The sequence below is a fragment of the Papio anubis genome, chromosome 20 (assembly GCF_008728515.1).
Source record: "Papio anubis isolate 15944 chromosome 20, Panubis1.0, whole genome shotgun sequence".
In the NCBI taxonomy this organism is placed as follows: Eukaryota; Metazoa; Chordata; class Mammalia; order Primates; family Cercopithecidae; genus Papio; species Papio anubis.
Window position 1 is genome coordinate 4304891 of NC_044995.1, and position 55091 is coordinate 4359981.

Genomic DNA, 55091 nt, shown 5'->3' on the forward strand with positions numbered 1-55091 from the left:
GGATCTGCGGCTCACTGCAAGCTCATGCCTCCCGGGTTCACGCCATTCTCCTGCCTCAGCCTCCCGAGTAGCTGGGACTACAGGCCCGCCACAGCACCGGCTAGTTTTGTATTTTAGTAGAGCGGGGTTTCACCGTGTTAGCCAGGATGGTCTCGATCTCCTGACCTCGTGATCCGCCCGTCTCGGCCTCCCAAAGTGCTGGGATTACAGGCTTGAGCCACCGCGCCCGGCCCCGGCACAAATTATTAATATCCATCACCACATATCTTACATATACTAAAAAGATTGGCTGGGCATGGTGGCTCATGCCAGTAACACCAGCACTTTGGGAGGCCAAGGTAGGAGGATCATTTGAGGCCAGGAGTTCGAGACCAGCCTAACATAATAAGACCGCATTTCTCCCCCTCCAAAAAAAGACAATATTATGAACTTTATGCAAATTATTTGAAATTTTAGATAAAATGGAAAAATTCCTTGAAAACCACAACTTACCAAAAATAAAATAGAGCATCTGAATAATTGTATTTTTATAAAAGAAATAGAATTTGTAATTTAAAGTCTTTCCACAAAGAAAACTCTAGGTCCAGATGGCTGGTGACTTCTTCCAAACATATAAAAAATAAATAACATCAATCCTACACTAGCACTTCCAAAGAACAGAAAAAGAGAGAACACTTCTCCACACATTATATATCAGCATAGCCTTGTTAACAAAACCCAACAGGGATCTTACAGAAAAGAAAAGAAAAGAAAATCTGGCAATATATAGAAAGGACAGGCCGGACACCATGGCTCACGCCCGTAATCCCAGCACTTTGGGAGGCTGATGCGGGTAGATCACCTGAGGTTGGGAGTTCGGTACCAGCCCGGCCAACATGGTGAAACCCCATCTCTACTAAAAATACAAAAATTAGCCGGGTATGGTGGCGGGCGCCTATAATCCCAGCTACTCGGGAGGCTGAGGCAGGAGAATCACTTGAACCCGGGGGGCGGAGCTTGCAGTGAGCAGAGATTGCCCCACTGCACTCCAGCCTGGGCGACAGAGCGAGACTCCATCTCAAAAAAAAAAAAAGAAAGAAATAGGGGACGGACAAGGAGTCTCTCGGTTAAATTCCCCCTTCCTCGGCCCATTTCACCGAAGCCTGAAGCCGAAGAGAACACGAGCCACAGCATGGCGGGCGCAGCCATCCCCGCCTTCCACCACCAGACAGACACTCTGGGGCCACCGCCCGCTGCGCCAGCGCGCATGCGTGGCACGCGACGGCCGCCGGTGTCCACCTGCGTCTTAGGAGGAGCCCGGACGGGGAGGGGCGGGGCTCAGACGCTGCGCACGCGCACTCGCGATCCCTCGCCTCCTTTTGCTCTTTCTGGCGGGAAAAGCTCACGCACTCCTCCCCCAACTCAACTGCCGTTCGTCGTTCGTGGCCGTCGGTTGTGTCCCGAGACTAGGACGTGGCTCCAGGTGCGCCCTGCCCCGTGGCGAGGTTCCCCAGAGTGGCCCTTCCCAGCCCCTACCGAAATCCTAGTGAAGCCCCCCATATTGTGGGAGAGATTCCCCTGCGTCAGGACCCCCCAAATCCTATTAAAATCCTGACCAAGCGGGGCGTGGTGGCTCATGCCTATAATCCCAGCACTTTGGGAGGCTGAGGCGGGTGGATCTCCTGAGGTCGGGAGTTCGAGACCAGCCTGACCAACATGGAGAAACCCCATCTCTACTAAAAATACAAAAAATTAGCTGGGTGTGGTGGCAGTCGCCTGTAATCCCAGCTACTAGGGAGGCCGAGGCAGGAGAATCGCTTGAACCTGGGAGGCAGAGGTTGCGGTGAGCCGAGATCGTGCCATTGCACTCCAGCCTGAGCAACAAGAGTGAAACTCCATCTCAAAAAAAAAAAATCCTGACCACTTGGGAGGCCGAGGTGGGCAGATCACGAGGTCAGAAGATAGAGACCATCCCGGGGAAGTGAAACCATGTCTCTATAAAAAATACAAAAAATTAGTCAGGTGTAGTGGTGTGCAACTATAATCCCAGCTACTTGGGAGGCTGAGGCAGGAGAATTGCTTGTACGTGGGAGGCAGAGGTTGCAGTGAGCTGAGATCGTGCCATTGCACTCCAGCCTGGGTGACAAGAGTGAGACTCTGTCTCAAAAAAAGAATCCTGACATCCCCTCAGAAATTCTGAAAGGAGTCCACCAGAAAATCTTATAGGTGACCCCCGAAATCCTGTCAGAATCGTCTAGAAGTTCTGTCAGACTTGTCCCTCAGAGCCTGCCAGAGACTTTCCCCAAGATCCTGTTACTCTCCCCAAATCAGCAGAGATGCCTGGACTTCTGTCAGAGATCCCCAGAAATCCTGGCAGGTCCCTCCCAAACCCAGTCAGACCTCAGATTCCCTCAGAGAGCCCAGAAGTCCATCAAAGACACCCCAGAACTGGAGACCCCAAAATGCAGTCAGAGAGCCCTGCAGAAATCAAGACCCCCCAAACCCAGCCAGAGACCCCCAGAAATCCAGAGACCCCCCAAAAATCAAGACCTCCAAAATCAAGCCAGAGACCTCCAGAAATCCAGTCAGACCCCTGCAGAAATCAAGACCCCCAAAATCCAGCCAGAGACCCCAGAAATCCAGTCAGAGACCCCTGCAGAAATCAAGACCCCCAAAATCCAGAGACCCCCGAAGAAATCGAGACCCCCAAAATCCAGAGACCCCAGAAATCAAAGCCCCCAGAATCCAGTGAGCCCCCAGAAATCCAGTCAGACCCCCGCAGAAATCAAGACCCCCGAAATCCAGCCAGAGACTCCTGAAATCCAGAGACCCCCACAGAAATCGAAATCCCCAAAATCCAGCCAGACACTCCCCAGAAATTCAGCCAGAGACCCCCCCCCCCAAAACTTATCAGAGCCCTTGAAAGCCCTCCAAGGCACACACCACCCAGAGCTCCTGCCAGGGCCCCATCCTGCTTCAGTGTCCCCGTCCCAGTCCCATCAGACCCCCGAGATCAACCAACACCCTCGGGGTCCCTCAGGACTTCGTCCCAAACCCAGCCCGTGCGCCAGGACCCGGCCAAGGCCATCGCCCCCCTTTGCACCCTGCAGGGTGTTCCAGACCCTGGAAGGGCCTCTCTTCAAAGACCTGTGTTTCCAGAACGTTCCAGAAGTGCACGGTGGCAGCGGGCCCACGTGGCTTAGGGAGAGCAGGTGCTGGGGAGCTGGGTGAGGACAGGCGAGCCCAGGCTCAACTGGTGGCCCCAAGGGGCGCCCATGCCTGCTGTGATGATAGCAGCACTCAGGTCTCTCTCTAGCTCCCAGAGTGCGGCCACTAAGGCACTGGGTTGGCCTGGGTGGAATGGAGGCAGGATGGGGCCCCCTAAACTCCTGTCACTGCTTCAGTGACTGCCCAGAGCAGCCGCAAGTGGGGCTGGCAGGGATGAGGAGGAGGTGGCCTGGGCTTGGGGGACCGTGTACATTCTGAGTTGGAACCCAGGGGAGCAGCAGATTTGGGGCTGTGATGAGGAGAGACCTACGGGTTGCCCGATGGAGAGAAAAGGGACAGGAAGAGGCAGGAGCTTCAGAGACTACTCCATGCCACTCTAGCCTGAGGGACTGGAACTTAGTCCTGGGGCACTAGGGAGCCATGGGAGGGTTGGGAGCAGGGGGCGAAGCAAGATCAAACTCCCGTGAGAAGCCAGCCGGCCAAATCCAGGCTGATGTGGCAAGAACGGCAGCTGTCCAGGGCCGTGTGGGAGTCAGACACAGCCCCTCGCTTCCCGGAAAAGGCCACGCGAAGCCGAGGCAGGATGCAGGAGGGCGTCCCAGGCAGAGTCCAGCTCAGAGTGGCTGGAGCATCATGTGCGATTTGGGGTGCTGAGGTGGGCGGTCAGCCATGCAGGGCCTTGGCGTCAGGGCCAGGGTCTAGCCCGTCCCCAGGGTTCGGGGAGCCATGCAGGGGTACTGAGCAGGGGAGGGGCAGGTTGGCTCTGGGGCCCTGTGGGGACAGACTGGAGGGCAAGCCTGGGGATAGGAGGCTGGGACAAAGGCCAGGGAAGAGAACCAGGCAGCCTGGGCCAGCGATGAGCCGTGTGAAGGAAGGGAGGCATTGACACTCCCCGACCCACGCACTAGCCGCTTTGATGTCAGCCGCCTCATTCCCCAGCCCACACCTCCAATCCATAAAACAGGTCGGAGCCGAGCTGCTCAGGTCCCAGCGGGGGTGGCAAACAGGTTGTGAGGATCCAGAGGTCCTGGAGCACAGGTGGGGCCAGGCAGGCCCCGACCCTTGGTGGCTGCTCCGAGGACACCATTCCCCTGCTTCTCCTTCCAGGAGTGCGCAGGGCAGCTGGTCCTTTTCCGTCCCTCCCCGTGAAGGAGGGAGGCTGGTAGCTTTGCCAGCAGCTGCGCAGCAGCAGGGGTGGCCCATGGACCTGCCCGAGGGCCCGGTGGGTGGTCCCACTGCGGAAAGTAAGTGACTGGGACCCTGTTTGCCCCGGGGAGGGTGAGGAGGGAGACATGGGTGAATGGGCACCAGGCCGTGACTCGGGGACTTGGGAGAGGTGACTGAGGGTAGCTGAGCCTTTGCATGAGTGCAGGGTGGAAGGGAGGGAAGGGACTCTGGTGGATTAAGTGCCTACTGTATGCCCGCCCACCTGTCTGTACCCCTTATCTCCTGTGGGGAGGCTGGACTGTGTGAGAGCACAAGCAGCCGCACCCCTTACTCCTCTCAGATCGCTGCCCAGATGGTACTTCTTACTTATGTAAAGCAGTTGCCCTGTGACACTCTCTCCCCTGCCCTGCTTCACTTCTCCTCGTAGTGCTCACATCTGTCATGTTTTGTCTCTGCCTCCCCCACTAGAGCATGAGCTCCACAAGGCAGCGTCTGTTTTATTCACTCTGGTATTCCCAGTCCCTAGAGCAGCACTGTCCTGTGGAAGTACAATATGAGCCACATACGTAATTTAATAGTTTTTAAAAGAAAAAAGGAACAGGTGAAATGAATGGTAATAATAGATTTTCCTTATATACCCAGAGTAATACGCCCTATGTATTATATATATAAAATATATCCAGTCTATAGCCAATATAAAAATGTATTCAGATATTCTCTTTTTTTCATACTAAGTCCTCAAGATCTAGCGTGTACTTTACACTAACAGAGCATTTCAATCCACACTCGCCTCAGCTGAGGTGCTCCAGAAGGAGAGACTGCCTTATTGGTTGGGACCCCAGAGCAACTCCTGACTCATCGTAGGCGCTCAGTTACTGTTGAACGAACGGATGGATACAGGCTGAATGGGTGTGAAAGGCGGCTTCAGGGGGTGGGGAGGAGGCACTGGCATTGCCTCTCTGAAACTCATCTGCCAAGTGAGAGAGCCCAGTCTGATGGGGATGGCAGGGCCCCTTTCTTAGAGGCTCCCAGGCATCCACAGCACAGCCTGCGTCTTTTTCTACAAAGCCCCAGGCCTCAGGAGGCTTTCCAGATAGGAGGGTCAGAGGCAGACACCAGGGTGTGGGAACCAGAGGACAGGCCATCTAAACTTCACCTGCACCAGCAGAGGGCGTGCAGCCACCGGGATCTGGGTGGCAAGGGCTGAGCCAGCTTCCAGAGTCTCCGGAAGGAAAGGTAGGAACACACCCAGAAGGAGAGGTGGAGACAGAGGAAGGCAGAGGGAAAAAGAAAGAGCAGAGAAAGGAAATAGAAGGCTTAGGGAATGGAGAGTGGCTGAGATATGGGAAGGGAAGCACAGAGACTGAGATACAGGAAAGAAAATGGGGACAAGGGACATGGAGGCACAGAGACAGGACATGGGGAAGAGAGACTGGGAGAAAGATAGAAAGAGCCAAAGAGAAATGTAAAGAAGAGGCAAGGACAGAGACATAGAGGAGAGAGAGAGACACAGAGGAAGGAGATCTTTCTCAGGAACAGGAATGACATCTCCCTGGGGGAATCCTGGGATGCGACTTCAGACACATGCTGATCCTCAGAGCCAGCACGACCTGACGCCAGTCCTGAGTTCTATTCCCAGCTTCGCTCGCTCTGGCAAGCCCCCCTGGGTGAACGATCTCATTGGGCCTCACGATCCTTGTTCATGTAACATGAGAACAACAGTGAGGGGGCTGGGTACGGTGGCTCCCGCCTGTAATCCCAGCACTTTGGGAGGCCAAGGTGGGCGGATCACTTGAGGTCAGGAGTTCAAGACCAGCCTTGCCAACAGGGTGAAACCCCATCTCTACTAAAAATACAAAAATTAGCTGGGCCTGGTGGCAGGCACTTGCAATCCCAGCTACTCGGGAGGCTGAGGCAGGAGAATTGGTTGAACCCCAGAGGCAGAAGTTTCAGTGAGCGGAGATTTCGCTACTGCACTCCAGCCTGGGTACCACAGCAAGACTCCGTCTCAAAAAAAAAGACAGCGAGAGGAGGAAAACAGACTGGGGCTAAAGCCCTGGTCTTCCCTAACTGTGAGTTCACACGCCCCTTCCCAAGGGCCAAACCTAGGAGCGCGGGTTCAAGCCAGAGGGAATGTAAATGTCACGCACTGCAAAGAACCCAGGAAGAGCTAGAGGGATGAGAAAGTTGACTCATATGTTAAACGGGGTGACTTTTGCTGAGTTCTTAGTTTCTCTATGCTTTAGTCCCCTCATTTGTAAAGTAGGGATTATAATAGCATCAATTATTAATATGCTACTAGACAGTTCATGTAAAGTGCCCAGAAAAGGCCAGGCACCTACTAAATGCTCAATAAGTGTTCAATTCTATTCTTGAGTCCCCACCACGTGCCAGGCCCTCTGCCAAAGCCCTTCTAGATTTTATCTCATTTTCTCTCTAGGAAAGAGGTAACACCAACCCCATTTTCCAGAGGAAGAAACCGAGGCCCAAGAGAAGTTGAGTCCATTGCCCCAAGTGCCGCCACTTGTCTGAGGCCAAGCCTTAGTTACCCCCTGGATCTACCCAGTCCTGCAGCCTGTGCTCAGTGAGCTGCTGCACCCAGCTGTTCAAGGTCAGGGCAGGGAGCCTAGAAGGTCACTTCCAGCCCTGGGAGGGAGGCTGGGCCAGTCCCAGTGGCTTCTGCAGTTGAGGATCTCTTCCTATGTCATGGAGCATTTGTTGAGCACCTACTATGTGCAGGTGTTGTGGCTACAACAGTAGACAAATAAACCCCAAGACGTGTGTGTGTGTGTGTGTGTGTGTGTACACATGTGTGCTTCACATACACAGAGCTAACTCAGCCCTGGTGAGGAGGATCACTCTACCCACCCACCCCCCATTTTACCAGTAGGGAAACTGAGGTTCTGAGAGAACAGACTTGCCCACAGATGTGCAGCTGGACTCTGCACCCAGGTCTATGTGACACACGCATATGGTTTGATCCAGCTCATAGCCATTCCCTCACTGCCCACCCTGCCTGGTTTACCCCATCCCTTCATGTCTCAGCCCCCGGCCATGGGCTCCAATGATGCCAGCCTCGCCTTAGGGATGCAGGGAGGAGAGAGACCGGGTCCCCAGGGTGGGCTGGGAGACCGGAGATGCAGCAGGCGGGATCGATCTGGGCTGCCCACGCATTATTGGATTGTTCCTGGCTCCTGGGCCCCCCTTCACTCTCAGCTCCTCCCAGAATCCTCTCTTCTTTGCCCTCCCCCGCCCTGTCCTTTTCTGAGTCCAGCCTGGGAGGCTGGAGAGGAGAGGAGGAAAGGGTGATCTCAGAGTGTCCTTCTCTGGGCTCCTAAGCCAATTGGACACAAAAAGACAGCCGGGGGGACTTCCTGGTCTGAAAGATGGGGGGAAGTAACTCAGAGATCCTCACATTGTTGCCCCTTCCTGAAGCTTCCTGCTGTTCCCCGCTGGCCCTAACTCTAGGTGCTCTGAGTGAATTCCCTCCCCTCTGCAGAGCCCAGGAGGCTGAGGACCAGGGGTCACCCCTCTTCCTTCCTCATTCTTCTCACTGGTGAGCTGAACCCTTTTGTCTCCCCAGTGTACCTCTGGGAGCAGCCTGAGGAGGCAAGGCTGGGGATGCCGGTCAGCTTGGAGGAGCAAATACTCAACTCCACATTCGAAGCTTGTGACCCTCAGAGGACAGGTGGTGGGGCAGGAGGGGTGCTGGGGACCAGCGCGGGTGGGAGAGGGGTGGAGGCTGGGAACTGGGGAGCCTCAGGGAGAAGACTGGGCTAGGGTCCCTCTTGGGGGTATTGCAGGAACAAAGTAGGTGATTTTGGGAAGCTTCAGGAAGAAGAAAGTGGATAACAGAGTGAAGGCCTTTTAGAATGAGGAAAACCTGGGGGACATTGATGGAAGAGGGTAGAGTTTTGGGGTCGTGGGATGGGGGAGGGAGGCAGCCACCATGGTGGAGTGGGGCATGGCTGGTGCTGTCCCCATGTCCATCCCCTTTGGTTCACCTTGTGATAGGGGGATGACTGGGCCCCATTTCCAGGTGAAAAAGTAGACTCAGAGGAGGGGAAAGGGCTTGCCCAGTGTGTCTCCACTGGGCTATGGAGCAGGAGTGCCACCAGCCTAGCCAGTGACATCCTGCTCCCAAGCTGCTGCCAGTCCATACCTACCACTCCCCACTTGCCCCAGACCCCCTCACTGCATGCTCTGTCCCAGGCACTGTGGCTGTGACCCAGGTGCTGGCCTACCTGGAGGCGGTGACAGGCCAGGGCCCCCAGGATGCACGCCTCCAAACATTGGCCAACAGCCTGGACCCCAATGGGGAGGGCCCTAACGCCACTGTGGACTTGGACACTTTCCTAGTTGTCATGCGTGACTGGATTGCTGCCTGTCAGCTACATGGGTGAGTCCCCACACCTTCATCCTCCTCTGGGAAGTCCTTCCTAAGATCTAACCTCATACCTGCTTACTGGAGCCAGCATCCTTTAGGCCCAAGGACCTACTGTGTTTGGAACAAGGCTGTGGAGAGAAAAATGAAGAGATGGGATTCAGAGGGGGTAGATAGGGAGTCTGAGGACAAAATAATTTGGATGAGGAGGCAGAGGGGGTCTGGGAGACAAATAAAATGGGGCTAGAGAAGGGAGGAGCTTGGGGCTGACAGAGGTCCCTCGCCATCCCTTCACCCAACCCACTCCTTGCCCCTCCTGCTTTTCCATCTGGCCGCAGGCACTTGCCATCTGGCCTCACCCTCCTACCCTGTGGTGCCAGCTCTCACCTGACCCGGTCCCCTCCTCCCACCTGCAATCTCCCTGCCTGTGGCTGGTGAGGACTGAGGGGCGGCTACAGTGGGGCTCTAAGCCTCATCCCTTTGATACAGGGGATTAGAGCTGGAAGAGGAGACCGCCTTCCAGGGAGCCCTGACCTCCCAGCAACTGCCATCTGGTGAGATTGCTATATATAGAATGAAGCAGGCAGGCCCTGGGTCAGACAGTGTGGGAACTTACCACCCAGGGCAGAGCAAGGGATAGGGTGGGAACCAGGGACCTTTACTGTAGCCTAGAGCTGTGAGTGTGACTTTCTAGGTCCTCCGTCCCTTCCTTCCCTGAGCTTTGGGGTTTTTTTCTTCAGAGGATGGTTTCCAACTCTTCCTCCTCACACCAGCCCTATCAGAGAGGCCTACAAGGCCCCACCTACCTCTGCTCCATCATCATTAACATCACCTCCTCCTCACTCTAGTCCAGGCATTCGCAGGCCCACTGGTCTTGCTGCCCTTCCTCGAATGTGCCCCACTTCTGCCCAGCTCAGGCCCTTGCTCAGACTGTTCCCCTCCACTCCTCACTCCCCAACCCCCTAGCCTTTTTTTTTTTTTTTTTTTAAGATAGAGTTTCGCTCTTGTTGCCCAGGCTGGAGTGCAATGACGCGATCTCAGCTCACCGCCACCTCCGCCTCCTGGGTTCAAGCGATTCTCCTGCCTCAGCCTTCCGAGTAGCTGGGATTACAGGCATACGCCACCACGCCCAGCTAATTTTGTATTTTTCGTAGAGACGAGGTTTCTCCATGTTGGTCAGGCTGGTCTTGAACTCCCAACCTCAGGTGATCCACCTGCCTCAGCCTCCCAAAGTGCTGGGATTACAGGCGTGAGCCACCGCTCCAGGCCGTTATCCTTCACACCTCTGGCAAAGGGGAAGCCCTGGTATGCCCCTGGCTAGAGTTCCCTGCTTCCCATGCTCACTCCTAGACTTGTAGGCCTTTCCATTGGAACATCTACCTGCAAAGGAAATCTGATTATCTAGTTAGCCACCGGCGCCTGGGTTTAGTTGGCTGGTTTGCTCACCATTATATCCCCAGGACCTCACACATAGGAGGTGCTTCATAAAAAAGTGGTGGTCATGGACCGGGCGCGGTGGCTCACTCCTGTAATCCCAGCACTTTGGGAGGCCGAGGCGGGCGGATCACGAGGTCAGGAGATTGAGACCATCCTGGCTAACACGGTGAAACCCCGTCTCTACTAAAAATACAAAAAATTAGCCAGGTGAGGTGGCGGGGCCTGTAGTCCCAGCTTCTCGGGAGGCTTCTCGGGAGACTGGCATGAACCCAGGAGGCGGAGCTTACAGTGAGCCGAGATCACGCCACCGCACTCCAGCCTGGGCGACAGAGCAAGACTCCGTCTCAAAAAAAAAAAAAAAAAAAAAAGTGGTCATGATTACAGCCGTGAGCCTGTAATCCCAGCATTTTGGAAGTCCAAGGTGGGAAGAACATTTGAGCCCAGTAGTTTGAGACCAGCCTGGGCAACATAGTGAGACACCATCTCTACTAAAAATAAAAAATTAGCTGAGTGTGGTGGCATATACCTGTGGTCCCAGCCGGGACACTGAGACAGGAGGATCGCTTGAGCCTGAGAGGTTAAAGCTGCAGTGAGCCGTGATTACACCACTGCACTCCAGCCTGGGCAATAGAGCAGGATCCTGTCTTTAAAAATAAAAGGTGGTCATGTTCCATTTCTCTAACCATACAAAAAAAGGTGGGGAGGGAAGGAAGTTCTCTTCAACCTCCTTCATCAGGCTTGGGGGCCCAGGGAGGGCTGCGAGCAGAGGAGGGACTAGAGGCCAGGAGGCCAGAGAAGAGGCTGTGGTGAGGGTCCAAGAGGAGAAAGCAAGGGCCGGGGTGTGGAGACAGAGAGGAGGGGTGGAGCAGAGAGTCAGGGGCAGGAGGAAGAAGTCTGCGCTCTGCTGGACTGGGGGTGACAGGGAGAGAGGGAGCCAGGTCCGCCCAGTGGCTGGGTGGTTGGTGGGGGATCTGGGAAGGGGAAGGTGAAGTGCTGCGCAGTGTTGGGTGTAAAGAATGTGGGGGGTTGGGGTTATCTGGGAGATCCAGCCTGAGCTCAAGGTAGAAGACAAGCAAGAGGGCTTTACAGTAGGTATAACTGCAGCCCCTAAAGCCCATGAGATCCTCCAGAGCACAGACAAGGGTGGAGCCAGACAGAGACCAACCTCATGGCCCTGGGGCACCTCACATTTAAGGGTAACAGGGAGGCCAACACCCTCTTGTCTGTCTCCCTCCAGGATGCCCAGAAGCTGAGGAGCCAGCCAACTTGGAGAGCTTCGGAGACGAAGACCCCAGACCCGAGCTGTACCTATCCTCACAGCCCTCCCTGACCCTCCTGCCCACGCCCTGTCCCCTCCAGCCTGCCGAGGCCTGGGTAGGGCTTGGGATCCTTCAGGGAAATGAGTGAGGGACGGAGCTTTGCCGAAAGTTCAGGGAGAGCAGAGGAGTCTCTCTCCTGTTTCTCTCTCCCTAAAAGAGCCACATCTCCCCACCACCAGCACCTACCTCAACCTGGGGAAATGAGGCAGGGGCTGTGGACAGTGACCTGAACCCCTTCCTTGCCCCTAGGCAAGCCACAGCTGACCTGCTGAGCAGCCTGGAGGACCTGGAGCTCAGCAACCAACGTCTGGCTGGGGAGAATGCCAAACTCCAGCGGAGCGTGGAGACAGCTGAGGAGGGGTCGGCACGCCTTGGGGAGGAGATCTTGGCTCTGCGCAAGCAGCTTCGCAGGTGGGCTTGACCCCACATCCACCCTCCCCAGCGCCCCTGCCTCCATCCTGCCTGCAGAACTGGCCTCTATCTCCCATGCTCGCTGTCTGCATCCTGCTCTGTCTTTGACTCTGTACCTGTCCTTTCTTTTCCCTTTTCTGTTTTTTATCTTTTGTGTCTCTCTGGTTCTTATCTCTCAGCCTGTTTTGGTCTTTTTATCTTTCCTTGGAGGAGGGTTCAGACTTCTCTCTCTCTCTCTCTTTTTTTTTTCTTTTTTTTTTTTTTTTGAGACAGAGTCTCACTCTTTCACCCAGGCTAGAGAGCAGTGGGCGTGATCACAGCTCACTGTAACCTCTGCCTCTGGGCTCAAGCGATCCTCCCACCTCAGCCTCCCAAGTAGCCACAGGCCCACCACACTGCCTGGCTAATTTTGTTTTATTTTTTATAGAAATGAGGTCTCACTGTGTTGCCCATGCTGGTCTCAAACTCCTGGGCTCCAGCCATCCTCTCGCCTTATCATCCCAAAGTGCTGGGAGTACAGGCCTGAGCCACTGCACCCAGGCTAGATTTCTCTGTTTATTCTTTTCCTCTCTCTGATTCTTCATGTCATTTGCCCTTTCGTCCCTCTGTGCTTTGTCATTCTTCATGTTTATCATGGTCTCCCTGTTCTGGTCCCCCACTCTCTCTAGGTCTCTTTCCCACCTCCTCCTCTTTTAGGTCAAAACTGGGTCTCTGTGCCCCCACCAGGTCTCTTTCTCCTCTTTTCTCTCTGGGTCTCTGTCCCTGCCCACCACCTGGGATCTCTCTGTTGTTAGTGTCTCTCAGAATGGATCTGTCTCTGTGCTTCTCTGCCTTCCTCTCTCTCATATGGCTCATCCACCCCCACCCCCATTCAGTACCCAGCAGGCTCTGCAGTTTGCCAAGGCCGTGGATGAGGAGCTGGAGGACCTAAAGACTCTGGCCAGGAGCCTGGAGGAACAGAATCGCAGCCTTCTGGCCCAAGCCCGGCAGGCGGTGGGTCTGACCCAGGGGAAAGAAGGTGCCCTCTCTCATTGTTTCCTGGAGTCAGAGCGGCAGTGTGACTATGGAGTAGGAAGGGGCAGAGGCCACCTGGCTTTCTCCCTCTCTCCAGGCCCTGCTCACCCTAGACTTTTTCAATCTTACCTGCCATCCTTCTCATGACAAAGGAGACAGCAGGAGCCATTAGGGCTTCCCAGACCCATTCCCCCAACCCTGTCCTTCAATAACCGAGGTCCTGGTTGTGTTCTCAGGGGTGGGAGAAGGGCAACATGGGGGCAAGGAGGCTGGAAATGAAGCCTTTGTCCTCTCTCTGGGGTTGGTCAGGAAAAGGAGCAGCAGCATCTGGTGGCTGAGATGGAGACTCTGCAGGAGGAGGTGAGTGGAGGCCCAGCACCCACCCCCACCCCTTCCCTAGTCCTTAGGGTCTTCTTGACACCTCTCCCTTCTGCCCCCAACACCCCAGCAGCCTGCCACCAAACAACCTTCAGCCGGCTTGGGGAGACCTCAGAATGTCAGTAGTGTGGGAATGTCCCTGAGGTTACACCACACTGTGAGAACTACCATGCTTGACGAGAGTGTGGGGCATGGGGTCAGCCTACACGGGTTCAGGCTGAGGCCACCTACATAAGCGTGGACCAGTCCCTCCCTTCTCTGTGCCTTGGTTGCCTTGCCTATAAAGATGAACAAAACAATGGCATCTGTCTCATTGGGTTGTGTGAGACTTCAACTAGAGGATACTTGTAAAGTCTTGGGCATGAGGTAGGACCCATAGGATGTGCTCACTAACAGTTAGCTCGCTGGGCGCGGTGGCTCAAGCCTGTAATCCCAGCACTTTGGGAGGCCGAGACGGGCAGATCACAAGGTCAGGAGATCGAGACCATCCTGGCTAACACGGTGAAACCCCGTCTCTACTGAAAAATACAAAAAACTAGCTGGGCGAGGTGGCGGGCGCCTGTAGTCCCAGCTACTCGGGAGGCTGAGGCAGGAGAATGGCGTGAACCCGGGAGGCAGAGCTTGCAGTGAGCTGAGATCCGGCCACAGCACTCCAGCCTGGGCGACAGAGCGAGACTCCGTCTCAAAAAAAAAAAAAAAAAAACAGTTAGCTCGCATTGTTTCTATATTTGTATTTTTTTTACAGTGAATAAAACAGCCAGGCACAGTGACTGATGCCTGGAATCCCAGCACTTTGGAAGGACTAGGTGGGTGGACCCCTTTAGCCTAGGAGTTCAAGACCATCCCAGGCAACATGGCAAAACCTCGTCTCTACAAAAAATAGAAAAATAAGCCAGGCATGGTAGTGTGCACCTGTAGTCCAGCCACTCAGGAGGCTGAGGTGGGAAGACTGCACGAGCCCGGGAGACAGGTTGTGGTGAAGGTAAGGCCATCACTGCATTTCCAGCCTGGGTGACAGGGCGAGCCTCTCAAAAAAAAAAATTGAAGTCAACCTTGGGTTGTGAATCTCATCTTGCCATTTTACGTAGAGCAGCCTTTAAGCATGTGACTTCTTCTCAAGCCTTTACTTTTTTTTTTTTTTTGAGGCAATCTCGCTCTGTCGCCCAGGCACAGATGTAATGGATCTCAGCTCACTGCAAGCTCCGCCTCAGGTTTCGCCATTCTCACCTCAGCCTCCCGAGTAGCTGGGACTACAGGTGCCCGCTCCCTCACCCGGCTAGTTTTTGTGTTTTAGTAGAGACGGGGTTTCACCGTGTTAGCCAGGATGGTCTCGATCTCCTGACCTCGTGATCCGCCCGTCTCAGCCTCCCAAAGTGCTAGGATTACAGGCTTGAGCCACCGCGCCCGGCCTCAAGCCTTTACCTTTACTTTCTTTTCTTTTTTGAGACAGAGTTTCATTCTTGTTGCCCAGGCTGAAGCACAATGGCGTGATCTCAGCTCATCTCAAGGTTCAAGTGATCTCAGCTCACCTCCCGGTTCAAGTGATTCTCCTGCCTCAGCCTCCCGAGTAGCTGGGATTACAGACATGTGCCACCACGCCTGGCTAATTTTGTTTTTTTATTGTTGTTGTTGTTGTTTCAGTCGAGACGGGGTTTTTCCATGTTGGTCAGGCTGGTCTCGAACTCTCGACCTCAGGTGATCTGCCCACCTCAGCCTCCCAAAATGCTGGGATTACAGACGTGAGCCACTGCACCCGGCCTACTTTTATTTTCTAAGAACTGGAAGAAGGGTATCTGTTCAGTAGGCTTGTTCTGGGGATTGACAGCATTTCACTGAGGGACTAGCAAACAATATGAAGAGACCCAGTTCAGCTTCACATTTAATTCAAGCCCCGTTCCATCTGAGACAGAAAAACATCATCTTAGTTCATTCGGGGCCCACCTAAGTCTTTTTAGATTGAAACAAACTCATCAATTGACAATGAAACCTGTCACCACCCCCCACCTCAAGGTGGTATCTAAGTTGCAGGAGACTGACGAAGGAGCCAAGTGCGCTAGGAAGCTGCTGGTCCTCACTCAATGTTTCTTCTCTCTGCTGTTCATGAGATTGATGGTTTTTGTACAAACGTTTGTCACCACTGTGTGCTGGCATCCAGTGCAAGGCCCACATTACCTTTGGATCTCTGGGCATACCATCCTCTTCATCTTCTGGTGGTGATCCCTCATCCGGGCTGGGACTCTCACTCCACCACTTCCACACCCTTCCAGAGCCACGGAGGTGGTTTAGCTGCTTTCCTGTGAAAGGGAAGAGGCTGGGGTCGCTGTCCACAGCCTCTGCCTCATTTCCCCAGGTCGGAGTGGGTGCTTATGGTGGGGAGATGTGGCTTCTCTGGGGCAAGAGAAACAGAAGAGAGACTCCTCTGGTGTCCCTGAGCTGTTAGCAAAGTTGCTGTCCCTCGCTCATTTTCCTGAAGGATCCCAAACCCCACCCAGGCCTTGACAAACCGGAGAGCACAGGGCTGGGGTGGGCAGAGGTCTGGAGACAACCCACCAGTGAGGCCTCTGCTTTCACAAGAAAGTAGCATCTCTATTATTCTCACACCGTGATGACTCTGAGAGTGCTCTGGGAAGTGCACGCAAGGCCTGTCAGATCCCAAGACGTCCAGGGCTCTGTGGTTCTCCATCCATTCCCTCCACCCCTCATCGCTAGCCCTGGGTTAGGGGAAAACTCTGGGCTTGTTTTCAGCTTATTCTCTTCTCTGACTGTCCTGCATGCCACCCCCAGCTCTAAGGATCTCTGCCTAGTCCAGGTAGATCATGTATTCCCAAAAAAAAATTTGTCCTACATGTACGGTATGTTTTTTACACTGAAATCCAAACACTTTTTGCTATTTTCTGGCTCTTCCATGAAAACTCACCCCCTTGAGGCAATGGGAACCTCACAGCAGGATGACTCTACCGTGTGAGACATGGAGTGCAGGCAGGATGTGACAGTTTATTTCAGAACATCCCTTTTTAAGAATGAAAAACTTGCCAGCCACGGTGGCTCACACCTGTAATCCCAGCACTTTGGGAGGCCGAGGTGGGTGGATCACCTGAGATCAGGAGTTCGAGACCAGCCTGGCCAACATGGTGAAACCCCGTCTCTACTAAAATACAAAAATCAGCCGGGTGTGGTGGTGCACACCTGTAATCCCAGCTACTCGGGAGGCTGAGGCAGGAGAACCGCTTGAACCCGGGAGGCAGAGGTTGCAGTGAGCCAAGATTGCACCAGTGCACTCCAGCCTGGGTGACAGAGCAAGACTCCATCTCAAAAAAAAAAAAAATTTCTGGCTCAGCATGGTGGCTCACACCTGTAATCCCAACACTTTGGGAGGCCAAAGCAAGACTGCTTAGGCCAGAAGTTTGAGACCAACCTAGGCAACATAGTGAGAGCCCGTCTCTACAAAATAAAAAAACAAAAAAAGTAAATAGAAGAATGAAAGGCCAGGCACAGTGGCTCACGCTTGTAATCCCAGCACTTTGGGAGGCCGAGATGGGTGGATCATTTGAGGTCAGGAGTTCAAAACCAGCCTGACCAACATGCTGAAACCCCGCCTCTACTAAAAATATAAAAATTAGCCAGGCATAGGGGCAGGCATCTGTAGTCCCAGCTACTTGAGAGGCTGAGGCAGGGAAATCGCTTGAACCCGGGAGGCAGAGGTTGCAGTGACCTGAGATTGTGCCTCACTGTACTGTAGCCTGGGTGACAGAGCGAGATCCTGTCTCAAAAAAAAGAATGAAAAACTTTCCCTGAAGCCCCCTGGCAGAACTTCCTGCATTACAGTTCACTGCCATTCAACCATTATAACCAGACTACATGGGTAATATGGCCACTGACAGGTCCAGAACGTTTTTGGCTCCAGGGAACAAAGAAATGATGGCTTCAATCTGCAGGACACTCATTTCCTTAACCAGAGGTTTAGAAGAAGGTGTTCTCTGGGAAGAAGGTGGTCTCTGAGTGGTTTGGTGGCTCCCTGGCTGCCTGTGGCCTCATGATTGCAGATGACTGCAGCAGCTCCAATCTCATGTTCTCATTCAAAGTAGGAAAACGTGGTGCAAAGGGGAGCCAGGAAATGCCCCTCTCATGGCTCTTTTCATCAGAAGCCTCTCACCCCACCCCCAGCAGCTCTTACATCTCACTGGCCAGAACTGGATCACATAACACCCCCAGCTGCAAGGGAGCCCAGGAGGATATCTGACCTTTTTCAGCCTCTAGAGTGGCAGGTGAACAAGTGAGAAGGGGTGAGAATGACTGCTGGGTTAGCTCACCAGCTGAGCTTCCTGCATCTGCCAAGATTTCCACCTTGACTCACTCCCATGGCTGGGGCTGGGACCCATCTACCCTCAGACAGAGAGAGTAGATCCCTCGACAAAAGCAGAAGGAGTAAGCAGGGTAAATAGCAACCAGCAGTCTCATCTCTGCCTCCTCCCCACCAGGAAGGCTTGCTGCCAGGTCGAGTGCCTTGAGCAGCGTCTGGGACACCCTCGGCCCTCTGGAGCTATTCTTGGTTCCCTCCCCTCTACCTTCCCCCTCCACACAGCTGCCTACAGAGCATCTATAGATTGAGTTCTCAAGTTACAGTAGAATAATGCTGGAGTAACAAGATACTCAGACACTGAAGATCCAGGCAGCCTTCCTATGGAGAACCTACAGAGCTGGCTCAGGTTACTGCAGAAGGAGGCAGGAGCAGCTGAGTAACCAGGTTCCCTGCCGAGTGGCCCAGGATCTGGCCTGCAAATCCCTACCAGGTGGACAGATGTTGACACAGCACTCCTTTCCTGTCCTTCCTCTGCCCTTCACCTGGCAGCCCAGGCCCGCGGAGACTGAGAGGCAGAGCAGCTGATGGAGGACTTGGAGCTGGCTGGAGAGAGGGAGAGGCTGGCCTTGGTATATCCCCTGGTGTGCCAAGAGGAGGAGTGTGGTGAAAGGGAACTCTGGACTGCCTCCATGCCCCAAAGTGCATTTCCCCAGTGACCCCCTCGCCTTGAAACCCTGTGCAACTTGATAGGTTTTTGGTGCCCCTAAACTTTGGACTGGAATCTGGGCCATTTTTTGCACAGGTCCCATTTTATGGCTGGCATGGGTTGCCTTCTCCGGCCTATTGTTTTCCCAGCTAACTCCTCAGCCTTGAAGACTCAGCAGCACCTCCTCAGGAAGCCTGTTAGTGCTCCCGTGGTACCCAGGCCCTAGGCTTCATCGGAGCCCACCTCGTGCATTGTTACCTGCTTCTGCATCCATCTCCACCTCTAGAACCTAATTCCCTTTGTGTCCCATTCTCACCCAGGGCTGTGTCTGGCTCAGATGAGAGTCTGAGGATTATAAACACAGGATTTGGAATCACACAGATTTAGGTTTGAGTCCACTTACCATGTGACCTTGCCAAGTCTCAGCCTCTCTACTCCTCTTTAAAATTGGAAATGATTATACTATTAATAGTTAGGGCAACCAGACATGGCATTCCTCCTGAATGGCACAATTTGATATATATAGCACCACCCAATCTTGTTAGAAAATTTAACAAGAGTCTGGACAAGGCCCTGGACCTACCTACCAGTTTATAAGAAATAATGAGGCCGGGCGCGGTGGCTCAAGCCTGTAATCCCAGCACTTTGGGAGGCCGAGACGGGCGGATCACGAGGTCAGGAGATCAAGACCATCCTGGCTAACATGGTGAAACCCCGTCTCTGTTAAGAAATACAAAAAACTAGCCGGGCGAGGTGGCGGGCGTCTGTAGTCCCAGCTACTCGGGAGGCTGAGGCCGGAGAATGGCGTGAACCCGGGAGGCGGAGCTTGCAGTGAGCTGAGATCCGGCCACTGCACTCCAGCCCGGACGACAGAGCAAGACTCCGTCTCAAAAAAAAAAAAAAAAAAAAAAAAAAGAAATAATGATAGAGGAAAGTGGTGAACATAACCACAGGGAACAAGAGCTCAATCAGCCTAATCTGAACGCACCAATCCTACGGGACAAGGGACCTGCTTTCTTCCACAGAATGAGGCCCTAAAGAGTACCAGGGTCGGTGTGGAGGGGGGAGAAATTACTGTCAGATTAGGAGAAGTAAGAGATTTCAACCAAAAGCAATGGTGGACCTTGTTTGGATCCTCAGTCAAAGTAAATGTAAAGAAATCTCTGTAAGACAACCAAAATGAACAAGGAGCACAGGCCAGGTCCAGTGGCTCAGCCCTGTCATCCCAGCACTTTGGGAGACCAAGAAGGGCAAATTACCTGAGGTCAGAAGTTCAGGACCAGGCTGGCCAGCGTGGTGAAACCCCGTCTCTACTAAAAATACAAAAGTTAGCCAGGTGTGATGGCGTGCACCTGTAATCCCAGCTACTCAGGAGACTGAGGCAGGAGAATCACTTGAAACTGGGAGGCGGAGGTTGCAGTGATCATGCCATTGCACTCCAGCCTGGGCAACAAGAGTGAAACTCTGTCTCAAAAAAAAAAGAAAAAGGGGGCACAAACTTCCTAGTATGAGATGATACTGAGTTATTGTTAATTTTGTTAAGTATGATCGTGGTATTGTGGTTTTGCTAAAGGAAATAAGTCCTCAAGTAGGGGAATAAATGCTGGAGTAAGTACAGGTGAACTAATATGCCTGCAATTTGCTTTAAAGTAATCTACTTAAGACATCTAGAGGAGAGCCAGGTGCGGTGACTCACACCTGTAATCCCAGCACTTTGGGAGGCGGAGGCGGGTGGATCGCCTGAGGTCAGGAGTTCAAGACCAGCCTGGCCAACATAGTGAAACCCCGTCTCTACTAAAACTACAAAACTAGCTGGGCGTGGTGGCACATGCCTGTAATCCCAGCTACTCAGGAGGAAGAGGCAGGAGAATCACTTGAAGCCGGGAGGCAGAAGTTGCAATGAGCCGAGATCGCACCATTGCACGCCAGCCTGGTCAACAAGAGCAAAACTCCGGCTCAAAAAAAAAAAAAAACTCAGTTAACAAACATCTTAGTAAACAAAGCTGAGAAAATGCATATAATTATTGAAGCTGGGTGATAGATAATGTGGATAACAGGCTGCTTATGTTCTTTTGATTTTAAAATTGGGGATAAGAAATGAATCAACACATGCAAAATGCTCAGTAAGTGTTAGCGATTATTAACCTATCTAATCCTCACAGCAATCCCATAAAGTAGTTCCTAGTTTAACTCCGTTTTTGTTGTTGTTGATGTTGTTGTTGTTTTCTCCTGAGACAGAGTCTCGCTCTGTTGCCCAGGCTGGAGTACAGTGGTGCGATCTTGGCTCACTGCAACCTCTGCCTCCCCGGTTCAAGCAGTTCTCCTGCTTCAGCCTCCTGAGTAGCTGGGATTACAGTCTTGCGCTACCATGCCTGGCTAATTTTTGTGTTTTTGTATTTTTAGTAGAGACGGGGTTTCACCATGTTGGCCAGACTTGTCTGGAACTCCTGACCTCGTGATCCACCCGCCTCAGCCTCCCAAAGTGCTGGGATTACAGGCGTGAGCCACCGTGCCTGGCCTAGCTCCATTTTTATAGATGGGGGAGCCACACTCAGAGAAATTAAAGCTGAGGTCCCACCAGAATGGTGGGAGGAATTAAATGGGTTAAAACATGAAGTGCTTAGCATGAGGCCTGATGCATATCAGTCAAGTGTTTAGCAAATGTCTGCTGTTAATTTTAACATCACCATTTGCTGAAGTGAATGTGACCCACCATTCCTTCTTCTAGAATGGGAAACTGCTGGCCGAGCGGGATGGAGTGAAGAAGAGAAGTCAGGAACTGGCCATGGAGAAGGACACTTTGAAGGTGCCACTCCTTCCTAGTGCCTGACAACTTTCCACCACCCTGGGGCCATTTTTCCCATTTCCAGTTTTAGTGACTGCAGCCTGATGAGAGCAGGGTCTTCCATCAAACTGTCAGACTCCCAGGACCACCCAGGCATCCCTAAAATCCCTGAAGTCCCGGAACATCTCAGGAGGTTGAATCGGCGGGGTGCGGGAGAGCAGGGCAGGCCAGACGGAGGGCAGGACCGAGGGGAGTCCTGGGAGGTTGGATGGATGGACCGGCTCCTTTCTTGGCAGCGGCAGCTCTTTGAGTGTGAACACCTCATTTGCCAACGAGACACCATCCTCTCTGAGGTGAGGGGCCTGGGGAGGGAAAGAGATTTGCCTTCCGTGTGCGCCAGCCACTTCCTGCCCCTGGTCTAGAAAGGGAAGTCCTCCTCGGGTCTGGTCCTTGGATGTGCAGGCGGAGAGATTGGAGGGATTCCCCAGGTCCCAATGTGACCCCTCAGGGATCTAGAAGCCCTTCTGCCTGGTGCTCTCCCTTGGGCCCCAGCTCTTCTCTCAAGCTCACCCTTGTCCCTTAACCCCCCAGCCAGTCCCCCCACCACCACCCCCCACTATGTCTTTGGGGAACTGGTCCCAGTCTCATTTGGCTTTCGGCTTTCCCAGCGCACTCGCCATGTGGAGAGCCTGGCCCAGACCTTGCAAGAATACAGAGTGACGACGCAGGTAACTCAGCGGCCCTGGCCACTTCTCTTTTGCCATCTCTGGGACTTGCTGCCTCTCCTCCTCATCGCTCTTTCTCTGTCGGTGGCCGCATCTTGCTTCTTCTATCCATAATGTATGACTGTATGACTTACTGTGTGTCTCACCCTCTGTTTCTCTATCTGCCTTTTCACTTTTTTTCTGTTCCTTCCTTCCATTCACTTTCATTCTCTGTGGGTGTCTTCTCACACACCCCTCCTTATCTTTTTTTTTTTTTTTTGAGACAGAGTCTCGCTCTGTCACCAGGCTGGAATGCAGTGACGCAATCTCGGCTCACTGCAACCTCTGCCTCCCAGGTTCAAGCAATTCTCCTGCCTCAGCCTCCCAGATAGCTGGGACTACAGGCGCACGCCATCATGCCCAGCTGATTTTTGTATTTTTAGTAGAGACGGGGTTTCACCATGTTGGCCAGGATGGTCTCGATCTCTTGACCTCATGATCCGCCCACCTCGGCCTCCCAAAGTGCTGGGATTACAGGCGTGAGCCACCGCGCCCAGCCTCCCCTCCTCATCTTTATGTGTCTCTGCCAGGCTCGTGTGGGTTCCTGTCTCTGCCTCTAGGTCTAGGCTGTCTGTCTCCCTAGGCAAGTCTTCTCTGTTTGGCTCTGGTCTTTACCAGTCTCTTAGCCCTAGTGTTTCCCTTGCCTGTGTGTGAGTCTGTTTCCATTTATGTCTTTCATTTTTTCATGCATCACTGCCTCTGCCTTCCTTCTCTTAATTTTCTTGGCTGTGCTTTTTGTTTTGTTTTGTTTTGTTTTGTTTTGTTTTTCTTTTTTGAGACGGAGTCTGGTTGTGTCGCCCAGGCTGGAGTGCAGTGGCACAATCTTGGCTCACTGCAAGCTCCTCCTCCTGGGTTCAAGCGATTCTTCTGCCTCAGCCTCCCAAGTAGCTGGAACTACAAGTGCACGCCACCATGCCCGGCTAATTTTTTGTATTTTTAGTAGAGACGGGGTTTCACCCTGTCAGCCAGGCTGGTCTCGATCTCCTGACCTCGTGATCTGCCCTCCTGAAGTGCTGGGATTACCGGCGTGAGCCACGGCTCCCGGCCTCTTGGCCTGTGCTTTGGCTTCTGGATTCCTGTTGCTCTCTGTCTCTCTTTGGCTTCCTAACATTCTGTCATGGCTTTCTGCCCTTTGTCCCTAGGCAGTGTGTGTCTGGGGAGGCCAAAGTAGTCAGGAAAGTGGAAAGAACCCTGGAAGAGGAACCCAGGGATGGGAAAAATGGAGAGCCAGATGTGCCCCCCACTTCCTCCTTTGCAGGAACTGAGGCTGGAGATTTCACGCCTGGAGGAGCAGCTGAGTCAGACCTATGAGGGGCCCGATGAGTGAGTGGAACTTCATAGGGTAGGAGGAGGCAGGAGGGGAGCCTAAGAGCAGAGACACCCTGGTCTCCAGCCCCAAGGTGGGCAGGGAAGGGAGGCCAGCATGAGCCGACTGAGTGGCCACCAGGCACAAAGGCCGCCTTCCTCCCTCCTCCCTGTGTGGCCAGGCTACCTGAAGGGGCCCAGCTGAGAAGAGTGGGCTGGACCCGGCTGCTGTCCCCATCGCTGGGCTTGGAGATCGAGGCCATTCGACAGGTGGGCCTAACACCCCCGGAATAAGCTGCAGGCCACTAAGGCAGGATCTCCAAACATCTCCCCACTCTGATCCTCACACCAGCCTAGCCCTAACCCACATTGCTGCCAGAGGCTCCCATCGCAACCTTAGCTTTTCTCTAACTCTATCTCAGATCCTAACCCCAAACCCACTGCCAGCCCCAGGCCTATGCCAGACCCCAGTCCGATCCAGCTGTGACTCACCCCTATCTCATCTCCCTCCATGACCATCTCACTCCTTAACTTCATCTCGAACCCAGACCTCGGTCCTGGCAGCAAACCCTCCCCTGTTCCTGCTTCTGCCCACTCCCCACACCAGCCCCACACCAGCTCTTTTCTACCTCTCATCCTATTTTCAGCCACACACCTAAACCCGTTTCTGTCTCTGACCTTGTCTTCTACCTTAACATGGCTCTCCCTGACCTTGGAAACACCTTCTGTCCCAGAAACAGGAAGTGGCAATTGCTGGTCTCTCCAACCCTCTGTGTGGGGTGTGGCAGTGGGAGGAAGTCATCTATGATACCAGTGAGGATGCTGAGTTTCCATCTGAAGCCCCAGCTGGGGGACAGGTGAGCACAGGAAAAGCTCTGAAGTCCAGGAGCTGGAAAGGGGCCCGGAGCGCCAGGTGCCGCCCTGGCCAGCCCATTCACTCACACCTTTGCTTGTTCCCCATTTGATGAGAAAATGTTAATTGAGAGCACACTGTGTGCTGGACACCCAGCCACAAGCCAGACCAGACACCACCCCTGCCCCAGGGACTGACCTGCCAGTGTTGGAGACAAAGGTGAACAAAGCAAACACACAAATTGCACTGTGGCTTTTAGTGTCGTTTTGTTGTTTTAGAAAACACGCTCAGGAATTGCGTGATTTAAAATTGTACTACTGTAGGAAGGGAATAAGCAAGTTGTTGATGCTAACATTTTAAGGATATATTAAGCATTTATGTTTCAAATATAAGTACCTTTAAGAAAAGCCAGCAAGCTCACTATGACATCTTTAACTCAGCAATAACCATTGGGTTTTTTTGTTTGTTTGTTTTTTGTTTTTAGAGACAGGATCTTGTCTTATTCTGTTGCCCAGAGTGGAGTGAACTTGACTCACTACAGCCTCAACCTCCTGGACATAGGCAATCCTCCCACCTCAGCCTCCCGAACCACTGGGACTACAGGCACCTGCCACCACACCCGGCTAATTTTTTTGTGTTTTTCAGTAGAGACAGGGTTTCACCATGTTGGTCAGGCTGATGTTGAACTCCTGGTCTCAGGTGATCTGCCTGCCTTGGCCTCCCAAAATGCTGGGTTACAGGCATAAGCCACTGCACCTGGCTTTTTTTTTTTTTTTTTTGAGACAGAATCTCACTCTCTTCTCTGTTGCCCACGCTGGGGTGCAGTGGCATTATCACAGTTCACTGCAGCCTCAATCTCCCTGGACTCAGGTGATCCTCCCACCTCAGCTTCCCAAGTAGCTGGAACCACAGGCGTGTGCCACCATGCGTAGCTGATTTTTCTATTTTTTGTAGAAATGAGGTCTCCCTACGTTGCCCAGGCTGGCTGAACTCCTGGGCTCAAGTGATCCTCCTACCTCAGCCTTATGATTTTATGCCAAGGACTTGCACAGGCTGTGCCAGTGCCTCGAAGAGTGCTGGGATTACAGGCATGAGTCACTGCTCTGGGCTCTCTCTCTCTCTTTTTTTTTCTTTTAAAGAAAATGTTGTAAACAGCTCTGTAAACGATGCTGTATTGTCTTGAGGACTGTACCACTTCAAAGCTCTTTGCCATCCTTCAGGAGAGACTCATTTGTCTGATCACTTTTTCCCTGGTTTGAGAAAAGCTTCTGTGTTTCTCGTGGACAGCAGAGCTTGTTTGGGTTCTCACTGAACCCTTCCGGTGTCTCTGTAAGGCAGGCATCCTCATCTTGTTACTCATGGGAAACTGAGGCTCAGGGAGAAATCACATGTCCATGGTCACACAGCTTGTTGGGGACAGAGCCTCATCCCTCAGACGTGTCAGTCAGATTGGGCTTCTGCTTTGAGCTCTCAGATGCCCCTGAGAGACAGGTTTGTCAAGGGGAAGACTGAGCCAGGCCTCAGGGTGCAACCTGCGATGGGCCCAGGCATACAGAGCTGAGTCCCTTAGGGCCAGGCCTCTCAGTGCTCAAGGCCTGATAGGAGAGACCCTGCAAATGGGTTGGCCCAGTGCAGAATGATCATTGTGCTAGAGGTGGGGGATGGGCCTGTGGCAGCCCAGAGAAGGGGTATCTGTCAGGTCAGAGACTGGGGGAGATATTGAAGAGAAACTGATACTCAAGTGGAAGGAAGGAAGAAAGGAAAGAGAGGGGAGGGGAGGGGAGGAAGGAAGAGGGAGGGGGGGGGGGGGGAGGGGAGGAGGGGAGGGGGGGGGGGGGGGGGGGAGGGGAGGAGGGGAGGGGAGGAGGGGGAGGGGAAGGGCAGGGGGAGGGAGATTAAGTGGTTGGAGGAAAGAGAGGCCTTCTAGGCACTGGCACAGCCTGTGCAAGGCCTTGGCATAAAATCATGATATGCTTGAGGAGTAGAGGGTAGCTGTGGGTGACTAGTGAGAGATGAGGCCAGGGCCAGATCATGAAAGGAAATCTCTGACAAGCTAACAGATTGTACTTTTCTTCGTAAAGCCACAGGAAGAGTGAGGTCAGCTCTGGGCATGTAAAGATCCCTCTGGGACCATGTGAGGGACCTACTGGAGGCAGGGAGGAGGCTGGAGCAATGGTGATGAAGCCTGAGCCAGGCCAGGGCCCTAGGGATGGAGGAAAAGGGACAGACAGACATAATTGGGGTGGAGGGACAGAGCGGGGATCAGATGGGATGTGGGTGATAGGGAGGGAGGAGAGGAGGAAAGACTTGGAACTTGTGACCTCATGGGGTGAAATCTTGAGGGATGTCTGGGGGCTGCCTGGAAGCAGTTGGGTGCACCAGCCTGGAGCTCAAGGATTGCATTTAAAAAACAATGTCAAGTTGGTTGTTGAGGTCAAGGGCAATGCTGGTATGTCTCTGGAGAAACCAAGAGGTACTTGGGTCCTGAGGGGGAGCAGATGGACCCAGCCCAAGTCTAGGAACCTGGGATGAGAAGGCGGTTGGACAGGTAAATGCTGATCTCCTCTGGGACCCAGATAAGTGTACAAGATCTGTGGAACATTCAGGAAGTTTAGGCGACCGGGACTCCTGGGTCCTGTCAGGGAAGGGGGCTTGGTGGCATCGAGAACAACCCTTTGGTTTTTGGCTTCTGCCCTCAGGGGGATAGTAGGGCCATCCTCATGTAGGGGAGCACAAGAGGATGGTAGGTTGTAGAAGGTGGTGAATTCATGTGCAGGTTGCAGCCTGGAAGACCTTTTGCATATGGCGTCTGGGACCAGCGGGGAGACAGTGGGCACTGTTAGGGTTGGAGCTTTGAGTGAGAAGAATCAGAGAAGAACTAACCTTTTTGTTTCCACAGAGAAACTTCCAGGGACAGCCAGCGCACCATGGAGAAGGAAGGAAGGAGCCATCCATGTGGTAAGGAGCTGAGCCATCCATCTGCCTCAGCGTGACACCCGATTCACAGATGTTTAGAGTAGGAGGACTGGGTGAGCCTTGAGGGGGTCGGCATGCCACTCATTCACTCATTCTTCACATCTTCCCAGAGCAGACCCTGGACCTGCAGGCCAGGAGATGAGACCTGGCCCTGCCCTCAGGTCTAGGAGGAGATCTGGTTCCTGACGCTGCCTCGGGGCAAGGCTCTTAGCGAGGCCGAGGCAGGCCACCATGCCTGAATGGAGCCCTGTGGGAGTGGCGTTAGTATAGGAAACTCTTAGACAAGAAGACACAATTGTCAGGCAGAAGGGACAGCTCAGTCACATGGTCTTTCTCTCACTGAACACACCTTTCCCGAGGCTCCAGGGAACCTCTTTGGAGAGCTCCCAGTCAGCTGGGAGATCTTGGGGGTAAGGGGGGCCTCTGGAATCAGCGTGGATTCAGATTCCAGCTCAGGTACTTTGCAGTCAGGCTGGTGTGAGCATTTGGTCGTATGCTGTGAAGTCCCAGCCCTGTGATTGGGATGTGATTGTTAAGAGGCTGTGTCCAGGCCTCTGAGGATGGAGAAAGCACTAGATGACTGGGCCCACCCTCCTCCAGGGCCCTGGCCTTGGGGCCTCTGGTTTCCTGTGTTGCTTCCCTCTCCCCCTCCCCTCTTTCAGGCTCCCAGCTGCGGCTACTAATGAGGCTGCCTGCCAAGGCCTCTAATTGGACTTGTCTGGGAAGAGCTGAGATTGGGCGGGATGGGAGCTCTGGAGCTATGACCTCCCTTTGCGTCACCAGAGAAAGGAGGGGAGAAGGGGCTGAGCAGTAGTGGAAGTCGGGAAGGCAAGTGCCATGCGAGTTTCCGAGTTTCCAGGTTGGAAAGCTGGGAGTGAGGAAGCTGGTGAATACAATGGCCCCTAAAGGTAGCCAGCGGTGAGGACTTGGACCTTGAGAGGGGTTGGGTCCCAAGTAGAAGTTTCAGGGGATCAGACAGTGTATGTCTGACTGGGGCCTAAAAGTCTAGATCCCTTATTGCGTGGGAGCACAGCTGTATTCCTGAGGGTATCTCTGAGGGTTTTGGGTCTGAAGCTGGTGGTAGTGGCAACTGCAGGGCTGAATCTCTGCTCCCCAATGAAGGCAGTGGCTGGTGGTGTGGATGGCTGGGTCTCTAAGGGGCATTCAGGCTGGGCAGCTTGAGGCCTGAGTCCCCAAAGCAGCATTTCAGGGACTCAGAGGGCTATGACCCTAGGAGGGGCCTCCCTAGGAGCCTTCCCCCGAGGCAGGGTTGGGAGCCAGATGTCCTCCTAGACCAAGACTCTGAGACTCGCTGAGGGCAGGGCCAGGTCTCATCTCCCAGCCCATAGGCCCAGGGTCTGCTCCTTGGAAGATGTGAGTGAATGAGTGAATGAGTGGCATGCTGACTCCTCAGTCCTCCTGGAAGAGGGGCTTGCACACCTGAGAGGACTGGGCATGGGGAAGAGCTCCAGCAGTTGGGTTCTGTGGGCTGGGAGGTCTGAGTTGGAGTCCCAGTCCTCAGACAGTACCCAGTGACAGCCATTGAAAAATGGCTCAACCCACTAGACAGGAAGGGCGTTTCGACACGTGCTCTGGGGCCTTACAGAGGCCTGAATCTCTGGTACTTTGGAGGGTGAGAGAGCTGGAAGCCTCAGTTCCCAGCTGGGGGATCCGCTGGGGAAGTAGTGGCTGAGAAAACCACTCTGAGATGAAGAGGCCCCCTTATTATTTTAGTGGTCACAGACCCTTTGGATCATTTTTTGAAAATTCATGTGAAAAACACATGCAGGACACCCCCCAGGCCCGTCCATGCTGCCTGGCCTCCCCTAGGCCTGTCCATGCTCCCGGGCCTGTGCTAAGACCCTGCTCCAAGGCTTCCCTCCCAGCCCATAGTAGGCAAAGGGAACCAGGGAGGAGAGGACGATGCCAGCAGTGACTTTGTTGGCCCTCAGGTTGACCAGAAGAGAGGAAGAGGAGGATGCAGAGAGCCAGGTCACGGTAGGCAGTCCCCAGCACCCCTCCCCAGTCCCCATCCACTCCAAGCCCGCAGAGGCTGAGTCGTTCATTTCAACTCTTCCCAAGCCCCAACCTCACACCCCACCTCCTCAGGAGCAGAGAGAAAAATCATTTGGCCAAGAGATAACAAGGCCCTTGCTGTAGCTAATGAGAGCGATGGCGAGGTGGGGGGAGGCCTGGAGGCTGGTGGGCGGCCAGGCTGCTCCCAGGGGAGCCCCCCAGCCACACACACAGGGCTGCAGCCACCACACCGCAGGCCTCGTAGACGTGGCTGCACCCCCGGATTGCATAAATGCACACGCACATGCGCCCACACTCGGGAGAGGTTGGGCTGGCCCTCCCCAGCCAGCCTCAGAACTCCCTGGGGGCACAGTGCCCACAGCCCCCCTGCCTGCAGCCACACAGGCCAGCTCCTCTGCTCCTCAGAGCCCAGTGCCCAGTGGAGGTGAGGATTTCTGTTCTCAGGCAAGGACAGGGAAAGCAACTCGGTAAGGAGAGGTGAGGAGCCCTCGGTTCTGAGCTGAGGAAGGCAGGAGCTGGGCTGGAGTCTGCCTGTTGTGTGTCAGGCACTGTCAGGGCCCTTGGGGCTCTCCAGGGTCCAAACTGGCCAAGATGGCTGCCTCCATGACGCTTAGCTACCAGCGCCCTGGCCCCAAAGCCCACCTCCTCTCGACATACCACACTCCCTTGCAGAGACTGGGCTCCACCTCAGCTTCCTCACAGCTCACACGGGGATAACCTCTTCCTAGCTCCTAGGGTGGGGAGGAGGGTTAAGGACCGCGTCATAAAGGGCCTGGGTCCCTGCCTGGCACAGCAGGTGGTAAAGGTGAACATATTGATTGTGATTGGTGTTCTGTTTTTATTTACGGCCATTATTATTGTCATTCATCATCCTCATCTGAGTCGACAAGGTGTGGGGGTAGGAAGGCCAGAGACCCATAGAGGTGAGGCCCTTCCAGGGAGACATGGGGGATGAGGCGGCACAGTGAGTGGGGCCTAACCCTGGAGGGACAGCTGGGGCTTTGATCTTTGAATCTTCAGATGAGGTGTTGGAATTAATCAGTGAATTTAGCATAGTTGCTGGGTGAAAGGTCAAAATAAAAAATCAGTCATATTTCAGTATAGCAACCATGAACAATGAGAACAATACATTTGTAATTATGCCATTTATAATGGCATAGTGTTTTTGTTTTGTTTTTGTTTTTGAGACGGAGTCTCGTTCTGTCGCCAGGCTGAAGTGCAGGGGCGTGATCTCAGCTCACTGCAACCTCCGCCTCCTGGGTTCAAGCAATTCTCATGCCTCAGCCTCCTGAATAGCTGGGATTACAGGCACCTACCACCACGCCCAGCTAATTTTTGTATTTTTAGTAGAAACGTGGTTTTGCCATGTTGGCCAGGATGGTCTCCATATCCTGACCTTGTGATCCGCCCGCCTCAGCCTCCCAAAGTGCTGGGATTACAGGCGTGAGCCACCGCGCCTGGCCTATAATGGCGTGTTTTTAATTAGTAAAGCATCTGCTGATTCTGGCATAGGCAGGAAGACAGGATTCTGCATGAGGCCAGCACAGGGGTGGGCACCTGTGGAAGATGTGGTCTCTGCCCTCGGAGAGCTGACATACTTCCAGAATCCAGTGGAAAATGGAGGTGATGATATTGAATAGCTCACACAGACACGGAGCACTCACTAGGTACCAGGCGCTATCCAAGCTACTGCCCTCACCTTTTTTTTCCCCCACATTTACTCATTTAGTCACCATGTTAACCCTATGAGGTGGGGACATCCCTGGCCAGCAGATGCGGAAAGAGAGACACGGAGAGGTGTGGTGACATGCCAAGGACCCTCAGCCAGAGGCTGGCAGAACTGGGAACCCAGCCTGGCAGCGCATCTCAGAGAAGTGCACTCACTTAACTCCTGAGCTCCACCACCTTCTGTGTGGGCACTTATGTCCAGTGGGCTGACCTGAGGACCTCTCAGTCCAGAACCCAGTGCTTCAAATGAATCTCTTTTGTCCTCCCAGGCTGATCTCCCTATGCCTCTAGGAGACCCTCGCCCTGGAGACATCCCAGAAAGCCCTCCAGAGAGGTAATAGGACCCACGGGGTCCTGGAGGGAAATTGGGGACGAGGAAAAACCCAGTGGTGATTCCCTCCTTTCCCCCAGCAGGCCTGCGCAGCAGGAACTCCAGCAAGCCTTGGTGCCTGTGATGAAAGAGCTGGTCCCAGTCAGGAGGAGGCCCTGGGGCCAGCTCTGCCTGCCCCCACAGCGGCTCAGGTGTGCCCCCAGGCATCTCCAGAAGGAAGGAGGTGGTCTGACCTTGGGAAGAGCAGGGGCTGCCCGGACCCTCCCCTAAACGCTCTCCCACCTCCCCACCAGGGTCACTCGACATCCACTGATCCCAGCTCCGGTCCTGGGCCTGCTGCTGCTGCTGCTGCTCTCTGTCCTGCTGCTGGGCCCGTCCCCACCTCCCACCTGGCCCCACCTCCAGCTCTGCTACCTCCAGCCCCCTCCAGTGTGAGAGGCTCCACTTGCCCCTCAGAGCAGCGTCTAGCTCAGTAAATCCCCCGGCCGTCTCTCCACTCAGATCCCCATTGTTAGTCCAGTGTTGCGCCGGCTTACCCCAGATACAGTACGGGGGATCCACATCCCTGTGTTGGGTTTTTATGTGAAGTCTGCTAGTTTTTTAATGTTGACATTTCTTAACAATAGCAAAACTCCCCAGTAATGGATTAAGCACTAAGGATTATTCCTTCACAAAACAAGCCTGGCAAGGGCAGCCGTGGGCACACAGCTAAGTCTCGTTGCCTCAGGGTCGGGGCCTCAGTGATTCTCCTGTCCCCTCCCTCATGCTCAGGAGTTGGCGATTGTAGCTTCCTACATCACATCTGCGGGAGACGGAAACTTTTCCCTTCCTTCTTATAAAGAGAGGCAGTAGCCTCCGTGTGCAGTGGGTACATTCAAATCATACTCGTAATAAAAGAGAAGCAGTTGCCTGCCCAGAGCCACCAGCAGACTTGTGTTTGTTTCGCTAGCCAGACTGTTTGGTGTGACCACCCTTTACTGTAAGGGAGCCTGGGAGACCTGGGAGGTCAAGTACCTCTGCGGAGACTGGGTACCTTGAAAGTGCCTTGCCACACACCTCCTTCACACTGAAAACCAGTGCAGGGCATGGACCCAACAAAACACTTTGGGAGTCACCTACACACCACCACCAGTGTGCAGCTGCTGAGTGGCCTTGGCACGCATCGCCAGGCTGCTTTGAAGGGCTCCAGGATATCTCCTCTCCCTGATCTCTTTCTCCCTCCTATCTTCTCTACACCTCTGCCTTGCCCTCCTGCAAAAGGATCCTGACTCTGTCCTGCCACCCCACCATGGGTAGGAGCCTAGGTTGACCCAGTCCTAACTGCATCCTAACTTTTGAAATTGCATATACCTGGATTCCAGTTATCCTTTGTCGCTTAGTAGCTCTAACAACTTAGGAAAATTCCTGCTGACTTTCAGTCTTATTTGTAAAATTAGGCCAACTCCAGATAGTTTTGAGGAATACAGTCAACTGATTCGGCTGGAAGGTTACAGAATTCTTTTTTTTTTTTTTTTTTTTTTTTGAGACGGAGTCTTGCTCTGTCACCCAGGCTGGAGTGCAGTGGCCTGATCTCAGCTCACTGCAAGCTCCGCCTCCCGGGTTTACGCCATTCTCCTGCCTCAGCCTCCCGAGTAGCTGGGACTACAGGCGCCTGCCACCTCGCCCGGCTAAGTTTTTGTATTTTTTTTAGTAGAGACGGGGTTTCACTGTGTTAGCCAGGATGGTCTCGATCTCCTGACCTCGTGATCCGCCCGTCTCGGCCTCCCAAAGTGCTGGGATTACAGGCTTGAGCCACCGCGCCCGGCCCAGAATTCTTTCCAGACAAGTGACATTTGTGTTTAGTCTTGAAAGATGGGTAAGGTTTGGCTTACAGTCAGCAGGGGCCCAGGGAGGGTGTCATAGAGGTGGGAAAGAGACCAGTGTGTGTGGAGAGCCATGGGCAGCATCCTGTTGCTGGATTTAAAAAAAAAAAAATTTAAAAGATTTGGAGTCGGGAAGGGATTGAAGGTTACAGAGTGGTGGGAAATAAGAGAGGTAGGCAAGAGGCTGTGAAGGAATTTGAACACCAGCTTGAACTTTATTCCCCAGTGCCCGTGAAACGGCTGTGAGCAAGGGAAGGTAGAACTCTGGGTGGGAAGAAGAGGTTCGGGGCCTGTGGAGGAGATGAATGAATGAAGGGGATGAGAATGAAGGCCAGCAGGTGGGGAGGAGTCTGGGGCTGTGGTCCAGGTAGGAGAGAATGAGGCCTGAGGCAGGGCATGTGGGTGGAGAGGAGGGAAAAGCAAAGCCAGGGCAGGGCGGGAGGGACCAGGCTGGAGACTGACAAGCTGTAAAGGATAGCAAAAGGGGCAGGACAAGGACAACCCCTGGGACCTGGTCCAGTGACTAGGAGACAGTGGAGCCATTCCCAAGATAGGGAACCCATGATAAGGAGTGAGTTCAGGGAAAGACTCAGTTCATTTAGGGGCTGGAGTCCTGAGCTCTGAGCTCCCAGGCTGGAGAAGGGGGTCTGGGTGTTGTCAGCTGTGGGTGGTGGCGGAAGCTGTGGGGACTGCTGAATTTGCTTGAGAGTAGAGTGGGGAGGGAGGAGGTTCCAGACACCATTTTGGTCAAAAACCTCAAATGTTCAGAAACGGATCAGGGAAAAAATAGAGTGTGGGAAGAGACCAGGCCAGTGCCCAGCTACCAGGCCCTCGGGGAAACAGGAGGAGGCTCTTCATAGGGTCGTTGTGAGGTTAAAAGAGCTAATACAAGCACAGCATTTAGAAGAGTGCCTGCTGTATAGCAACTGCTCATTAACATTTTAATTCCATTTCTCCATGAGAGTAATGGAAAAGTCGAGACTTTTGAAATTGCACATACCTGGATTCCAGTTATCCTTTTGTCGCTTAGTAGCTCTAACAACTTAGGAAAATTCCTCCTGACTTTCAGTCTTATTTGTAAAATTAGGCCAACTCCAGATAGTTTTGAGGAATAGAGTCTTTCCTTTGTTATTTGGAACGACAGAGAAACAGTCCCGCCCCCACAGTACAAGGGCCAATTAGGGCTCGGTCCGCCTCCCGAAAATGCAAACTTTGGGAGACCTTGCCAACCACATGCGGCGGCCCCGCTTCCCGCGCAGCAGACGCGGCCAGCTCCACCCTCTTCTTTAAACCAATGAGAGCGCGGTCCGCACGAACGGCGCCCCAAGCGCGCAGATCTGGCCCTCTGTGGACCATGGGGTTGCCATGGTTACCCTTGAGGGCGGAGCTGAAGGGCAGGCTGGACCTCCCGGGAGAGAGACAGATTTTGATTGGCTCTTTTCTCACTTCACCTGCAGCCCAGGTAGCTCCCCGCCCTTTCCCTGTCCTTTTTGGAGCCTGACCCCTACTCCTCTCTCCTCTTCTCCTGCCCCAGCCTGGCGCCCCGGTGGTCTCCCGAGAAGGAGACCTGAAGTCGGAAAACCCTGAAAAAAAAATCGCTGGAGGCTGCTGTGAGAGGAGGAAACCCTTTTCAAAAAAAAAAAAAGCATTTTGCTACGTGACAGGCGCTGTGCTGAAATCTTACGAAGGATAGCTTATTTGATCCTCCAAGCAGATGAAGAAAAGGAGGCACGGAGACCGATGTCAAGAAGGCTTTCTCAATACTACGCAGCTAGATTTGGAGGACCCTGGGTTTGGATGCTAGGGCTGCCTCACACCAGGGCCCACGATCTTTCCACTGTGCCTAGGGAGAAGTCTGGAAGTGGTGGGAGGGAGGAACAGCGAAATGCAAAGGTGAGAGCTGGTGGAGAGACAGATAGAAACCTAACGGAGGAAAAAAAGGAAGATATGAAGGAGTCAGGCAGAGGAAAAAGGAAAAAAGAAAGTGAGGGAGAAGGAAAGGAAGAGTTTCAGAGGCAGAAGGAGAATAGAGAGAGGAGGCAGAGATTCTCAGAAGACCAGAAAGCCAAGAGAGTAAAAGGGGAGATACCCGCAAGGACTCAGGGAGACGGGGACACATACCCAGAGAGGAAAGAGACCCAGAGAGGAAAGAGACCCAGAGAAGGGGGCAGAGACAGAGGAGGATAGAGACCTTGGAGATTACAGAGAAACAGAAGGGGACAGAGACGGGGGTAGGGAGGGACAGGGACCCAGAATGAAAGGAGGGGACAGAGCGGAGGTGGGGGGCGGTAGGGAAGCAGAGATCCAGAAATAGGAAAGAAGCTAGCTTCCTGGACAAAGACAGAGGCAGAGAAACGGAATTGAGGAAAGAAAATAGAGTGGGAACTGAGGGGAGAGATGCCAGAGTGGCCGACGCAGAGTTCTGTCTCTTTTCTACCCCAACCTTTCCAGCCCCGCGCCCCCAACCCAACGCACACGCAGGTCGCACAGGAACGAGGCACAGTCCGGAGCGCACGGCAGGGTCTTTATTAAGATGGGGACAGGCGGCGCGCTCAGCGCGCGTCCAACACCAACAGCTTGTGCATGTACGAGTTCAGCCAGTGGCGGCGCTCGAGGGCGGCCAGCAACCGCGCGCGCTCCCGGAAGGCCGCGTCGTCCGCCAGCGCCAGGCTCCTCCGCGGCCGGGGGGTGGCGGGATCCGCCCAGGCCGGTCCTGGGGGGCGGAGGCTGTGGAGAGACTCGGTGACCGCGCGTCCAGATCCGCGCTCGCCGCCGCCTGTCCTCCCCGCGGTCTAACTTGAAGCCCTATTACTGCCCCGTCGGTGGAGTGGGTCGGTCCGGCTCCCTCTGTCTCGTTCTCTGTGTGGGTCTCTGTCTCTCTGCTCACCAGGTTCGAAACTCCCCGGGTACTGAGACCGAGTCTGATGCACTTGTCCGCCCACAGCGCTCAGCACATGGCCAGGCGCACACCAAGAACCCACTAAACGTTGCTCAAAGAACGAATCCATTTCTGCATTGGCTCCTTTCCAGCCTTCTCCATGCCTTTCTCGGGATCTATCTTTCTGTGTCTCTTTCCCTTGCTGATTCTCTGTCCATTCCCGCACCACCACCACCACCACCAAACCCTCCTCCCGCCTTCCACCACCCCTAGTCTCTGTCTTCTCGCTGGGTCTCGGTCGCCCTCTCTTTGGGCTTCTGTCCCTCTTTCTGGGTCTTCTGTCCCCTTTCTCTTTGGTTCTCTTCCCACTTCTCCAGGTCCCCACCCCTCCCTGGGAGTTCTGGCCCTGGCACCTACCTGAGGACCCCGACCTGGGGCAGGGCGACTCCCGAGGCAGTGCGGACGCCCCAGGGCACCACTAGCAACAGCAGCAGCAGCAGCCGAACCCGAGGGCTCCTGGACACCTGGCGGGTCTCCATCACCTGTGAACCAGAAAGGGGCTCAGTGGGGCTGCATCCCGGCCCAGAAACCCCGGCCCTACCATGCACCCACCCCCAGCTTCCCGCACGGTCCCCTACCGCGCAGTGGGCTCAGGCAGCGATGCTGGCAGCCCCCTTATATCGCCTCCGCAGCCCCCGCACCGGGCAGTGACGCAGGCCGGGGGGCCGGGGGCGCGGGGTCACCCCCTCCCCAGGCTCATTAGGAGCCGCCAGCGGTAATGAGGAGCCGGGGGTGGGGGACCTGCCGCTGCCTTGGCCGCCACCAACTAATTGGGACCAGAAGCTGGACCTGAGACGAGGGAGGGGGAGAGACAGACAGACAGAGAGGTGGACACAGGGGGTGTGTCAGAGGGCTAAAAATAGAGACTGGCGGAAGGACCGTCAGAGGAACAGAGACACAAAGAGAAGGACAAAGACAGAGTGGCCGAGGAAGAAATAGAAAGAAAGGGAACGACGGAAAAAGAAAGGAAAAGGAAGAAAACAAGAAAAGAGAGCAAAGGAGATGGAAACGAACAGTCAGACGGAGATGGAGGAGAGAAAGAAAAGGCTCTCAGAAAGACAGACGGCAATGGAAGGACGTCCTGGCCTGGACCGAGCTGCCCAGAGATAAATCCAGCAGGGAGAGGCCCAGAAAGACCGATGGTGAGATAGTGAGGGGGTAAAAGGCAAGAAATGGCAAAGGGTACGTGTGGCAGGGGTGTGAGGACAGGAAAAGTAACAGACATCAGAAAAGCCTCAGAGAGAGAGTGAAGAGGGGAAAACAGACAGGGCTCCTGAGCTGCCCTGAGGATGTGTCTAAGTCCTTATCTGAGAGGAGTTTGGGGGTGCTGTTAAGATTAAAGCCCAGTCCTCCTCACACTGACTCTTTTTTTGTGTTTGTTTGTTTGAGATGGAGTCTTGCTCTTGTTGCCCAGGCTGGAGTGCAATGGCACCATGTCGGCTAACTGCAACCTCCACCTCCCAGGTTCAAGCCATTCTGCCTCAGCCTCCCTAGTAGCTGGGATTACAGGTGTCCACCATCACTCGTGACTAATTTTTGTATTTTTAGTAGAGACGGGGGTTTCGGGGCCTGGCGCGGTGGCTCAAGCCTGTAATCCCAGCACTTTGGGAGGCCGAGACGGGCGGATCACGAGGTCAGGAGATCGAGACCATCCTGGCTAACACGGTGAAACCCCGTCTCTACTAAAAAATACAAAAAACTAGCCGGGCGTGGTGGCGGGTGCCTGTAGTCCCAGCTACTCGGGAGGCTGAGGCAGGAGAATGGCGTAAACCCGGGAGGCGGAGCTTGCAGTGAGCTGAGGTCCGGCCACTGCACTCTCCAGCCTGGGTGATAGAGCGAGACTCCGTCTCAAAAAAAAAAAAAAAAAAAAAGAGAGACGGGGGTTTCGCCAAACTGTTGGCCAGGCTGGTCTTGAGCTCCTGACCTCGTGATCCGCCCGCCTTGGCCTCCCAGTGTGTTGGGATTACAGGCATAAGCCAGCGTGCCCAGCCCACGCTGACTCTTAAGAGGGGCCTCAGCCGGGTGCAGTGGCTCACACCTGTAATCCCAGCACTTTGGAAGGCCGAGGTGGGTGGATCACTTGAGATCAGGAGTTCAAGACCAGCCTGGCCAACGTGGCGAAACTCCTTCTCTACAAAAATACATAAATTAGGTGTGGTGTAATCCCAGCTGCTTGGGAGGCTGAGGCAGGAAAATTGCTTGAACCCGGGAGTAGGAGGTTGCAGTGAGCTGAGATTGCACCACTGCACTCCAACAGAGAGAGACTGGGCAACAGAGAGAGACTCTGTCTCAAAAAATAATAATTTTAAAAAAAGGAGCCTCTATACACAGTGAGGAGAAGATGGGCAAAACTTGGAAGTCCTACAGAGCAGTAGCAATTTGGGATGTGGGAACTTGGGCTCCTAGTTTCTTAGGAAGGTGGTAGCAGAAGCTTGGGCTCCTGAGTCTAAGAGTGGATGGGACAGGGACCCAGATTCCTATGTTCTGGGAGAGGATGAGGCTAGGGACTTGGATTCCTGGATCTGAGGAAGGAAGGAGGTAGAGGACTGGAGTTCTGAGTCTAGGGGGAGGGAGCTGTGGGGTACAACTTAGGGGACTTGAAATAGGAAGGTACCAGAGAACTAGACCCCTGGGTTTCCAGGTAGGAGAGGGTAGAGGACCAGGACCACTGGTTTCAAAAAGATAGTTTGACTGGGCCACATCTCCAGTAGATCATTCCAGTTTCTAACTCCCTTCCCCACCCCAGAGATAATGTCCTTTACTTCTGTCCCTTTAAGAGTCTAAGTCTGTCGCTAGGCTCCCAGGATCCCCTGGGAGGGGTTCAGTTGCATCACCTGTGTGCCCCTGAGACCCTACCTCTCACCGCCCTGCCCAGAGCCATTCTGTAACATTCACTGTTCTCTGCATCCAGCTCTGCTCATCTGCTGTTATCTTGGACACCAGAGCAGGTAAGAGACCCCAGGACCTCAAGGAAGCCTGTCCAATCGATGTGTAGGCCGCCTCCACCTCCACCTGACCACAGACCTATGCTTCTCTGCCCATACTAGCCCCAGCAATGCGGAAATCCTAGCTCCATCCTCAATAACAGACTTGAGAGTCCTGCTCCAAAGCTCTCATCTTCAAGTCCTAACCCCTCCACTCTGCAGAGCCCAGACCTCCAGACCCTGAGGACTCGGAGGTCCCAATTCCTTTCTAACTCAGGAACCAAGAGCTCAAGGCCTCTTATCTCCTTTCACCCCTGTTATCCAGCCCCTAGACCTTGCTCCCTCAAAATTCTAGGCATCTGAACTACCAGCCTTCTCCTCCCTACAGAACCAGGAGCCAGGAACCTCAGCCCCCTCACCCTGCAAGACCCAGGAATCTGAACCCCCAGCAACTTTCTTAACCCAGAACCCAAACGTCTCCCTCCTCCCTCAAATCCATGAGTCCAGCCCTCAGCCCTTAGTAGCCTCCTGTAGTGTAAACAACTGCTGAGTCGAGGTGTCCCGGGGGACCTCGGAGAGGAATGAGATCCCGCGTCCCCTCGAAGGCCTGACACCCTCCAAAGTCGAAGTCGAGGAGATCTGGGGGCCTGGAGAGGTATCGTTCTTTCCCAATTTTTCTAGGACCCCTCGGTGAAACAGAGAAGGAGATTAACTACGACTCCCAAGAAGCCCCGCGCCTCAGTCTCCCTTGGCTACCGTGGCCACCGCCCCACAGCCTCCAAGGGACTTGCGACTGGGTTCTCCTCCCATCCCTGGCGCCAAACTGGGCCCCGGTCGGACGCGGTCCACCTGTGGGCCAGTGGGCGTGGCCTCCAGGAGTGGGCGGGGCTCCTGGGAGCCTTCGGCCTTAACCCCTTCCTTCCCGCTCCCCCTCGCAGCTATAGGTATCTCCCAGAGCTATGAAATCGTTCAGCCGGATCCTCTTCCTCGTCTTCCTCCTCGCCGGCCTGAGGTCCAAGGCCGCTCCCTCAGCCCCTCCGCCTTTGCGCTCTGGCTTTCCGGACGTGGCCCACCCCTCTGAGACCTCCCCTCCGAAGGGTCCTTCTGAAAATTCCACACGAGATCGCCTTAACCCAGAATTTCCTGGGACTCCTTACCCTGAACCTTTCAAGCCACCTCATACAGTTTCCCTGGAAACCTTCCCACTTGGCTTCACTGAGACCCCCAACCCTGACCTCCGGGAAACCCCGCACCCACAGTCTCCTGAAACGCCCAAAGCTGACTCACTCACAGCGTCAATATCAGAATCCCTGGATATCCCCAAAACCAACCTCTCCAAAATGACACACCTAGATTCTTCTGAGACCCCCACACCTGGCCCAACGGAAATGCCACGCCCAGGGTCCCCTGAGACCCCCAAACCTCACTTCTCCAAACCTTCACGCCCAGAATTTCCTGAGACCCCAAACACTGACCTTATGCAAACTGTACCCCAAGAATCCCCAGAGATTCCCCAACTTAATGCAACTGAAATCTCACAGGCAGAAATCTCTGAGACCTCAAACACTGGCCCTACCAAGACCCCTGACCCCAAATCTCTGGAAACCCATGACCTCAACTCCACTGAGACCCCAAACTCTGAATTTCTCCAAGCTCTCCATCCTGACCCTTCTAAAAGCCCCCACCCAGAATCCCATGTAACCCACAATCCCAGCCCCACCGAAATTTCCCAAACAGAATTCCCCACAACCTACTACCAAAATGCAACAAATGTCCCCAGGACCTCCGACCCTCAAATCTCCACTAGTCTCTACCCAGAAACACCTGCGCCCTTCAAGGATGAAGCCACTGCTCTAAATGAGCTGTCGCTGAATCCCAAACCAGAAACCCCTGCAGCCATCCAGCCCGACTCCCCAAAATTACCCACTTCAGATTCTCCAGGAACGATTGAGCTGAAGGCCCCCCAGAACTCTGGCCCTAAGGAGTCCAATGCGCCTCCTCCCTCAGCCCGGATTGTAGGTCCCCCTGCTCTTCCAGGGCCCCCCAATCAGTTGGCCCCTGCCACTCTGCGGGCACCCCAGAGGCACAGCCCAGGTGAAGGAGTCAACACTATCGTCGTGGTGGAGAGAGTGAAGGAGACCGGTGAGGGGCGGGAGCCGGACTCCTGGGTCTGAGGGAGGAGGGGCTGGGGGTCTGGACTCCTGGGTCTGAGGGAGCACAGATTGGGGCCCTGGACTCCTGGGTCCCAGGGAGAAGGGCTGGGGGCCTGGACTCCTGGGTCTGAGGGAGGAGGGGCTGGGGGCCTGGACTCCTGGGTCTGAGGGAGGAGGGGCTGGAGATCTGGACTCCTGGGTCTGAGGGAGGAGGGGCTGGAGATCTGGACTCCTGGGTCTGAGGGAGGAGGGGCTGGGGGCCTGGACTCCCGGCCCAGGGAGTGAGGGCTGGATGATTCTGGACCTGGCCCAGGAGGAGTGCCAAGATCTGGGACTCCTGGGTCTGGGGATAAAGAGTTTTGGGGAACAGGAATTCCTGGATCTGAGGGAGGAGGGGCTAGGAGCCTGGACCCCTGGGTCTGAGAGAGGAGGGGGTTAGGAGCTTAGATTGCTGGTCTCCCGCTTCAGGCGTGACTCTGGTGGGGCGACCACATGGAGCAGCAGGCGGGGCCCTCTTGCTCTGTTCCCTTTCTGCAGTCAGCGGTTGACAAAAGCATCTTGTGCTGCTGTGGTGTCTCCACCGCCGGGCAGCTCGACACCGGCCCTTCGCACATCACCGGCTTCCAGACGACGGAGATGAGCCAGGTGAGCGCCCTGCCCCTTGAATGCCTGCACTTTTCCATAACCTGGTCTCTCCCGGCACTTTAGGGCGCCCAGCCAAAAAAGCACAGGTCCCCCATCCGAGGTCAATGAAAGCCCTGGCTCTTCCATGGCCACGTCCAGCCCCCTAAATGTCTGCAATTTCACACAAGTGTCCAGTGCCGCTCCCAATGTGGTTGGAAACGGCTTCAGGCCCAGAGCCGGTGGTCCCCGCCAGCCCCGCCGCTGCCCCTCCAGGTGCGCGGCCCGGAGCCCTGCACTCCCCGCCCTCCACCGCAGGCCCCGCCGCTGCTGCTCGGACGCCACGCCTCCTGGTTTCCGCAGCGGCCCCGACCCTTTTTATTGAAAACTCAGTTCAAATGCAGATTCGGAATCCTCTCTCCGGCCTCCTGATTGGTCAGCCGCACAAAAGGGGCCCTGGAGATGATCTGCAAGGGGGCCTGGAGGGTCAGCCCAGATATGACCACGCCCCTTTGCTCCCACAGTTCTGCATTTGGACGCCCCGAAAGACCCCTACGACCTCTACTTTTATGCACCGGATACCTGGGTCCCTTCCCACATCGCCACCAAGCAGCCCCCGCCCACACCTCCGCTGCCACCAAAGCTGCCCCCGCCGCCCCGCGTGGGTCGCCCGCAGCGTCTGGAGGCCTTGTCCCCAACCACGCTCCCCAACAACTTCGTGTAAGCCCCACCGAGTCCTGCCGGACCTGCACATCCCCGCAGTGAGGGAAAACCCTGCTCTCCTGGCATGCTTAGCTACCCAGTAGTCCTCTAGATAAAGGGTCTAATATACAGAGATGCTTGCGCTGTGATCAGAGAACAAGGTCTGAGACCGAATAAATATCATGTTCCCATGGCTAGACCCCTCCTCTGACCTGAGCCCTGGGGTGCGAGGGGGCTGGAATCTGAGACCGCTGGAACTTAGCGAGGAGGGGCTGGGGTATGGACCCCTGGATCTGAGGAAGGAGGGGCTGGGGGCCTGGACTCCTGGGTCTGAGGGAGGAGGGGCTGGGGGCCTGGACCCCTGGGTCTGAGGGAGGAGGGGCTGGGGTCTGGACCCCTGGGTCTGGGGGAGGAGGGACTGGGTCTGGATCCCTGGAACTGAGGAAGGAGGAGCTGGGGGCCTGAACTCCTCAATCTGAGGGAGTAGGGGACTGGGGACCAGGATGCCTGTGACCTCCACATCCAAGAACAACTGAGCCTGTACACCAAAGCTTTTATTGGGAGTGGGGCAGGGCAGGATTTACAGTCACAGAGACAGAGACACAAAGACACAACCCTGCACCGGGAAGAAACACCCCTGTCCCCTGCCCCATTCCCTTTCATGGGATTCTGTGATTTCTCTATAGGTTCCCCAAATTCTAAGCTGAAAGAGGGGTGTCTAAGAGGGGAAGGATCCCAGATTTTGAGTCATTAAGCCCCTGAGGGACACGACAAATGGCCACTGAGAAACTGAGGGTAGTTTGAAACCACCCAGGAGAATAAAGTGCGAGGAATCGGGGAGGGGGCATCATGAAACCACCACGCGGGAGTTCAGTGGGTGGTGGCTTCAAACCTTTGAGTTCATGGACTTGAGCAGCCACTATTTAGACCTGAAAACCACGTCAGAAAAAGTGCATGGGGGTGGAGAGGCATATTGTTAAAATTGCGATTTTGGCTGTTTCCCCAGACATTATGCTAAGCTAGGGAGAAGAGGGTCTTGGGAAATTTGGTGCTTTCGCAGAATCTGCTGGTAGGGGAAATGTGAAGTGGGCGAGGAAGGGGGGACTTGAAACCGCCATTTTCCCTCAGAAACGCTGGTGAGAATCAATCCCTGGAATGGCGGGGAGGAGTGATTGGTTAAACCAATCTGGAAGATGCAGAACAGAGTTGGGAGAGATTTGAAACTTCTAGAGGAGGACCTTGAATTTTTCTGGAAGGAGAGGGGAGCTGAGTGATCTCAAGGGTTATCCTGAGAGTCCCTGGAGATAAAGGAAAGTGAGGGGGGGCGGAGGGGGGGTGCCTCAAAACCACAAGAGAGAGTAAGAGGTTGAACTGTCCATTCAAATAAAGCCCTGAAAGGAGAGATTTGAAACCACTGAGGCAGAACGGGTGGAGAGGGAACCTTTAGGGGAATTTGGGTATCCTTGAAACTGTCAGTCTGCAGCTTCACTACCCCTGAGAGGCAATTGGGAAGGAAAGAGGATTTGACAGCACTGGGAACAAGGGAGAGTGCTTCTTAGGCCTGAGGCAGGACAGAGAGGAGCAGGGTTCCTTGACACTGTCACTCAGGCCAGAGATGAGTGGAGTGGAGGTCCTGGAAACTGCCATTCAGTGGGAGGCACATGGTCAGTAGTCCCGGACAGGGGGTGGGGGCCTGGGGGGCTGAAATGTGCTGTGTGTGGCCCCATAGGAGGGAGGTGGTGCAGGGGGTGCCCCCGGGGGCTCAGCCTCATCCTCCATTTCGCTGTCGTCACTGCCAGCCAGCTGGTCATGGCCAACAAATCCACACTTCTCCTCGCTCATCTCCTCAGGCTCTGCCCACGGCTGCTTCTCTCCAGAAGCAAAGACCCCGTAGAAGATGACACCTCCATAGTGCACCAGGGAGGCAATTAGGAACACGTACTGCCACTCCTCCCGAGTCTGCAGGGGACAACAGGGCTGAGGTCAAATGGGAGGACAGAGAAACAGAGGCGGAGAGAGGGGGAGGCCTAGAGGAAGGGAGGCAGAGACCCAGAGAGGCTGAAAGGGCAGGAATGGCACCCCAGAGACAGCGCCACCACGTGGTCGGCTAGGTACCAAGCACACACTTGGAGGGCGAGTGAGTCAGGACTGCGGCACAGACCTTGTGCTTAGTCATGGCCCCCACGATGATGGGGCACACCATCCCCGACAGTGTGCCCACGCCGTTGGAGATGCCCATGAGGATGCTGGCGTAGCGCGGGGCTATGTCCAGGTGGTTCACGTTGAACCCTGGCGGAGAGACAAGTCGGAAGAAGTCTCACCGGAATCTCACTCGAGTGATTCCCACTGGGACGTTCTCAACCCTCTCGCCTCCACACCACTCATGTTCCACCTTTTGTGAGGCTGAGAGGCCCCGTTCCTGAGCCAGGAAGTTCCCTACAGAGCTGACCAGAGTCCCCCCAAGCTGCGGATCCGCGGTTCTCACCAGAGATGGCGAAGCCGCTGAAGCCCACGGCTAGGACCAGGAAGGAGATGGCCACGCCCTTGGAGTGCGAGTAGCCGACCACCAACAGCAGCGTGGCTTCCATGCCGAAGCCTGCAGAGGAGGGGGGCCGCGTCTTCTGAGTGTCGGCCGGAGTGGGGCACAGGATGCCCCACACCACCCTTCCAGACCTGCTCCAGCCCCAAACCGCCTCTATCCGCCCAAGTCTGGCCACCTCCACACCCAGGCCTCCTCGCGCCTTCCACGCCACCCGCGCCCACCCTAACCAGGCACCTACTTCTCCAAGACCCAGCCCTGACCACGCCCACCAACTCCATCGCCCCTCCTGTAGCTCCACCCCTTGACTAGGCCACGCCCCGAACACGTAGGATCCCTGCTGTGCCCCTTCACACCTTCCCCTCAATCCCCACTCACGAGTTTTTTTGTTTTTGTTTTTGTTTTAATTTTTAATTTTCGTTTTAAGAGACAAAGTCTCACGATGTTGCCCAGGCTGGTCTCAAACTCCTGAGCTCAAGTGATCCACCTGCCTCCGCCTCCCAAAGTGCTGGGATTACAGGTGTGAGCCACCAAGCCCTGACTGTTTTTAAATTTTTAATTGTAATTTTAATTTTTCTAGAACAAAGTCTCGCTCTGTCGCCCAGGCTGGAGTGCTGTGGCGCGATCATAACTCACTGTAGCCTCGCATTTCTGTGCTCCAGCGATCCTCCCTTCTCAGCCTCCCAAGTAGGTGGGACCACAGGCGCGCGCCATCACGCCTAGCAAATCCCACTCGTTAGACAGCAGGCCCCCTAGACCCTGTCTCTCCTTGTGCCCTACTCATAGCGCCTCCTCATCACCTAGTTCGTGTCCTACCACACCCAACTTCGCGCAGGCCTTGTCCTTCCGGGCCCAACTTGGTCTCGCCTCTGCTCTACCCGGGAAGTCTCGTCCACCCTGCCCTTCCACGCGGTGACCCTTGGACGGCCGCGTGACAGCCCCTTTCATCCAGGCCTGCCCTGCCCCGGCTCCGCCCTGTTGGCCACAGCCCTTTGCATAGAAAGGGACTCCTGGGGCAGGCTAGATGGTTTCCGCCTGTAACCACGCCCCATCACCTCTCAATCCCTCTCTGCTCCACCCAGGCTGTCCTAGAGCCGGCCCAGGCCCCGCCCCACTCACCCCCGCAGTTCATCAACTTGCGCACGTTGGTGGTGGACATGATGCGGCGGCTCCTCAGGAAGTCCGCGATCTGGCCGCCGATGGGCACGATGATGGTCATGACCAGGTGGGGCAGAGCGGATACCAGGCCTACCTGCGGGAACAGGTGTATAGGGGAGACAAGGGTTCGGGGCCGCCGGCTCGGCGTCTCTGCCCGGTCGGTCCACCACCAGCTCCTCCCTGCCTCGGGATCCCGGCCAGTTCCCTCCTGCCGACCCCTCCGCGCCCCCCGCCCTCTCCTCCAGGGCTCTACCTTGCTGATCTCGAAGCCGAACACTTCTTCGAAGTAGGCAGGCTGGGAGATGAGCAGCAGGTAGAACGTCCAGCTGCGGCAGAAGTTGGCCACGATGATGGCGTAGACTGGCATAGACGTGAAGAAGCGCCGCCAGGGAGTGCTAAACTTCTGTGGGGGCGAGGGGAGGGCCGCTAAGACAGAGAGCGGGGCTGAGGGCTTCTCCGCGTCCCTTCAGGGACCCCAGTATAGTTCTGCGGAGACCAAAGGATCCCGACCGCACTGAAACTTCTGTGGACCCAAAGGCGCGAGCTACACCATGTTGCCGTGAGGACCCAGGGATCCTAGCCTGAAGGCGACCCTTGAGTGATGAAGGAGTCCTGACCCTATGGTAGCCTCTCAGATCCTCAGGTGTCCGGGCCCCTCAGGGACCTGTCTTTTTCCTTTTTTTATTTTTAGTTTTACTTTTTGTATTTTGTATTTTGCATGGAGACGGGTTCTCTCCATGTTGCACAGGCTGGTCCCGAACTCCCGGGCTCAAGCGATCCTGCATCCTCTACCCCCCAAGTGTTGGGATTGCAGGCGGAAGCCACTGAGCCTGCCCTAGGAGTCTCTTCTTATGCAAAAATGCCCCCAAAATACAGCCTCAATCCAAGGTCTAAGCAGAACCCCCACTTTTTTTTTTTTTTTTTTTTTTTTTTGAGATGGAATCTCGCTCTGTCGCCCGGGCTGGAGTGCGGTTGGCGCGACCTCGGCTCACTGCAAGTTCGGCCTCCCTGTTTCACGCCATTCTCCTGCCTCAGCCTCCCGAGTAGCTGGGAATACAGGCACCCGCCACCATGCCCGGCTAATTTTTTGTCTTTTTAGTAGAGAAGCAGTTTCACCATGTTAGCCAGGATGGTCTCGATCTCCTGACTTCGTGATCCGCCCGCCTCGGGCTCCCAAAGTGCTGGGATTACAGACGTGAGCCACCGCGCACGGCCGCAAAATCCCCACATTCTAATCCCTTCTCTGCTGGCTTTAACCATGCCCTGTCAGCGATTCTAATCCCGCTCAACTCCCAACCTAACCCTGCCCCCAGCACCTGCGAATCCCGTCCTCCACGGTTGCAACCCGCCTCCTAGGTTCTAGCCCCTCTCTTTGCGTTCCAGTCCCGTCTCCTCTAGAGTCTGCAGGAACCCTTCCTGATCTACACGCTGTGCAGGTTAGTGGCCTGCTATCTCTCCCCGCCCCTTCCCCGAAGACTTGGGCCCGGACCGTGAGGGGGTTCATGAGTTTCGCGCTCTCTCCGATGGCGTCCTCGATGTACTTGCGCTCCTCCTCCGAGATGCTGGGATGCAGCGCGGGGGACTCGTAGGACACGAGCAGCCAGAACAGGTACCAGAAGATCCCGAAGCTGCCTGGGGGGGTCAGGAGGGGGATGGGAGCGGGGTGAGGACCGGCCCCGCTCTGCCCCAGCGCCACCCGGAACCAGGCATCCGGGTCCCTCACCGTAGACGTAGAAAACAGAGCTCCATCCTGAGTACTGCACAAGGACCCCGGCGAGGGGCATCGCGACCACCGCCCCAGCATAGGAACCTAAAGGGGAGGTTGAGGGGGAGAGAACAGGCCCATCTTCCCTCAGATCAAGGAGTGCGGACCCCCACCACTCCCACCTTTCCAGACACAGAATTACAGGCCACAGCCCCTCCTCCCTCAGACCCAGGAATCCAGGCCTAGCCCCTCCTCCCTTGGACACAGGAGTTCACGCCCCCAGCCCCTCCTCCCCCAGACCCAGGAGTCCAGGCCACCAGCCCCTCCTCCCTCAGACCCAGGAGTCCAGGCCATCAGCTCCTCCTCCCTCAGACCCAGGAGTCCAGCGCCATCTAGCTCCTCCTCCCTCAGACCCAGGGGTCCAGGCCCAGTCCCTCCCCACTCAGATGCAACAGTCCAGGCCTCAACCCCTCCTCCCTCAGATGCAGGAGTGAGGATCCCCCGTCTTCTCACCGCAAAAGGCTGTCGTCGCCAGGCGACTCCGTTCTAAGGGTGGGGCCCATTTGCTCCAGATCCCATGGCAGGCGGGGTATGTGACGCCCTAAAGAGGAGAAAACCAAGGTCATTGAGAAGAGGTGGGGTCCGAGCGAGGGCAGGGTCGTATCAGGTGGGGATTTACCTCTACCAACCCCTGCAGGATCCTCACGAAGATGACACAGCCATAGTGGACGCGGGCAGCCGAGGGTATCAGCATGTTTAGAGTGGATGTTGCCACAATAGCAAAGCCGAAAACCCTGATGGGAAGGGTCAGAGAAAAGGATCCAAGCTATCCAGCCATGCCCGGGATTCTGCCTTTACCGCTCACAGCAAGCTAGGCCCATTGGTCCCCAGGACCCCAGGTCCCACCACCTCTCTGACTTCCACCTTCCTCAATCGCAAGCCCCACCTTTCTCTAAGACCCACCCCCAAATCCAGGCCCCGCCCACTTCCCCAGAGGCAGCCCCAATTCAAGACCACGCCCTCTAACTCCACCCACACAACTATAGTTACCGCCCACTTTGAAACCCCACCACCGTACCTGTTGGCTGCAAATTTTTGGCAGATAAATCCTCCCGGAATCTGAGTGACAATATAGCCCCAGAAAAAGGAGCCATGTATGAGGCCGACAGTCTCTGGATCCCAGCTGAACTGGGCTTTCTGGGGGCCAAAACGTACATTAAATCAGCCGCCCTGCCCCAAGCTCTGCCGCTCCACCAATCAGCACCCACAGACTTAGCGCCTCGACCTATCAGCAACAAGGAACCCCTCCCACCTCCAAACGCCTGCCAATCAAAGCTCACACTATCTTTCTGTCAGTTAAAGTCTATGAACTCCGCTCTTCCACGTTGCTAGGGCCTATGCTGCCTTAACAACGGGGTCCATCACCACCTAGAAGCCTTGCTTTGCCTGCTTCCTTGCCTCCGTGAAAGCCTAGGGGCCCATGTATGATGATGACTCTCTCCACTTCTATCCAACTTATGAGCGTTTGCAGAGTGACTTGCACAGGGTCCAGGCGGGGACACGAAGCAGCCAAGGCGGCGGACCAGATTGGAAGGAAGCAAGGGGAGGAGCTTCAGGTAGGACAAAGGCACAAGTCAGGACTCTTTTCTGATGCAGAGGCAAGGCCTATACTGAAATTAAAATAGGAGAAAGGACAGGGCGCGGTGGCTCACGCCTGTACTCCCAGGGCTGGGAGGCCGAGGTAGGAGGATCGCTTGAGCCCAGGAGTTCGAGACCAGCCTGGGCAACATAGTGACACCTTGTCTCTACAAAGATAAAAATAAAAATGTTAGCTGGGTATGCTGGCGCGCTTACTGCTCAAAAGGCTGAGGCAGGAGAGTCTCTTGAGCCCAGGAGTTCGAGGCTGCAGTGATGGTGCCACTGCACTCCAGCTTGGGCGACAGAGCAATGGCTCCACTGCCCCGTAGCCTGGGAGACCCTGTGGGTCTTCAGACAAGGGACAGAACACATGGAGTGGGACGTAGGCAGTGGCTTCAAAAAAGGATCAAATTAAGGGAGGAACCTGGGATGGGACTGAGATTAAATAGATGTGACCCGGGAACATGAGTTTGGGGTACGGGTGTGAGCAAAATTGCTAGTAGGTCCAAAATGGGGCAGGGGCAACCCCTAGGGAACCTGATGTTGGGGCGGACTCTGTGTTTTTCAATCAAGCCCCTGGAAATAAGGGCGGGACTTCATTTAGATCAGGATGGGGCTTAGGAAACGGAGGCGGCCCCTAAGGCGAGGTCAGAACCAAGGGGCACACGGATTGGGCGGAGCTATTCCGGCAGCGTTTCGGAAGGGGCGTGGCCTGGACGTCTGGTGGGTGAGTGTGACGTCATGGGGGCGTAGGCGGAGCTCGGTGAGCAGGGCGGGGCTCTGCAAGGGCTCAGGCCTTGAGCTACCTGCACCACCACGTGGCCCCCGCGGTGGGTCGTGCTGTTATTGACCATGGAGACGATGGCCACGCCCAGGTTGCAGCGGATGCCAAAGCTGATACAGAAGCCCAGACCACTCATGATGGCGATAATGTAGCGGCGAGGGAGGCCGAAGCAGGTGCAGTCCACCACCGGCGGGTCCCGGGTCTGCGTGGTCACCGGGCGCCCATCCGCACTCAGCTCCAGCGTCTCCGCGCCTTCCTGCCGCTTCTCCAGAAGGCTGCGGGACAGCAAGAGCCAGAGACTCGGAAGTCCAGGCCCCCAGCCCCCTCAGCCCCAAGACAGAGGATCCAGGGCAAAACCTGCTTTTCAAGATCCAGAATTCTAAGCCTGCACCTCCTCCTTCACCAACAGTCCAGGTCCCTGGCTCCCTTGGCCCCCCGGGATCCAGAAATCCTCCATCTCCCTCAGACCGGGAATTCAGGCCCCTAACCCCCTCTTTCTTCACACTGAGGGTCTTCAGTCCCCTCTCCCAGCTGTGCCAAATCCTTCAACTCGGGAGATTTAGACCCCAGACAACCCTTTGGGATTCAAGAGCCCGTGCCCCCACTCCAAGGCCCAAAGACTCTCCAGCCGCCTCTCCCGGATAAGAGTCTATTCGAGGAAGCAAAAGGTGCTAAGGAGATGCTTCAGCAAAGGTGTCAAAAGAACAGATGCTTCTCAACCACGTCTGCTAGGGGGTGGGGAGATGTCCAGGACCCTGGGAATCCAGCAGCCCATCCCGGGCATCCCTAGGGAACCTTGAGCCCAGGCTGTCAGCCTAGGGGGTAGGGAGGGGAGTGGCGGGTGGTGTCCTGGCAGGGGACAGATGGCCCTGGTAGGGGGATTGGCTCATTCCCCAGCGTGACTCTCGCCCCCGCCCGTTCTGGATCCAGAATCAAGTCTGTGATGACGAAGAGGGTATTTGGAGGGCTGCCTCAAACCCAGGGAGAGGCTGCAGAAAGAGAGAGGTGCCTTCAGACAGGTGGAGAAAGACCCAAAAAGAGGGTGACAGAGATGAGGGGAGTTGTACAGAGGCCCAGAGAGAGGGGGTCACAGAGACCCAGAGAAGAAGGGAGAGAGATCCAGAGAAAGGGTAACAGAGATCTAGAGATGAGGAGACAGAAACCCAGAGAGACGGAGAGAGTAACAGAGAGAGAGGGGGACAGAGACCCACAGACATAGGGGGACAGAGACCCAGAGAGAGAGGGGGACAGAGACCCAGAGAGAGAGGGGGACAGAGACCCAGACAGAGGGGGAGAGAGAGACCCAGAAATAGGGAGACAGAGACCCAGAGAGGGAGGAGGTGGAAACCTAGAGAGGGAAGCAGACAGAGTCCCAAAGAGAGGCAGGGACAGAAACCCAGGAGATAGGACATAGATGCAGAGAGAAGAGAACAGAGATCCAGAATGCAAGAGAAAGATGGAGAGTCTGGGAGACAGAGGATAGGCAGGCTGGGGACGTGATTTGTAAGGTGCGGCCCTTCTCTGAGGTGGGTAGGCAGCCAGGGGATCGGGCTGGATCCCAGGAAGGGGCTGGAACAGATGGAGGCGAGGGAGACTGGGACGGGGGAGGAAGGAACAGCCAGACGGTCCAGGGGGAGGGAGGTGGAAGAGCTGCGAGAACACAGCAACCCCTCCCCATCCTAGAACTTAAGGAGGTGGGGAGGGGCAGTTAAGAAACAGGGGTGGGAGAAGCCGGGGAGTGGACAGAACCCAGAAGGAGTAGGAATGAGACCACAAGAGGAAGAAGACAGACAGCCAGAGATAGGGGGGATAGAAGCCACTAGGATGAATAGTACAGGATGGCAGGAACTCCCCCCACCCATCAGAACATGTCACCCAATGAGATTAGACTTTGACCCAGGTTGATATCAGATGATATTTGACCCTGAAACTCAAGATGTGATTGCAGCACCTGAAATGTGAGATTCCTTGTTAATATGAGGAGATGTCAGATCTCTAATCAAGGCTGTCTAAACAGGGGGTCTCAGTATCCCATATCTATAAAATGAGGGCAAGGGCAAAAATGCAAGAGAATGCAAGAGGGAACTTCAAGGTGATATCAATCATTTTAGAGCAAGAGGACCAAGGATACAGAGATGAAGGTGTCCCTGATGCTTTGCAGGGGACAAGGACAGAGAGGGGAGACCCTAGATGGAAACCCCCACCCTTCCCTGGATGCCCCAAACTCAGGCCTGGGGACTTGGCAATGAGGAAAAGCAACACTTAGGAGGCCATTACCCCAAATCGAGATATCTCAACTTCTCTCTCTCTGTCTCTGCTTCTCTCAGGATCTCTGTCCACTCCCCTACGTCTGTGTCTCCTTATGTCCTTCTGCTCTCTCTTCTCTTCCCATTGTACAACTAAGGAAACTGAGGCTCGGGGAGCTGAAGTAGCACTCCAAGATCACAGACAAGAACAGCAATGGGACCTGATCCCTTAATGGCCCTCGGCATCCCCCTGCCCAAGACCTGGCTCTCAGAAAGGAGGCACCTTGGGTTCTCTTCTCTCTAGCATCCCGTTCCCCCATGTCCTTGTCCCAAGTTGCCCTGGGTGCAAGGAAGCTCCCCACCAGCTGTGGCATCACTCATCTCAAGGAAGATCTCTGTTCTAGGCTTGGGAGGGAGACCGACCTGGGTTCAAATCATGGCGCTTGTACTCATTCACTGATCCCCCCAACCCCAGAAAGGAGCCTCAGTTTCCCCATCTTTGTCTAGAGGATTAAATGGGATCAACGCGTTGTCTCTAATATGGGGTATTCCGCTCTCCCTCCAACCATCAGAGCAAACCCCAGGCATTGGAAGCAAATGCTCTTCTCTGCACAAACTCCCTGCTGATGGTCCTGGCCAGAGCTCGGGGGTCTCTGGGGACCCAAGAGGTAACTCAGAGAGGTGAGAGTCAGGAGAGATTGACTGTGAGAAACCCAAGCACAGTTGAGAAACAGGCAGAGACTGAGGGAGGGGGCCTGAGGTACACATCCCTGCCGCTGCTACCCCCCAGCCCCCTCCACCAGCACGTCTCTTTCTCTCTCTCTCATTCTCCTGACTTCACACTGATGTATTTTGAGAAACTCGTGAAAGGAGGCGAGAAAAAGGGTGGGGAGGGGCTGGAAAATTGGAAAAAGAAGGGGTGAGGTTATCTCAGCTTCCCCTCCACCGCCAACCTCCGTCACTGCGCCATCCTCCTGCCCCCCTCCCCACTTCTGTCCAGCCTTATTCTTGTCTCTCATGTTACTAGAGGGTGGGGTAACTTTGGAGCTAAGAGGTGATCTGCAGCAAGCCAGACTGATGTTAGACTTAGCAAAGTACCCCATGGCCTAGTGAGGTGGACTGAAGCTCAGTGAAAGACAGGGTCAGGGCTGTGGGCCAAGGGGACAGGGCCTGAGGGCATGGCGGCAGGGGCATGGTGCTGATGAGGCCATCTCCTTCGTGCACTGTGGCCAGATATATTTTTAGGCTTTTCCGCAGCTGAGTAATTCATCTGACTTAGAGCCAAAGCTGGAGTTGGGGGTGAGAGCTTGTGGGGAGGTGTCCAGGTTATCCTGAGGGACACTCGGGTCACTGGGGTCATCAACCTGGTTGGGAGGGAGTCCCTCTCAACCCCAGCCTATATCCTTTGGGAAGGCTGTTCTTCCCCAGGAGCTGAAATTTTTGGCCTCTAACTCCTTTCTCTCCCAGGGACCCAGGGTGCTCTGACTTCTTCCATCCAGCTTAACCCCCTCAAGGACAACGGGCTATGAGCCCCAATCCGCTTTAGCTGCAGATTAAACTCCATGCCAGATAGAAACGGAAAGAGACACAGAGAGATGGAGAGACCCATGGTGGAAGAATTAAAACCCAGAGACAGGGACAGGGATCCAGAGAAGTGGGGACCAGAGATTCAGGGAAGAGGAGAGACCCAGAGAGAGGGGGACAGAGACTCCGAGTCAGGGGTTGTTAGAGATCCAGTGAGAGTAATGGCCAGAGAACCAGAGAGAGGGGCACAGAGATGCAAAGAAGCGGAGGCAGAGATCTAGGGAGAAGGAGAGGCCCAGAGAGAAGGGAGTGGAGATCTAGAAAAAGAGGGAGACGGAGACCCAGAGAGAAAGGAGGCAGAGACATCCAGAAGGAGACGGGGACAGAGACCCAGAAGCGGTGGGGGAGGGAGCCAGAGACCCGGGAGAGAGGGATTTACAGCACCAGAGAGAGTGGAGCAGGGTGGGGTGGGGTGCAGAAAAATGAACAGGATAATGGACAAGGCTCAATCAGGGAAAACAGCGCCGTCGGAGCCCACGGGAGAAAACTGGACAGATGGGTGGACCCCCATGCCGGGGTATCGCCCGTTCATCTGTCAGTCTGCGCCCAGGTGGGAATTAGCATCCTCCTCGGATCCTCCCACTCTTCTCCTCCCGGGACCCCTGCCAGGCTCACCGGTGCAGCTTCCCGAGAGCACGACCCGCTAGCTTCCGAAACTCCTCCTGGCGGAACTCCATGGTGGCGGCTCCCGCCGCGGGTCACCCCGCCGGTTCCCCCCCGCCGATCCCCCCGCCCGCGGGCCCGGGCGGCCGCGTCCGGGTTCCCGGGGTCCGCCCCGGCCCGGCCGGCCCCGCAGCTCCGCTCGGGGGGAAGGAGGCTGCGAGTGCAGGCGGCCCGGGGGCTGTCACAGGACTCAGCGCCGGGGGCGGGGCGCGGGAGGCCCCGCCCCAGCCCCACCAGGCCCCTCCCCTCGTCTGCCAGACCCGCCCCCTCTCGCAGCCTTTTCATCCTCGTCCTGTTTCCTCCTGAGCCTTCTAAGACCACGCCTCTGGGTTCTGAACTCACACCTCCGAGTTCACGCCCCCCAGTTCTGTTCCTTCCCCAAGCTACCCCCACATCCCCGTTCCATCCCCCTGGCTCCTACCCAGATTTTCTCTCCTCTCCTGAGTTCTCATCCCCATCATTTCTCTCCCCC

At 55.1% G+C, this 55091-nt stretch overlaps 4 protein-coding genes across 19 annotated transcripts; 2 read left to right on the plus strand and 2 right to left on the minus strand.

The window, feature by feature from the left end:
• The first annotated feature begins 1357 nt into the window (after positions 1-1357).
• Positions 1358-32024, plus strand: CCDC155 (coiled-coil domain containing 155). 16 transcript variants are annotated; one of them, XM_017952587.3, is made up of 21 exons: positions 1359-1462; positions 4315-4451; positions 6815-6985; positions 7958-8062; positions 8587-8773; positions 9248-9312; positions 11433-11499; positions 11764-11925; positions 12801-12918; positions 13249-13299; positions 21052-21129; positions 21405-21461; positions 21777-21836; positions 23131-23195; positions 23360-23447; positions 23912-24034; positions 26930-26988; positions 28959-29004; positions 31041-31105; positions 31183-31293; positions 31396-32024. In XM_017952587.3, the coding sequence occupies exons 4-21, from the start codon at positions 7996-7998 to the stop codon at positions 31535-31537; spliced, it is 1611 nt and encodes a 536-aa protein (XP_017808076.2). In that variant the 5' UTR covers positions 1359-1462; positions 4315-4451; positions 6815-6985; positions 7958-7995; the 3' UTR covers positions 31538-32024. The 16 variants fall into 16 exon arrangements, with proteins under 16 accessions (XP_009193219.2, XP_003915938.2, XP_017808076.2 ...); XM_009194957.4 differs by having other exon boundaries at positions 6815-6869; XM_017952589.3 differs by having other exon boundaries at positions 6845-6985.
• A 3446-nt stretch (positions 32025-35470) lies between these two features.
• PTH2 (parathyroid hormone 2) lies at positions 35471-36570 on the minus strand. Its single transcript, XM_003915890.4, has 3 exons — positions 36481-36570; positions 36260-36384; positions 35471-35691 (listed from the first exon to the last, which is right to left on the minus strand). Exons 2-3 carry the CDS (start codon positions 36379-36381, stop codon positions 35517-35519), a joined length of 297 nt encoding a protein of 98 aa, XP_003915939.1. The 5' UTR covers positions 36382-36384; positions 36481-36570; the 3' UTR covers positions 35471-35516.
• A 166-nt stretch (positions 36571-36736) lies between these two features.
• Positions 36737-42496, plus strand: GFY (golgi associated olfactory signaling regulator). Its single transcript, XM_009194960.4, has 5 exons — positions 36737-37044; positions 38814-38850; positions 39508-40968; positions 41448-41624; positions 42125-42496. Exons 3-4 carry the CDS (start codon positions 39786-39788, stop codon positions 41525-41527), a joined length of 1263 nt encoding a protein of 420 aa, XP_009193224.2. The 5' UTR covers positions 36737-37044; positions 38814-38850; positions 39508-39785; the 3' UTR covers positions 41528-41624; positions 42125-42496.
• A 339-nt stretch (positions 42497-42835) lies between these two features.
• On the minus strand, positions 42836-54805 carry SLC17A7 (solute carrier family 17 member 7). The gene is made up of 12 exons (XM_003915892.2): positions 54572-54805; positions 50149-50401; positions 48783-48901; positions 48384-48498; positions 48218-48305; positions 47723-47809; positions 47489-47631; positions 46253-46402; positions 45961-46093; positions 44788-44898; positions 44464-44591; positions 42836-44261 (listed from the first exon to the last, which is right to left on the minus strand). The coding sequence occupies exons 1-12, from the start codon at positions 54631-54633 to the stop codon at positions 43968-43970; spliced, it is 1683 nt and encodes a 560-aa protein (XP_003915941.1). The 5' UTR covers positions 54634-54805; the 3' UTR covers positions 42836-43967.
• Between the last annotated feature and the right edge of the window lie 286 nt (positions 54806-55091).

Coding starts and splice junctions, on each gene's coding strand:
- CCDC155 (XM_009194954.3), top strand. CDS start 7,761: ATGGGGGGAAGTAACTCAGAGATCCTCACATTGTTGCCCCTTCCTGAA. Junction 7,843..7,957: donor CCCGCTGGCCCTAACTCTAG/GTGCTCTGAGTG, acceptor TTGTCTCCCCAG/TGTACCTCTGGGAGCAGCCT. Junction 8,774..9,247: donor GCTGCCTGTCAGCTACATGG/GTGAGTCCCCAC, acceptor CCTTTGATACAG/GGGATTAGAGCTGGAAGAGG.
- PTH2 (XM_003915890.4), bottom strand. CDS start 36,381: ATGGAGACCCGCCAGGTGTCCAGGAGCCCTCGGGTTCGGCTGCTGCTG. Junction 35,692..36,259: donor CCCCAGGTCGGGGTCCTCAG/GTAGGTGCCAGG, acceptor GTCTCTCCACAG/CCTCCGCCCCCCAGGACCGG.
- GFY (XM_009194960.4), top strand. CDS start 39,786: ATGAAATCGTTCAGCCGGATCCTCTTCCTCGTCTTCCTCCTCGCCGGC. Junction 40,969..41,447: donor GGAGAGAGTGAAGGAGACCG/GTGAGGGGCGGG, acceptor CTCCCGCTTCAG/GCGTGACTCTGGTGGGGCGA.
- SLC17A7 (XM_003915892.2), bottom strand. CDS start 54,633: ATGGAGTTCCGCCAGGAGGAGTTTCGGAAGCTAGCGGGTCGTGCTCTC. Junction 48,902..50,148: donor GGGGCCACGTGGTGGTGCAG/GTAGCTCAAGGC, acceptor TTTGGCCCCCAG/AAAGCCCAGTTCAGCTGGGA. Junction 44,592..44,787: donor CAGCGGCTTCGCCATCTCTG/GTGAGAACCGCG, acceptor TCTCTCCGCCAG/GGTTCAACGTGAACCACCTG.